The sequence below is a fragment of the Sus scrofa genome, unplaced genomic scaffold (genome assembly GCF_000003025.6).
Source record: "Sus scrofa isolate TJ Tabasco breed Duroc unplaced genomic scaffold, Sscrofa11.1 Contig511, whole genome shotgun sequence".
NCBI lineage: Eukaryota > Metazoa > Chordata > Mammalia > Artiodactyla > Suidae > Sus > Sus scrofa.
In genome coordinates this window covers 1-65,455 of record NW_018085232.1, presented here as the reverse complement: position 1 = coordinate 65,455, position 65,455 = coordinate 1, and the positions used below count along the sequence as shown (strand labels likewise).

At 38.4% G+C, this 65,455-nt stretch overlaps 2 protein-coding genes across 2 annotated transcripts; both read right to left on the bottom strand.

The window, feature by feature from the left end:
- Positions 1-22,217: 22,217 nt before the first annotated feature.
- On the bottom strand, positions 22,218-23,162 carry LOC110258855 (olfactory receptor 140-like). Its single transcript, XM_021082097.1, has one exon. The coding sequence runs from the start codon at positions 23,160-23,162 to the stop codon at positions 22,218-22,220; it is 945 nt and encodes a 314-aa protein (XP_020937756.1).
- A 15,709-nt stretch (positions 23,163-38,871) lies between these two features.
- On the bottom strand, positions 38,872-43,881 carry LOC110258856 (olfactory receptor 4S2-like). The gene is made up of 2 exons (XM_021082098.1): positions 42,940-43,881; positions 38,872-38,994 (listed from the first exon to the last, which is right to left on the bottom strand). The coding sequence occupies exons 1-2, from the start codon at positions 43,864-43,866 to the stop codon at positions 38,872-38,874; spliced, it is 1,050 nt and encodes a 349-aa protein (XP_020937757.1). The 5' UTR covers positions 43,867-43,881.
- Positions 43,882-65,455: the final 21,574 nt, after the last annotated feature.

Here is a 65,455-nt window from a genome sequence, read left to right as displayed (position 1 = left end):
GATAATTTTTTAGATTAAAGTTATTTTAGCAATGTGGGCACTTTCAAAAGCACACAATAAATGCATCTGTAAAATAATTTCACTCTAAGATATTTGGCATTCTGCTCAGTCCTTTGAATCTGGAATCCTCTTTGGGAAACTAAGATGAGGTATAAGGGATATGTATATTTAAAAAACAAAACAAAACAAAAAAACAGGAATCACTACTCCACAGTTGATCAGAGAAAGGATTTCTCAGCTAAACAAATACTAACTTAAAAGATTTTGTTGTGAATTAATTGTGGCACTTTTCATAAATGATGCCTGTTTCTCAAATAAAAATAAATACAAATGTGTATAGTCATAGATGTTTATTGTTTGCTCTTTGACAGAAAGATCCTGCTCCAATTCATGGCTACATATGCTATTTTGAAGAAATCAGTGGACCATGGATATGGCAATATTTATAAGCTTATGGTAGTTATAAAACATGATGAAGAAGAATAGCTTTAGATGAGAAGACCAAATTTTATTTTACACAATTTGATCTTTTAAAATCTTAAACAATTTTCCCTATTTCTACAGGTCATTTACTTTGGTAAAATTGGATGTTTATTTCCAAGTTCTGTGATTCTGCCCAAGCTAATGTGTTTATTGCCATAAATACTGTTCTATTTGATTTTACTTCAATTATAAATAAAATTGGAAGAGTTCTGAGACCACAAACACCTCTCATTCCTGCAAACAGTTTAGGGTGTGTCCTTATAGGAGGAAAGGCTTTGGAATGGATTAATATGATGTAGCTCTGCTCTTGAGTGCTTTGTTATTTTGAGACTGTTTCTCTAACCATTGAAATGCATAAAACTGGCTCAGTATGGTAGGTTGTACCTTGAAAGAATCTGTCCATTTCTTGTTGGCCATTTTATTGTCATATATTTGCTTATAGTCTCTTATTATCCTTTGTATTTTTGTGGAGTCGGTTGTAATTTCTCCTTTTTCATTCTAACTTTATGGATTTTTTTTTTTTTCTTGTTGAGTCTGGCTAGAGGTTGACCCATTTTGTTGATCTTTTCAAGAACCAAGTTTTCATTGCATTGTTCTTTATTTTTTGTCTCTATTTCATTTATTTCTGCTCTGATCTTTATAATTTCTTTCCTTCTGCTAATTTTGGGCTTTGTCTGTTCTTCCTTGTCTGATTGTTTTAAGGACAAGGTTAGGTTGTTTATTTGAACTTTTTCTTCTTTCTTGAGGTTAAGATTCCTTCTTCATTGAAAAAGAGACATGAACCCTTATGTTCATAGCAGCACTATTCACAATAGCCAAGACAACTTAAATGCCCATCGAAGATGAATGGATTAATTACATATACACAATGAAATATTACTCAGACATGAAAAAGACAAACTAATGCCATTTGCAGCACCAAGGATGGATCTAGAGACTCTCATACTAAATGATGTAAGCCAGAAAGAAAAAGACAAATACCATATGATATCACTTATTTGTAAAATCTAAAGTATGGAACAGATGATCATATCTAAAAATAACAAACAAACAAACAGAAAAATGGAAACATATCATGGTCAATAAAAGCAGACTTCGACCTCATGGCGTGGGGGGAGGAGGGGAGGGAGTGGGATAGGTGGGCATTTTGGGTGTTTGGGGGATGCAAACTGTTAAATTTAGAAAGGATGGACTGGGATCCTACTGTACAGCACAGGAAAATGTGTGTGATTGGTTCAATTTGTTGTACAACAGAAATTGGTGAAACGTTATCAATCAACTACACTTGTAATAATAACAATCATAATAATAATTCATGTGGCTGTGGCATAAACACCAATTCTACTCCAGACCTGGGAATTTCCATATGGCAATGGGTGGCTATAAATAAAAAATTATAATGAAAGAAAAATCAGATAGTTACCTGGCTAAGTGTTTAATTTATATAATAATCAATATTCAGACTTCATATTATGCTCATTTCTTATCACATACAGGATTTCAGATGTAATCAACATTTTTCCCCTCATCATAGTATTTTGTTCTCATGTAGACCTAAAGTAGAATCCAAAATTAAAGATGAATAGAAAAAGTATTCTTCTGCTTTTTGCTTATGTGAAATTATTGGGTTGTTGGCATGATCAAATAGCCCTGAGGCCCAATTCGCCACAGTTAAGAAACCATGGAATTTGCCAACAAAGAGCCTATGTGGTAGCAATATAAAGCTCAAGAGAAAGACCTTATGCAAAGGTACTATTTACAAATCAACAGAGACACTTAAGGTCATTATAATTTTTACTCTTACAGGTTCTTTCTTGGTGAACCAATAGCTGCTGGGGGCCCTTTCCATGGAGCCATGTCAGACAAATTCATAGGTGAGATTTTTTTTTCCAAGGAAATACTATAGTCATAGACTCTTGGGTTTAAATGCATCTTACAAATTTATAAAATCACTTGTCATGCTCACCAATCTGAGCTTTAAATCCCTTATCTATTTAGCATGAAGAAAGAAAGACTCAAGTACATGACTATGAATTGAGAAGTAAAAATAGTTGATTTTCTGCAGTCATATGTATTTAAATTAGTTAGAAGAAGAATAAAATTAGTTGGAATTAAAATATGTGGAATAATTATACAATTCAAATTTGTGTCCAAAATTTTCTCCACTTTACAGTACAATTTAAAAATGTACCTATGATGTCATGCATCTTTTTAAAAATCTCTTTTGTTAAAAAGTACACATTAAACAAAAAGATACACCATATTTTAATAATCCATTTCTCTAATGTTGAATATCCCATGTCATCTCTAAGTTTTCCACAGCTCTTAAAAATTATATTAACATATATGTAAATAATGATTTTTATCCTTTAGAAATAATTTCCTTTAGGGTTTATTTCTAGAAAGAGTATTGTGAAGCCAAAGAAAAAAGAAGTAGCAAAATTCATTTCTTCACAATTTTTCTAAATCACTTTCAGTAATTATATCTAATTATAATTTTAAACACTACACTTTTCTCTGAACCTTTGCGGAAGACAAAGTCAGAAAAAAAGTTATGCAATGAAGTTGCTGGACTTTGTTTCCATGTATGTACAAGTTTTCCTCTTTGAAAATTAAAAAAAAAAAGTTATTTACACAATTATCTTTGAAAGGAGAAATACTTGCTTTTTGCATGAATACATTTTTTTTGGTCTTTTCTAGGGCCACACCTAGGGCATATGGAAGTTCCCAGGGTAGGGGTCTAATTGTAGCTGTAGCTGCCAGCCTATGTCAGAGCCACAGCAATCTGGATATGAGCCTCCTCTGGGACCTACACCACAGTTCAGGGCAATGCCAGATCCTTAACCCACTGAGTGAGGCCAGGGATCAAACCTGTAACCTCATGGTTCCTAGTCAGATTCATTAACCACTGCACCATGATGGGAACTCAAGGAATACATTTTTATATTCATATTTCCATTCATTTCATTGGGACACAATTCCCCCAAGTTTCTCAATCTATTAGCAACACAGTATCCTGTAACCAGGAATGATGGAGGAAGGATACTGTGGAAAGAAGGGAAAAGTAGGCATGGGAATGCATGTAGCAGAAATATAAAGTAGTGGGAAGTTCATTTGTATCATGGAGGGATGACTCACTGCTATTTCATGATGAAATTTCAGGTATTAAATACATTTAACAGGGAGAATCTTCATGACTTTATTTAGACAAACGTACATTCACATACATAGTAAGAGTCTTTTAAATATTTGTATAATGAGTGAACATGGAAGTAGGTACTTATAGTCAGTAAAAGGCTTTATATATGTTTGTGTATACATGTATATATGTATATATGCATAGTTCGTTATCTATCTTACCAAGTAAAATATTTCTTTTTGATTTTCATTAATTTCTATTTTTAGAACTTTGAAAGTAAGGATTTCCATTGCTTGATAGATTCTTGCATATTGAACACCTATGCAAGAGATTTCTTAACTTTTCATCCAAATCTATGGAAGCAGTAAGTTTACTGAATATGACTATGTAAAGATGTATGTGGCACAGAATTAAAAACAATAAACATATTGATTACTAAATATAATACTATCTTGAAAAAAATGACCTAGTAACAAGCTCTTACCTAGAGGCAATTAACATTTTCACAGTTACCCTTTAAAATGTGTCAAAAAAAGCTAGAATGCTGCTTCTTTTCAAATATTTATGTCTGTTTTTCTTAATGAAGAGAATAATGCTAAACAGAGTATGGGGGTGAAAACACTTGAATTCCTCCCAGGTTTAGGGTCTGGAGAAGCATGCATATTCTCACCATGGAGAATGGCAATTCATAAGCATTTAGATAACAGCTAACAGGTTTCAGACTCTGTAGACATTATTCCAGGCTCTATGGTAAGTGAAGAAACAATTGAATAGAGCATATGTGTTTAAGTAGGTACCAGGGAGGGTGTTGCCAACTACATATACATCTCCCTAAACTGGCTGTTTATGGCAGATATTTACTGACAGTGTCTTTCTTTCCACATTTTCGAGTTGGGGGTTCAGTTGTCAATTCTCATGGAGGAGAGAATAACTCTTACCTGTATAAGGGACCTCTCAGCTCAAAAGATATGTCTGAGAATCACAATGTGTAAGCTCTCAAACACAGAGGAGGTCCCAGAATCATAGACACTGAGATGACTTAAAAAGTCACTTGTAGTTGGAACCAAGAGGAAAACCCAGATCTCTCAAAGATAGCACAGTGTTTTCTCAGTAAATTACACATCCAGTGTTTCCCTATAGATGTTTCACAGGTGAAAGGTACTAAGTGTCTGAAGATACATAAATCATCATGGAGAATGTAAGAAAAAATTGAAATAAGGACTGGGACAAGACTGTCAAATATATGCTCCTGACTGACAATGGCTATTTTACTTCTCAAAAATTGAGACTACAATTATTTTCTGACTAAAAGGTATCATTCTTCATTCCTTTGTAGATAATTCGGGTCTCAGGAAGGTGTTCCTTTGGTGAATGGATGTCCCCACATCTCCCAACAATGTGACTGAATTTGTTCTCTTGGGATTCACACAGAATCCGCACTTGTGGAAAATATTCTTCATTATCTTTTTGTCCATTTTCCTGGTTAACTTGCTCAAAAATCTGTTCATTGTCGTTATCATTTCCCTAAGCCCCACACTTTCAGCTCCCATGTACTTCTTTCTCACTTACTTGGCTGTCATAGGTGCCTCATTCTCCTCTGGCACTACCCCAAAAATTACCATTGACCTGCTGTATCAGGGGACAACCATCTCCTGGAGGGGCTGCCTGACTCAACTCTTTTAGGAACACTTCCTGGGAGGATCAGAAAACACTGTCCTCATTGCCATGGCTTATGACTGCTATGTGGACATCTGCAAGCCTCCACCCTACGTGACCATCATGCAACATGGGCTGTGCCTGTTCCTAGTGGTGGTGGCCTGGATTGGGGGCATACTCCGTAGCACTGTGTAGATTCTCTTTGTGCTTGAATTGCCCTTCTGTGGTCCCAAAGTCATTGACCACTTCAGGTGTGAATTCTTCTCACAGTTGGAAATTGTCTGCAGTGACACATACTGGTGTGGAATGGTGGTATCTGCTAACAGTTGGGGCATGTGCTTGCTCATCTTTTTCATGCTCCTCATCTCCTACATGGTCATTCTGAGCTCCCTGAAATCCCATGGCTCTGAAGGAAGATGCAAAGCCCTCTCTACCTGTCGCTCCCACTTTACAGTATTGGTACTCTTTTTCATCCCTGTATATTCACCTACATACATCTTGTGGCCACTTATACTGTGGACAAGTTGGAGAGTTTATTCTATGAAACCTTCACTCCCATGTTAAATCCTATTATTTATACAGTGAAAAATATGGAGGTGAAAAATGCCATGAAGAGTCTGTTGAAGAGGAGAGTAACTTTGGTTGTGCCTGATGCTTAGAATTTGATAATTTATATTCACAGGTAGTTGTAAATTCTAAAAGAAAACTAAGAAATCATGTAGATCATTGATAGGAAAAAAAGGCCAATTCTAATATTTGTGAATTATTTAAATGTTTCTAGGCCTTTATTAGGCATTTTGATAACATTTAACATTTTTAGCAAGCCTGTAATTTTCATGTTCATAGCTTCAGAATTGACAATGGGAAAAACCCTATATAACCCTAGTTTTATGATTATAGAGTATGTTTTACTTCAGAGTCTTTCATGACTTTACTAAATTCTTTACTTATGTTACTTGGATGGAATTGGCTTTTCCAGAGCACCTTGGTCTCAGAACTTCTTCCATTTTTGCCAAGCTTGCATTAAAGCAAAGAGGCGATGGATATTCTTAGTAGGTACCTAGGAAGGGGACAGTTGCAAGAAGGAATCATAGGAGATTTTTTCTAATGTGATATTACCAAAATCAAAAAGAAAGTCACTCATAAAAGAATAACTCATAATACATTTGTATACTTGGCATAAAATATAAGCCAGAAAATTTGAAATTACTCTAAATTTGCTCTATATACTGAAGTATCTTATGTCTCACAGCTTTGAATATAAAAGAAGTTTTCATTTTCCATACCATGACTTGAGTCATTTGAAACAAGATCGAGCATGTTTTATTAAATTTGAACATGAAAGACATATGACTAAGATATAAAGCTATTGCTCTGTATGTCTGATACACATATTTACATTAAATTAACACTGTATTGACTATCAGGCATAATCACATCACTTGATTTACCCTATAAAAACCTGTAGTTTCATTGCAAGTATTACAAATGCAAGAAAGTAAATTAAAGCCTAACATGTTTTACTGAATTACTTGCCTTTCACATCACCTATGCTTCCTCCATAAATTATGCTAGGAAATTTGACACTAGAATACAGCTTCCTTTCAAAGTTTTAACCATAAGTATCTAATCCAAGTCTTTAAAACTCAAAACTACTTTCTTTCTAATGAAATATGATTATCTGTGTTATGTTTAACTCTATAAACAGCAAAGCCATCTGCAGTCATAAGAAGTAAATCTTTTTGAACTTTAAGGAAATAGCATCCATGTGATGTGTACTTTCTCACATGTAGCAATGTATTTCATCACTATAGTTATTTTACTCTCTTTGAACATTCAAGATATACCACTTCACTTTTGCAAAAGACCAGCACTAGTATGGTAACTGTTTTATTGTGTGTGTGTGTGTGTGTGTGTGTGTGTGCAAAAGAAAATGTCCCCTCCAGATTTCTTTCTCATAAGTGAAAAATTGTCCTAACATAGACCTTCATAAAATCAAAATGGCTGAGTTGAACCTTCAGAAAGTGGGATATACTTGCAATGTGCTTCTCACTATCTGGAGAATACCAGGAAATTCCAAGTCATTACATCTCTGTTCATCCAAGCCTCTCTGTCTCCAACACTCCAACTCATGGTTACTTCTCACAAAAACACATTCCCTAAGTCAGTGGTTAACCTGAACTCTTTCTTCCATCATCTGGCCATACTTTAATGCCCCAGAATGGCACTGGGGAGAACATGGTTATGAGGTTGTATATGGTGTTCTCCAAGGAGGCAAGAATATACAATAGAGAAAAGAGAGTCTCTTCAAAAAGGGGGACTAGTTCAAACCAAAAAAAAAGTGTACAACCTAACATTTGGGAGTTATGTTTTATTTTGTGGGTATTCTGAGAACTCAATCCTATGAGAGTACATCTCAGCTAATGCAGAGAAACTTGTTCTGAAGTGAGAAGGGTAGGAGCCAGGATATATGGGAGGTTTTGCAACAAAACATCAGGAAGTCAGAACACCAAGATTACTATTAATAAAGGAGAACTTCATAAATCAAGTTAAGGAACTTAGAGCTTTTCCATGTAAGGGATGATGCAGGGTCTGGGCTCACTGAAATCATTCCTTGGATAAGTACATCAGTTCTCTGGGTCAGTGTCCTGTGCTTTCTCATTCTGAGTCTCCTCAGGGTGCCCCATCTGGGATCTCTGCAGCAGGTGGCTGCTAAATGACTGGTCCTTTTTGTTTCCATCCTGAGTTCCCTCAAGGCTTACCTTCAAGGTGGCTGTAATGTGGTGGCTTGATGGCTGCCACATCCTTTGTTTACTCTCATGGCCTGCAACATTGTCATCCATAGTCCCTCCCTTTACCCCCAAAATTCAGCTAATATCTGAACAACTATGTCCTATGTCATTAGGAATTTCATTCCAGATTAGGCGAGATATATACAGTTGATGTGCCACTCCTGATGATAATTTGTGCATTAGGCCCTGTTGAGAAGTTTAAATTCTCAGGGACCTCTCCTTTACCATGCTAATATGATCCAGGAAATATTTTCCTTTCTTTTTTCTTCTCATACCTAGAATCACTCTATTAGAATTATTTTTGTCATAAATATGGTTGATTTATTCATGGTATTCAGACATGTTCAATTTTATTGGAGTCTTGGATACATATTGGTTTATGTAAGAGAAAACATAAAACATACAAGATATAAGTCATACAGCTGGTGACACTGGCAATTTCATAGTACAATAGGGAGATACAAAGAGAAACAATTTGAAAACAATGAAATTAAATTAATGTAATGAGTTTTAATCTGGTTGCAATGAACCATCAAATCCACAGGAGATCTAGCTGAAGAAGCCACATTTGTAAAGATCAGCTAGAGTGAATAGGATAGTTCATCTTTGTTCACATAGGTATAAATTATCCGTCTGTTGTGGGGCATAGCACAAAAGTAAACCATTTTCTGGAAAACAAAGAACAAATGCCAGTGTATTTCCAAAAAAATCATAACATTATAAATGATATTTATGAACTCCTTCAGTCCCCTGTATTCAATTAATGTTGGTATGGATGAACCCCAAGTTTTCCATTAGAGTTTTGCCATTTGTTATTCAGTTCAGAGATGTTCTCTAAATAAAGGCCACCAGAGCCTTTAATTTGTCAAAATGTTCCTTTTATGAATTTGCTTGAAAATATTCATTTTATGAAAGACAATGTAAAATAAAGATTGCCCATAAAGATAAATCTTAAAATGGCATTGTTAAATATTTGAATACAATGTAATTGGCAAGAAAGGGGAGATTTCCTTGATATATATTGTAAGAGAGTAACAAGAATTATGACTGATGTATATATATTCTATTGGGGCATGTCAAATTTTAGGAATCTCATATACCTTCTGGAATATCTATAATAAACACATTTATCTACATTCTATAACCAAGAGTTTAACTCCAATCACTTGACAATGTTTCTCATGTAATTTAACAAACCAAAAAAGCTTAATTAGTTTAAAGTTCCTCTCTGTGATGTTTCAGTGTTCTTTTGAAAGACCTCACAGTTAGTTGGGAGCTAAAAGGACTTCAATTAGATTTTGCAATTTGAGAACTTGTAAAAATATTCAAAACTCTTAAACAATATCTCAGGATGCTGTGTCAAACAATATTTATTTATTGGACCAAGATCACAAGATTAAAATAAAAAAGCAAATACAGATCACTTAAGAGCACAGAAATCCACATAGTATCTTATCAATGGCAGTACTCAATGAAAATTTGTACTCTTAATAGAGATAGAAAATTAAATCTAGTCTTGTGTTAGTTACTTTTTTAATCATTTAAAAATAAAATGTATGGCCATTCCAAGGGTACATGAAAGTTCCCAGGCCAGAGATTGAATCCAAGCCACATCTGTGACCTACAGAGTAGCTGTGGAAATTAATCTATTAAACAAAGGCAGGAATTGAACACACATCCTCTCAGAGACAAACAACATTGAGTCCTTAACCAGCTGAGCCACAATGAGAAATCCAATGAGATGTATATATTAACAGCAATTCAAACCAACAGAACACAAGAGGATTTCCCATAGGAGAATGGGGAGATGACACAAAACAATATCATGAAAATTTATGTTTACTCCCCAAAATATTATGACAGAGGTCAAGTTTTCAAAACACACTCTAAGAACATCAGAGACCAATTAGATCTCAAAAACACAGGAAGAGAAAAATAAATTCCCCCATACAAGCCATTTGTTTGAGGTCAGAAGCCTGTAGAAGTATTTTTAAGTCAGTGTTTTTATTTAACTGCCTACAACACCCCCCCAAACAAAAATCAGCCCCAGTTGGCCCTTTAGTGCTGAGATCTCTTTTAATGTAATTTAGGTATTTATAAGAGTGATCTCTGTAAGTATTGCACATGGATGGATCTAGAGTGATATTTGGAGGTTGGCTTTAAAGAGGTCACATCAGCATCCACAACAACTCTCAGCCCAGACTGTTCAGTTTTTCAGCATACCCAGGCTCCACTGATATCTTTCATTCAGGCGCATTTTTCTCCCATTTTTTTTTCAAAAATTCTCTAATGATACCTTTAAATTGGAGTGGGGCACTCCCCAATATCTTTCAACTGGGGGTCCACATACCTGTTAGACACTGCCAAATAAACTCAGGATCATCAACAAATACTAGGAAAATCCAAAAACCAGGAGAACAATGACCAAACTATTTTGGACTCTCCAAGGAGAAGGATGAGCACAAGAGGCCTCTGCTGGTACCATGGCTCCAGACTCTCACAGATATCAGGTGTAGGAGAAAAGATGTTCTGGTTCCCTTCGTCATTGGTCACCAAAACTTTCAAATGTAAAAAAAAATCACACCTATAGTTCTGAGTTATATTTTATTTGGTGGACAAAACTGAGGATGTAAGTTGGGGACACAGCATCTCATATATTTCTGAAAGACTATTCATAAAAGGCAAGAGGGGTAGGTGGGAAGAATATACAGGGATATTTTTCAACCAAAGACCAGGTATTTGGAATCAAAAGACTATTGTTAATTAAAGAAAATTCAATATCTCAAGTTAAGGAATTAATCCCTTTTCTATGTTTGGGAAGATGCCACATCTGAGCTCACTCTACTCATTCCTTGGGTATATACCTCCACTCTCTAGGGCAAGTATGCTGTGTTCCCTCATCCTGTATCTCCTCAGGGTGCACCACTAGGACTGGCTGCAGTGGGGGCATTGTATCCATCTTGAGTTCCTTCAAAGTTCAATGTCCTGGTATCTGTAATGCAATGTTTGATGGCTGCCACGTCCTTTGTTTTCTGATATGGCAGGCAATATTTCTCATTCACCAGTTTAAAGGAAAATTCCATGCACCACTCTTAATGTTTTTTTCATCAGATATTTGTAATAAATTTACAAATAAATACAAAAATTGGCTTTGTCTGCAATGGTCAGGGAAATTAATCAAACTTACAGAGGATGGTTCTCCTTGTGGTCATGCCCTGTGACAACTACGTGACCATCTGTTGACCACTGCATGGTATGACGATCATGAATCATGACACATGAAGCCTCCTGGTAGAAGTGGGTTTTCTTCCTTTGACTGTACAGATCCTTATTAGTTTCTGGCTTCCATGTTGTGGTCCAGAAATCATGTATCACTTCATGTGTGATATTTTTCCCCTGATACAGTTGCCTACACCGGCTCCTAAGTTGTCTCTTGGTCATTGCAATGGTGGGGTAATCCATGTGATCAGTTTTATAATGTTGGTATTCAGTGTGCTCATCCTGTGTGCCTTGAGGATTCAGAGTTTTGTAGGGAGGAAAGAGTCCTCTCTACTAGGTCCCTCATCACAGTTTTTCCTTATTCTTTGGGCCAGTAATTTTATTTATTTGTGTCCAGTAGCTACTTTCCCATGGAGAAGCCATATCAGTATTTACTATTTTTTTTACACCCATGAAAAACCAATAATAAAAATACAGAAGTCAAAACTTCAACCAGGATGTTATTAAACAGGAATGAAGTACAGACAATAAATGACCCAAAATGAAAATTTTCTTTTCTTTTCTTTTCTTTTCTTTTCTTTTTTTTTTTGTCTTTTTGCCTTTTCTAGGGCCACTCCCATGGCATACAGAGATTCCCAGGCTAGGGGTCTAATCGGAGCTGTAGCCACTGACCTACACAAGAGCCTCAGCAACATGGGATCTGAGCTGTGTCTGCAACCTACACCACAGCTCATGGCAATGCCAGATCCTTAACCCAAAGATCAAGGCCAGGGATCGAACCCACAACCTCATAGTTCCTAGTCAGATTTGTTAACCACTGCGACATGATGGGAACTCCCCGAAATGTAAATATTTATTTCTATCATGAGCTCTACATTTTCATATTGTATTACTCTAAATGTATTCCTTACATCTCACTTGACTCTAAAAACACCTAAAAGATATCGTGATTATTCCCATCCCATGCATGAAGAACATGCAGTTCAAAGTTAAATAACGCACCCAATATCAGAGACAGGGCTAGTATTCAGATGTTCATTCTTCTGAAACCAAACTTGATTCTCCTTCAATAGTTTCAATGCTGTCAGAGAACAGACCATCCCCTCAGAACCTCTCTTATTTTGTAATAATGGAAAACTTTCCTTTCAGGGAGTTCCCATTATTGGTCAGTGTGTTATAGACCAGACTAGGATACATGAGTTTGTAGGTTCCATCCCGGGCTTCGCTCAGTGGGTTAAGTATCTAGCATTGTCATGAATGGTATGTAGCTTACTGATGTGGCTCTGATTCTTCCTTGCTGTGGCTGTGGCATAGGCTGGTAGCTGCAACTCCAATTTGACCCCCTAGCCTGTGAACTTATGTATGCTGCAGGTTCAGCCCTGAAAACAAAAACAAACTACAATATTCTTTCTACTTATGTAGTTATATACTATGCCTACATACAAAATCAGTGGGTTCTCAGAAAGCTGTATGGCCTATTGGCACCTAGGATTCTGTGAGATATGAAATGGAAAGAAGACACTTGCCAGTATTCTCTTGACACATAACTGATACAACTATGCAAAGTTTATTGGAGTTCTGATTCTGTGGGATGATTTGTCACTGATTATAAAATTTAATGGCACACTACTTAAACTGATGTGAAAATTTTGAGGTGTTCTGAAATGATTACAGCATTATTAAGTTAAAATATTGTGTTCTTAATTTACAGAAATAAAAGGAGTATAAGAAAGTTAAATTAGAAGAATAACATCAGAAGAGAGGACAAGATGGCGGAGGAGTAGGGGGACACACTCACCCTCTCCCACAAACACAACAAAAAAAGCACATCTACAGAATAAATGACTCACACAGAACAGCAACCAATCGCTGGCAGAGGAACCTAAACTCCAATAATGGCAAGACGTTCGTGACATTACTGGGCAGATCAGGAGAAAAGAGGAGAGTGAGAGAAGGTGAATCCGAGTGGGACAGGCGCTCCTGAAAGGGAACTGCGGGGGAGACAGGGATCACGCACCCTGGAAAGTCACCTACACGGATGAAAGATCAAACGAACCGGAGGAATCTCCAGAGGCAGAGAAGACTGTAGCAGTAAGTTGGAGTACGGAAAACCCGATCAAGAACCGAACGGACCATCTGAACTATGGACACAGTCACCAAAAATTGAGACACCTGGGTGGGGGCTGGGCACCGAGACCTCCGCTCCAGAGGTTAGTCCCCGAGAACTGGGTTGTGGGGGCGGGGTGGAGTGGAAACTGCGTGGGAGGTCTAGAAACCTTTTATCAGGGCAGAGACTGCCTGGGAGACTAGAAAACAAAGCTGTCGCAGAGAAAGGAAGCAATACTCTAGGGGTGGGAAGTGGAACGCCTCATCAGAAGGAACCTGGGAGAAGAGCCTTGTCTGCGCTCATGCTGGGGAGGGGAAAGATGAAGGGGTGGGTCCCCATAGAATACACCCCATGCCACAGCAAGCTTACAGGCCCGCTAGCTAGCTGAAAGCTGTGCTTCCCAGTGCATCCCCTCCCCCCACCCCCGCCACCCCCTATGCTCTCACCGGACCTGGGGCTACCTGCCATCCAGGAGGGCTGGCCTCAACAAATCCCTGAAGCCTACCACCGCATGGGCTGTCCCTGCACAGGCCTGCTTGCCCTTTGGAGGAGCTACATTTCCACAGAGCAGCACCAAACACCACCAGCCCCCAAGAAAAGGCCTGCAGCCCAGAAAAGCTAGAACAAGCCTAGCCAGGCCGTAAATAGTTCTGCCTAATTCTTGAATGGTTTTTCTGAGTCAGGCTGCCCCAGGGAGGAGCCTCTTGGATTTCCAATGGCCATGCTAACCGCCCAAGCCCCCAGGGGGTGCCCCACTACCACGGAATAGCTGCTCAGCACCACCAGCCCCCTGGAGAAGCCACTGCAACCCAGAAAAGCTGCAACAAGCTTGGCCAAACTGTGAAAAGGTCCACCTACATTCTCAGGCCGTCCTTCTGAGTTGGGCTGCCCTAGGGAAGAGCCTCTTAGATTCTCAGTGACCCAGATAGCTGCTCCAGCCCCCAGGGGGTGTTGCACTCCTGAGGAACAGCTGCCCATCACCGCCAACACCCTGCAAGAACCCCACAGCCTAAAAACAACACAGCAAGCGCTGCCTGAACAAGTGAAATCTGCTACCATGGTGGTGTGCACCTCCCAGTCCTGTCTGCCCTCAGGAAGCCCTCCTTTGCTTCAAAGAAACACTGTTAGCCCCATCAACACTCCAGAAAAGCCACACTGTCTCAAAAAATATTGACCAACAACACCAGCCCTCAGGAAATATTCCACGGCAGTGACAAGGCAAACACTGCCCGATAACGGAGAGTACAATTCCCTCAGGAGAAAGAAAACAACAAGCAAGATGAAGAAGCTGAGAAACCACCCCCAGTCAAACCAACAGGAGAACTCACCTAAAACAGTCAGCAATGAAACAGATCTCTGCAGTCAGACCTGGAGTTCAAAAGAGAAATAGTGAAAATACTGAAGGAATTAAGAGAAGCTATGAGCAGTAATGCAGATGCCCTCAGAAAGGAACTAGAACATATAAGGAGGAGCCAAGAAAAACTAGAACATTCATTGGCAGAGATGCAAAGTGAACTAGGGGCAGTAAAAACCAGAATGAATAATGCAGAAGAACAAATCAGTGATATGGAAGATAGAATAATGGAAATCACTCAATCCGGTCAGCAGACAGAAAACTGAATCAAAAACCTGGAAAGCAATATAAGAGACCTATGGGATAATATAAAGCGGGCCAATGTACACATAATAGGAATTCCAGAAGGAGTAAAAAAAGATAAGGGGATGGAAAATATATTTGAAGAAATTATCAATGGAAACTTCCCAAATCTAAAGGATATTGAGTTCAAGATACAAGAAGCACAGAGGGCCCCAAACAAACTGAACCCAAACAGACCCACAGCCAAGACACATCATAATAAAAATGGCCAAAGTTAGGGATAAAGAGAGGATCCTAAAGGCAGCAAGAGAAAAACAGAATGTCACCTACAAGGGAACCCCCACAAGATTATCAGCTGATTTTGGTATAGAAACACTACAGGCCAGGAGGGAATGGCAAGAGATATTTAAAGTGCTCAAAGGAAAAAATATGCAACCTAGAATACTCTATCCAGCAAGAATATCATTTAAAAGAGAAGGGGAAATAAAAATTTTTTGCAACAAACAAAGACTTAAAGAATACAGCCACACAAAACTCAGGTTAAAGGAAATATTGAAAGGGCTTCTCTAAACCAAAAAGAAAGGAAGGAAAGGGAAGAAAAAAGAAAAGAAAAAAAAAAGAAGAAGAAGAGGAAGAACTAGGACTGAGGAAACTGCAATCAGAGAGCAGTCACTCAAATAAGCCAGCATACAGATTTAATCATGAACATGCTTCAAACAAAATAAAATTAAAAAGAAAAAAATTAAAAAGAGTCTTCAAAACCATAAAATGTGGGCAAGGGATGTTAGGAAGTAAATAACCTTTTTTGTTTGTTTGTTTGTATGTTTCTCTTCTTAATTTTAATATGGTAACAAAGTGTTTGAACTTACAGGACCATCAGGCTAAAACACACAGTTATGGGAAGGGGTTAGCATACTTAAAAAACAGGGCAACCACAAGCCAAAACCAAATATTGCATTTGCTAAAACTGAAAAAAAACTACACTCAAGAAGATAATAACAGGAGACCATCCAACCAAAAAAAAAAAAAAAAAAAAAAAAGAAAGGAAGAATGGAGAACCATAGAATCAACTGGAACACGAGGTTCAAATGGCAATAAATAATCATCTATCAATTATCACCTTAAATGTCAAATGAACCGAATGTCCCAATCAAAAGACACAGAGTGGCTGAATGGATAAAAAGGCAAAAACCTTCAATATGCTGCCTACAAGAAACTCACCTTAGGACAAACCTACATATAGATTGAAAGAGAAAGGGTGGGGAAAAATAACTCACGCCAATAGACATGACGGAAAAGCAGGAGTTGCAATGCTCATATCAGACAAAATAGCCTTTAAAACAAAAGACATAAAGAAAGACAAAGGACACTACTTAATGATTAAGGGATCCATCCAAGGAGAGGATGTTACTATCGTCAACATATATGCCCCAAATACAGGAGCACCCAGATACATACAACAAATATTAACAGACATAAAGGGAGATATTGATGAGAATACAATCATAGTAGGAGACCTTAATACCCCCCTCACATCAAGGGACAGATCCTCTAGACAGAAAACCAATAAAGCAACAGAGATCCTAAAGGAAACAATAGAAAAGGTAGACGTCATTGATATCTTCAGGACACCACATCCAAAAACATCAGAATACACATTCTTCTCAAATGCTCATGGAACATTCTCAAGAATCGATCACATATTGGGACACAAAGCTAACCTCAATAAATTTAGGAACATAGAAATTATCTCAAGTATCTTCTCTGACCACAATGCCATGAAATTAGAAATCAACCATGGGAAAAGGAAAGAGAAAAAACCTACTACATGGAGACTAAACAACATGCTACTAAAAAACCAATGAGGAAATCAATGGGTCAATGAGGAAATCAAGAAGGAAATTAAAAACTACCTTGAAACAAATGATAAGGAAGACACAACCTCTCAAAATCTATGGGATGCTGCGAAAGCAGTGCTCAGAGGGAAATTCATAGCAATCCAGGCCTTTCTCAAAAAAGAAGAAAGATCCCAAATGGACAACTTAACCCTCCACCTAAATGAATTAGAAAAAGAAGAACAAAAAAGTCCTAAAGTCAGCAGAAGGAAGGAAATTATAAAGATCAAAGAAGAAATCCATAAAATAGAATCTCAAAAAACAATAGAGAAAATTAATAAAACCAAGAGCTGGTTCTTTGAACAGGTAAACAAAATTGACAAACCCCTGGCCAGACTCACTAAAAAGAGGCGAGGAAGAACCCAAATAACCATAATTAGAAATGAAAAAGGAGAAATCACAATGGATACAGCAGAAATACAAAAAACGATAAGAGAATACTATGAACAACTATACAGCAACAAGTTTGACAATCTGGAAGAAATGGACAATTTTCTAGAATCCTACAGCCAGACAAAACTGAATCAAGTAGAAACAGACCAACTGAACAGACCCATCACTAGAAATGAAATTGAAGATGTCCCAAAATCACTCCCTACAAATAAAAGTCCAGGACCAGATAGCTTCAGAGGGGAATTTTATCAAACATATAAAGAGGAATTGGTGCCCATCCTCCTTAAACTCTTTCAAAAGGTTGAAGAAGGAATACTCCCAAAGACATTCTATGATGCCACCATCACCCTCATTCCAAAACCAGGCAGAGATACCACCAAAAAAGAAAACTATCGGCCAATATCTTTGATGAATATAGACGCAAAAATTCTCAACAAAATCTTAGCCAACCGAATCCGACAACATACCAAAAAAATCATACACCATGAACAGGTTGGGTTCATCCCAGGTTCACAAGGATGGTTCAACATACGCAAATCAATCAGCATCATACACCACATTAACAAAAGAAAAGTCAAAAATCATATGATCATCTCAATAGATGCAGAAAAAGCATTTGACAAAGTCCAACATCCATTCATGATCAAGACCCTCGCCAAAGTGGGTATAGAGGGAACATTCCTGAATATAATCAAAGCCATTTATGATAAACCCACAGCAAATATAATACTCAATGAGGAAAAACTGAAAGCTTTCTCACTCCAATCTGGAACAAGACAGGGATGCCCACTCTCACCACTGCTCTTCAACTTAGTTTTGGAAGTCCTAGCAATTAGACAAACAGAAGAAGTCGTAGCAATTACACAAACAGAAGAAATAAAAGGCATCCATATAGGAAGAGAAGAGATAAAACTGTCACTGTATGCAGATGACATGATACTATACATAGAAAACCCTAAGGACTAAACGCCAAAACTCCTTGAACTGATTAATAAATTCAGCAAAGTAGCAGGATATAAGATTAACATTCAGAAGTCAGTTGCATTTCTGTATACCAGCAATGAAATGTTAGAAAAGGAATAAGAAAATACAATTCCTTTTAAAATTGCACTTCACAAAATCAAATACCTCAGAATACACCTGACCAAGGAGGTAAAGGACCTCTATGCCGAGAACTATACAACTTTAATCAAAGAAATCAAAGAAGATGTAAAGAAATGGAAAGATGTTCCATGTTCCTGGATTGGGAAAATCAATATTGTAAACATGGCCATACTACCCAAAGCAATCTACAGATTCAATGCAATCCCTAGCAAATTACCCAGGACATTTTTCACAGAACTAGAACAAACAATCCAAACATTTATATGGAAGCACAAAAGACCCCGAATCACCAAAGCAATCCTGAGACACAAAAACCAAGCAGGAGGCATAACTCGCCCAGACTTCAAGAAATACTACAAAGCCACAGTCATCAAAACAGTGTGGTACTGGTACCAAAACAGACAGACAGACCAATGGAACAGAATAGAGAATCCAGAAATGAACCCTGACACCTATGGTCAATTAATCTTTGACAAGGGAGGCAAGAACATAAAATGGGAAAAAGAAAGTCTATTCAGCAAGCATTGCTGGGAAACCTGGACAGCTGAATGCAAAGCAATGAAACTGGAAAACACCCTCACACCATGCACCAAAATAAACTCCAAATGGCTGAAAGCCTTAAATAGAAGACAAGACACCATCAAACTCCTAGAAGAAAACATAGGCAAAACACTCTCTGACATCAACATCATGAATATTTTCTCAGGGCAGTCTCCCAAAGCAATAGAAATAAGAGCAAAAATAAACCCATGGGACCTCATCAAACTGAAAAGCTTTTGCACAGCAAAGGAAAGTAAAATGAAAACAAAAGGACAACTTAGAGAATGGGAGAAAACAGTTTCAAATGATGCAACTGACAAGGGCTTAATCTCTAGAATATATGAACAACTTACACAACCCAACAGCAAAAAAGCCAATCAATCAATGGAAAAATGGGCAAAAGACCTGAATAGACATTTCTCCAAAGAAGATATACAGACGGCCAACAAACACATGAAAAAATGCTCAACATCGCTGACTATAAGAGAAATGCAAATCAAAACTACCATGAGATACAACCTCACACCAGTCAGAATGGCCATCATTCATAAATCCACAAATAACAAGTGCTGGAGGGGCTGTGGAGAAAAGGGAACCCTCCTGCACTGCTGGTGGGAAGGTAAACTGGTACAGCCACTATGGAGAACAGTTTGGAGATACCTTAGAAAACTATACATAGAACTTCCATATGACCCCACAATCCCACTCTTGGGCATCTCTCCGGACAAAACTCTACTTCAAAGTTTCACACGCACCCACATGTTCATTGCAGCACTATTCACAATAGCCAGGACATGGAAACAACCCAAATGTCCATCGACAGATGATTGGATTCGGAAGGTGTGTATATATACACAATGGAATACTACTCAGCCATAAAAAAAGAATGACATAATGCCATTTGCAGCAACATGGATGGAACTAGAGACTCTCATGCTGAGTGAAATGAGCCAGAAAGACAAAGACAAATACCATATCATATCACTTATAACTGAGATCTAATATGGAGCACAAATGAACATCTCCACAGAAAAGAAAATCATGAACTTGGAGAAGAGACTTGTGGCTGCCTGATTGGAGGGGTAGGGAATGGGAGGGATCGGGAGCTTGGGCTTATCAGACACAACCTAGAATAGATTTACAAGGAGATCCTGCTGAATAGCATTGAGAACTATGTCTAGATACTCATGTTGCAACAGAAGAAAGGGTGGGGGAAAAAATGTAATTGTAATGTATACATGTAAGGATAACCTGACCCCCTTGTTGTACAGTGGGAAAAAAAAAACCAAAATATATATATATATGTGAAAAAACAAAACAAAACAAAACAAAAAAAAGGTGTTGATTATAGATATTCCAAAATGAATAAGGGATTCCTAAAATTAGTCTATCTTGATAAAATATAATCAATCATAATCCTTGTTATTATCCTTAAATGTTATATATTCCAGAACTATCCCAGTTTTTGTCAGTTAATTTATAATCAAATGTGTAACGTGCCACTTTGTGTTGTTCTTATGGGCCATCTATATTTTAGATTAATCCTTTCATAAAATGAAAATCTTCAAAAACTTCAAAAAAGGAACTTTTTGACAAATTGCATCACTTGTTAGAGACTCTCTTTTCTCCATTGTGTATTCTTGCCTTCTTGGAGACAGCCACCCACAACCCAGTAAACACATTCTCCCCAGAACCATTCTTTGGAGTTAATGTATGGTCAAGTTATGGAAGAAATACCTCATGTTGATCATTTACTTGGAGAAAGTGATTTTACGAGATGCAACATGATTGGAGAGTTGTAGTCAGAGAGACTTGGATTAACAAAGAGTGATGTAATAATGTAGAATCACCTAGTAATCTCCATATACATGAAAGGGATTTGCAGGTATCCCCCCTTTTCTAAAGGTTCAACTGAGCCACTCCCATATTAGAAAGTCCTATATTAGTATATATTTTCATTAGTGGGAAAGAAATACAAATATATTTTTGATTTTATAAGTATATATATATATATATATATATATATATATTAACTATAGGGTATTATATATATGTATATACAATATCATAGAGTGCTGGTCATTTGTAAAATGAAGTAGTGTAAAACTTGAACATTCAAGGAGAAGAAAATACTTACAGTGCGAAAATATATTGCTACTCATGAGTCAAGTCTACAGCATATAGACAATATCTCCTTAAAGTTCAAAGTGAATTTTTAAGTCTGCAGAAAATGTTCTTATCTATAAACATGGCACAGATAACTGTGATTCATTAAAAGAAAGTAAGGTTGAGTTTTAAAGAGTTGGGTTGGAAGTTTGTTGCCGAAACTTTGGAAAGGAAGCAGGATTTCTTATAATAAGCACACTTTATGAAGTAAACGTGTGTGATGTGAGACAACTAAATTAGTAAAATCCTAGGCTTTAAGTAGCTTTTCTCTAAAATGGGCATGTTAATAGTGGAACTACAAATTCAAACTTTGATAAATCAACAAAGTGAATATGCCTGATAGTAACTAAGGTGTCAGCTTAATGTAAATATATGTATCAGACTTACAGAGCAAGAGCTTTGGAATCTAATCATATTCCTGTTCTTTCAAATTTGATAAAAGGTGCATATCCTTTTTCAAATGACTCCTCAAGTTGTAGTTTGGAAAATGAAACCATTTGTTTTATATTCAAGACTGTGAGGCATAAGGACATTTAAGAAAAGAGAGTACATTTAGAATAATTTCAAAATTTTGGATGTATTTTGTTCCAGGTAAAGACTTAAATTGTGAATTATTGTATTCTCCTTGTGTGGATATCTCGCTTCTTCTTCTGGTAAATTTGTAGTACAAAAAAAAAAATCAGCTGTGATTCTGTCATGTTGTGCATTTTCCTTATGAATCTATTTAAGAATTTTTATCCCTATTTGCTTTCCCACAGGTTAAGCAAAAATAGAATTTCTGAGACCAAGGTCCTTAGGAAGACAATTTCATGCAAGTAAACCAAATAAAGTATTTAGTAACGTGACAGTAAAACTCAGAAGAAAAACATGCTCTGCAATGATCAAACCAGGACTTTATAGTTACTTTTACATCATCTACTCTGAAGTTATGAACATGAACAATGAAATGACAAAGTTTATTAAAAGTTATCAAAATGCCTAATAAATGCCTAGCCACTATTAAATATTCTACAAAAACTCAAACACTAGTTTTGCCTCTTTTTCTCTGTCAATGATCTACAAAATTTCTTAGTTTTGTTTTACAATTACCCAAGAATAATTCTCCCTATATATAAATTATCAGTTTCTAAGAATCAAGAACAGTCTCACTTACTCTCCTCTTCAACAAAGTCTTCACGGCATTTTTCACCTCTGTGTTTCTCACTGTATAAACGATAGGATTTAACATGGGAGTGAAAGTTCCACAGAACAAAATCACCAACTTGTCCACCGGATAGGTGGCCACAGGATGTACGTGTGTAAATATACAAGGGAAAAAAAAGAGCACCACTACTGTAAAGTGGGAGCCACATGTAGAGAAGGCTTTGTGTCTTCCTTCAGAACCATGGGATTTCAGGGAGTTCAGAATGACTACATAGGAGATTAGAAGCATGAAAAAGATGAGCAAGCACATGCCCCCAGTGTTAGCTGATATCACTATTCCATGCCAGTAGGTGTCAGTGCAGGCAAGTTCCAACAGTGAGAAGAAATCACACATGAAGTGGTCAATGACATTGGCACCACAGAAGGGCAGGTCAAGCACAAAGAGAATCTGCACAGTAGCGTGTATTACCCCTCCAATCCAGGCCACTACCACCAGGAAATGGCAGAGCCCAGGTCTCATGATGGTTGTATAGTGCAGAGGTTTGCAAATGGCCACATAGCGGTCATAAGCCATGGCAATGAGGACAATGATCTCTGATCCTGCCAGGAAGTGTTCCAAAAAGAGCTGGCTCAGGCAGCCACCCCAGGAGATGGTTGTCCTCTGGTACAGCAGGTCAATGGTAATTTTGGGGGTAGTGACAGAGGTGAAAGAGGCATCTATGAAGGACAGATGAGTGAGAAAGAAGTACATGGGAGATGAAAGTGTGGGGCTGAGGGAGATGGTAATGACAATGAAGAGATTTGCCAGCAAGGTAACCAGGAAAATAAGCAAAAAGACAATGAAGAGCATTTTCTTCAAGTGTGGATCCTGTGTGAGTCCCAAGAGAATGAATTCAGTCACATTGTTTGGAGGCATGTGGAGATCCATTTAGGAAGTAACACCTTCCTGGTTTCTGAATTATCTATAAAGCAAAAAAGAACAACACCTCTAATCAGGAAAGGATTTCAGCCTCAGTTTCTTAGAACTAAAGTAGTTGCTGTAACCGAGGAGCATGTCCTTGGCAATCTTGTTCTAATGATTGTTCCAATTCTTTCTTAATTCCTCTAGGAAGTTTTCTATCTCTTTAGACACATAGTACCTGTCACCAGAGAAATTCCTACAGGGTAAATTTTGATGTGTAACTTACTGGTAAAATGCTATGTTATCCACATAAGATCAGGTTTCTCCCCCTGCTTCCAAGTCCAAGTGACTTTGCTAAGTAGTCTCCGTGTCTCATGCTTCTGAAAATTTCCTGTGTCTGTGAGCTTACACATTGTAATCTTCAAATGTATCTTATAAACTAAGAGTTGCCCCACAGACTTAAGAATTATTCCCTCTGCCATGAAAATTAATATTTTAACCCTCAGCTCTAAATGTGCAAATAAATGCACCATCAATAAATATCTATCATAAACATATTATTACTAGAATTGTATATGTCATCAGTGACACACTCTCCCTGGTCCCCACTAGAACACATAATTATTCCAGTGTGATTCCTCACATAAAATAGTGATGGGAATGATTTTGCAGTGCCTAAAACCTATTAGGTGATGAGTAAGTGCTTAGTGGACTGCCATTCTCCATGGGTAAGAATAAGATTGCTTTCCCAGACTATAAACCTGGGGGGGATTCAACTGCTCTTATTCCCCTGATCTTTTATCATTACTCTCTACATTATGAGAAACACAAATGGACACTGAAAGGAAGCAGCCCAACCTTTAATAGTTTCTGTTACACTTTATGAAAATATTTAATTGCCAGTTGGAAAAACTAAGTACATTTTACACTGGATAATTAGTGTGTTTTTAATTGATATTTTTTATTCTTCACAATTATTTTCCACATACAATTTGAAATAGTCATATTCAGTAAATATACAGCTTCTCTAGGCTTGTTAAAAAAAAAAAAAACTTCCTGTAGTTCAACCTAGGTTAACATCTAACTGCAGCAGCTCAGATCACTCAGGAGGTGTGGGTTCATACCCCAGCTCAGGGCTGTAAGCTAAATGATCAAACTTTACTGCCATTGTGGTGTAGGTCACAGTTGTGTCTCAGATTCAGTCCCTGGCCCAGGAACTTCCATATGCTATGAGTGCAGCCATACAAATTCTAAAAAAAAAGGAAAAGAAAAGAAATGTGCATAAGTGTTCATTACTGAAGGATCTATCAAGCAAAGTAAATACTTATTTTCAAAGTTTTAAAAATAATAATTAAATGTGGAAAGCAGAGATTTTGTCCTCTAGATCAGATAGCGAGATAATGTGCTATACATATATACACAGAGTAACAAAAACATATATAAAATTGATTACCTACCATAAATACCTACTAATGGTCAGTCATTCAATAAATAATTATTGGACACTTAATATATGTATATGAATGTGTTCATAAAAATCCCTGAAGAATATGTCTATTAAATGCCGTGGATGCTTGAAACTTCATTACCAAACAGCAGCAAGGCCTCCATCCATCACATTAATGATAGTGCCACTCCTTTATAGTTCAGCTACATGCGTTCTCATGACTTCTTTTCCCATCTTCCCATAGCAGCCATCCTCCATCATTTCTGCTTACAGGCTAATGCACTATCAAGAGAATAAGAAATTTGTGAATGATAATTTCCTAAGAAAAGGGAAAGAGGAGACATAAATGTAATATAATGCATTCTACGAAAATACATCTTTTCTTTGAAAGATGTATGAGTAAAAAGCTTTATTTTTTAATTATCCAAATTGAAAATTATGCATATGTGGATAAAAAGTGCAGAAACACCATTGCATTCCTTATTCTGAGGTGGGCTTGCTTGCCTAACAGATCAAAAAAGAATATATTGTACAAAAAGTAAGTGTTAGACATAATTAAGAAAAGTGTTTCAGAAGTAACTATGAAGAAATATAAAACACTTTTTAATTTTTCTTTGGCTCTACAATATACTATCTAGGAATAAACCCTAAAGGAGCAATTTCTAAAGGAGAAAAAGTGCTGTTTACATATATGTCAACACAATCAGAAAGAGCTAGTGAAAATTTAGAAACAACATTGACTGTTCAACATTGGAGAAATGGATAATTAATAGTGTTTCTCTTTGATTAAGGCACAGTTTTTAACAGGTTTTTAAAAATTGTCCAATATCATAGGAAAATTCTTGTTTGTATTCTTATATGAGAAAAATTTTGGATGCAAATGTGAATTGTATTATTCCTATTAACTTAATTATACCTAATTTTATTATTATTCTATTTTAGATTTATATCTATAAGAAAAAATATTCCAAAATATTTTTACCTTGAAATTTGTGGTATTGTACTTGAGTCTGTATTTCCTGATGTTTAGTTTGCTGGAAAATGGATTTAACTATGAGAGGGGCAAGGATGCAGGGTGATTTCATGATGTGTAAGATCCATTTAAACCTGAGGGTCTATAATTACTCAACTTCCTGAAACAAAATCTTACCTATAAACTTGTCTGACATAACTCCATGGCCAGGGTCCCAGGCAGCTGTTACTTCACCAAGAGAGAGGTTGTTAAGATTAAAAATGCCAACTACAACTCTGCTTCCATGTTTCTTTGTTGATTTATAAGTGATATCATTGGATAAGCCTTAAAAGTGCTACCACATACCCTGTTTGCAGGCAAATTCTATAAAGTTTCTAAACTGTAGCTAATTGGCCCTCAGGGGTATTTTACCACCCTTCACAGATCTTGCTAACAACCCAATTATTTCATCTATGATAAGTGAACAGCAGAGAATTTTTACAGCACTCATCTTTAATTTTGAATGCATCCTTGTGTTTACATGAACACAAAAACAATACGACAATAAGAAGCAAACAAAAAAGTTGACCCCTTATTAATTTAGGTATTTGCTAACATATGGATTTATTTTGGAGCCTGAATATTTAGTATTATGCAAATTAAGCATTTAGGAGTGTAACTATTGGATTTTTAAATGTTATAATAATTTGTTTTTTAATTGATCTACCACTCATGCACCATAAATTTAAATATTGTTTTCAAATATAAATTAAGTGATAATTATGAAGCCTATTAAAATATTGGCACTTCACATCAGGTAAAGTTTATAGTGCTTCTTTAAAGTAGTGTTTATTGTGCCAATTCTAGCCTTAAATTAACATGGTAACAATAAAAATAATTCCATTCTTCAATTATTCTTAGACATTATAAAATTCATAGATTTCAGTCATTTAATTGTAATTATAAAATATCTCAATGGAAGAGAAAAATGGGCAATGATACTCACAACCTGGAACAAATTAATATAAGATAGGGAATAAGACATCATTTGCCAAAGGGAAAAAAGAAGCCAGGCCAGGATTTCCATCTTTAAAGTATTGTTTTACAACTACATTCTGCACCAAGATTTTCATCTTTAAAGTATTGTTTTACAACTAAATCACATGACACATATATGTTGCTACCTACTGCTAAAGCCAATTATAATTAATCAGTATTTGAAATTTTTTGTAAATAAATTTAATTCTACTCTTAAATATTCCTGTATGGAGATACCCTAATCATATTCAAATGTGCTTTCATTAATAATAAAATAAATTTTTCACAACTCTGGGTATTCTCCAGAGAATGTGGTCACTGTACACCACATGTCATGAAGGAAAAGAGTTGAAGAAAAGTGAAACCACATGACCAAACTTAGTTTGAATGGACATCTCAACATTATAGTGCTGAAATAATATTTGTAAGGGCAGATAGAAAATAAAGTCTGAATGAGGATTTGAAATAAAGAATTATAAGAAATCTGAATTTAGCTGAAGTGTCACATTGAAAACCTCTTGGACTTGTGTATATACTCTGAAATGAAAGCCAGAGTCAAATCAGAGAATTAGAATGTGATAACAAAGTCATCATTTCCAACCTTAGGAAGGATTTGAATCCATTCACAATGGTTCACTAAATGGTCATCCAGCTTCTATTTAAAAGCTACAGTGCTAGTAGAGAGCAAGGGTAGAACCCTTACAACACTTGTTGAATCTAGGTCCCTAAGCCCTAGAGGAGTCTGGAATGGAAGAGAGTAGAGTTATGTCTAAACCTGTGAAAGTTTTCCATGAACATAATTTCTCAAAGAGGAGTTCCTGGAGAGACAGCAACATAGATTCTCAAAGGGAAGCCTCAGCAGAAGGAAAGAAGGAGAAATTGTGTATGGATCATATCATAGTCAATCAGAAGCTGGTTGAGGTGTGGCTTGACTGCCAGAGTCCAGCCCCAGCAGCCAGGGATGTTCCTCAAGAAGAGAGGCAGCAGGCACAGGAATAATGGAGATGCACACTCTCAAGTAGTGGTCACACAGCCTCAACTTTATTGGTGGACAGCAGTGACTTAAATAGGAGAAAAGACTATGACTTGTAGAAATAGTAAGAGGTCAATTAAGTTTAAAGATTATGAAGCACATTGTCCAGGCAGGATACGCTCTAAGCATATTAAAAGATAACCAGGAAGGACTAAAGATCACACGTAGGCCATAAATGTCAGAGGTGTAAGACTTCTCATGACCTTTTTGCTTACCACAAATGCATTGTGTTTTTAGGGCAGGCGCTTGGTTAGTAACTCAACAACCACAACCTGTTTTCCTAACTTATATTTAACAATCAGCAATAGGGCTTTATGCCTATTTTCTTTTTATAGATTAATAAATCAGCCAAAGAAAAACAACTTGTCAAACTAATCAACAACTCTAAATGTTTCAAACTACATCTATAAAACTTAACAATTTCTTCTAAAACTACAAGTAGTAAATACCATTGCTATCTATGATTCTAAGGAAAAGGAATCTTTCTAAAAACTCACATAATTTAGGTGTAGATAATGAAGAGCTATTCTCCCAAACATTTAACAAGCAAGCACAACTCCCAAATCAAGAGTTAGGGCACAGTGAATAGAACACAGGGTGATCATTAAAAACTAGAAGGGCAAGAATTTAGAAACATGTTTTTTCAGGCATTACAGCCTTATGTTTTTTCTGTACTGTCAGACGTGCTGCCTTGCACCTTTCTTCAGAATCTCCTGGACATTGTCATCAGGCAGATTCTCTTCTCAAAAACTCTCTTCTTGAAAATCGGCTTCCAGCACTTGACCATGGACACTCTCAGGGACTAATTTCACAAAAACCATGTATCTGCCAAATTGTCCTTATGGGAAGCTTCGTGCATTTCAGTAGGTAGAGGACCATGTCTTCCAAATAACAAAGCACTCAAGAGCAGAGCTCACATTGTATTAGTCCACTCCCAAAGCTTTTTCTCCCATAAGGACATGCCCTAAGTTGTTTAGCAGGAATGAGAGGTGGAACGTAGTCTCATTAGTCTTGCACTTTTACTTCAAATTGAAGTAGAAGCTAATATAACAACATTGGTGGGAGTAAACACATTGGCTTGGGTAGAATCACAGATTGTCAAAACAGCTTCCAATGTTCCTAAATAAAATACTTGTAGAAATAGAGCAGCTTGGTTAAAGTTAAAAAAGGAGATGATGACATAGTGTGAAAGAAAACTCATGTCTCCTGATCCTGAAGCTAGTGTTCTTACTTTCCATCGTTTCTATAACCATAATATGCTTGCTAATTATTTTCACTTAGTCCATTGATTTCTTCAATGGAACATATGGTAGCCATGAAGAGGGAGCTGGATCTTTCTGTTAAACAGGAAACTCCAATCACCACTTTGGCATTCACACAAATTTGCATTTTGGTAGCAGACTTCATTTGTGAAAATAGCCAAAACTGATTTACAACAAAGTTAAGAAATTTTGATCAGCTGGAGAATAATACTGGGTGTATATATATATATATCTAATATATAATAATCCAATGAATTAAAGAGGATTTCAGATTCAAGGAATGAAGTGTAAAGCCAACTTTCTAATAGTGTAATTATTTTACGCATAAAATTTACTGTGTGTTTTTGAAAAGCACTTGCCTTTAATTGCTAGTAATAATTGTTCATCTAAAATTATCACTTTCCTTAGCATATAATCAAAAATTTTTTATTTACTAAACTATAATCAAATATCAGTACCAAAGCACTCTACATTATGTGAAGATCACAGAATGTAAAGGAATAATATTTGTTCTCAAAGATGACTTACAGGTGATATGGTCTAATTATTTAACCTTTGTGATCTGCCATTGTTTTCTGTAATATTAGGACACTAAACTTTAATTTTATAGTGTTGTGACCATTTGAGAACACTTCACAATGTTGACATCAGGTTAGAGACAGTAGAGATAATTTTTATAATCACTGACAATTTATGCCAACAGAATAATTAATCCAATAACCTTTGGATAGGGGTATCAGTTATGTGCCAAGAGAGTACTGACAAGTGTATTCTATTTCAGATTCCACTGCATCCTAGATACCAGAGGGCCATACATCTTTCTGATAACCCACTGGTTTTATATGTAGGTACAGTATACAGCTCTATAATTAGAAAGGAAATGTTTTCAATTACTACAAACAGGAGAGGTTCTGATGAAATGTTATCATTTCTCTGACAGCAATGAAATAAAGAGAATCAAATTTGGTTTTAGAACAATGCAGATCCAAATGCTAGCTCTGCCTGTGATATTGGGTGGATTATTTAATTTTTTGAACTTCATCATTCTTCAAATGTAGAAGGGGATGAACATAATAACACCTATGTAGCAGAGGTGTTGTTATTTTCAGGTGTGAGGTATGGAAAAAGCTTATAGTAATAAATATGAAAATGTAAATATCAGATAGAAATAAAATTATTATTTTGGGTCATCATTATGTGAAAATGTATTTCTGTGTAATAACCTTTTAGTGACATTTTGTGACCTCTGTACTCCTTAATGTGTAGGGAATGGGGTTTAACATGGAAGTAACAATAGTGTAGATACTGCTGTGGGTTTGACTACAGGAAAAGAAGCTACATGTTGCAGATACTTAAAAATACAGGCACAAAGAATAAGACAACATTGTGATGAGGGAGCTACAGGTAGACAGGGCTGTTCCTCCCTGCAGAGCTGTGAGTCCTCAAGGAGCACAGGATTAACACACTGGATACTAATAATATTATATATGTGATCACAGGGATTACCCCACCAGTGAAGCAACCAACAGACCACTAAGGAAAGGGTCACTGCAGGCAAGTTTTATTAGGAAGAAAATATCACACATGAAGTGATCCATGATGTTGGGACCACAGAATGGAAGCCAGAAAATGACTAGAAACTGTGAAATACATTGGAGAAAACCCACTGCCCAGGAGGCAGCATATGAAGGGGTTAATAGTGGAGAGGTCGAAGGTGGCTACATAGTGGTCACAAGCTACAACCACAAGAAGGATAATCTCTGCAAGCTCCCAAGTAATGTTCAATAAAGATCTGTGACATGCAGCCATGGAAGGAGACAGATTTTGAATAAGAGAGTGAATCAGCTATCATTTTAGGGACTGTGGAAGGGGAATAGCAGGCATCTTTCAAAGAATGAAGGCCAGGAGGAAATATACTGGGGAGTCTTAAATCTAGATGCAGATAATGTTAATGACAATGAGCAGATTGCCCATGACAGTGAAATTAAAGTAATAAGTAACTCTTCCAATAGAGTTTTCTGCATCTGAAGATGCTAATTACTTTTAGAATGAATTCAGTCACATTCATCCTGACTTCTTTCATTTCAATGCTCTTGATGAATTCTGAAGTGGGGAATTAACCTGTAAAGACAGTATTTCCAATAGCAAGGTGATGTGAAGTATATATTTGGAGGTTTTGGGTAAGTCCAAAGCATTTTAATCATGGAAGCTCTTTTCTTTCAAGGTGTACAAGAGGAGAAGAAACATGCTACTTTTTCTAATTTACAAGAGTGAATTTTGAAGCTTTCTGGTTTTGCTTCTTACAAGGATGCTCAAATCCTCCTTCACCACCTTCTGACAGTTGGTCTCTGGGCCTTTGTGAAGAACAACCAGGCACAAGAGCTCACCATGTAATAAACTTGACTACTTCTCAGCCAATAAGAAAATTTAAAAACTGTTCCATAAATATTAAGATAAATTTGTGCAACTATTGTTTCTTCTTTTAGACAGAAAATATCACCCTCCTCTTGCATCTACAATATCTACTTCAATATGTGTAAGAGATATAGGTCTGTCTATGTATTCTTCACTTCTTTATAGCCAGAACCTCTTTCATATGGGCATTCATAAAATTAAATGAATAAATCAGTTGGAAGGTTCTCATTTTCCTTCATTTCTTTGGTTTTTTCTCTGCTATCTCCAAAAATGCATTTACTCTCTTACTTCAGAAAATTGAATAAATGGTTTGAATAATAATTAAATATATTCCTTTCACCCATTGAGATCTCTCACTCTCTCTCCAGAAGACACTGAGAAGCTATTTTTGCTGCTCTGATTCGACCAACTCTCTTAGCTTCTGGCCAAATGTACTACCTGAATATTAGAGAGCAGATGAGAAGAAAATAAGTAATGCCATGGTTTTTATTTTTATTGTCCTCATGCCCTGTAGTGGTTTGTCTATGACTGGGTGCCTTTTACTAAGGCTGCACTTCTTCAATGGATCATCTCTCTTCCTGAGATCTCTCTTTCCTCTGCCTTCCTAGGTCTTGTTGAGGTAATGGCTTCCTCTTATTAACCAGAGGTGCTGTATTAGCATTTATTACTTTCCCTCCACTTTATTCATACCTTGATATGTAAACATAGTAAACTCCTTTTAATATCCATTTTTTTGTCTTTTTTTTTGTCTTTTTTTTTTTTAGGGCTGTACCCATGGCATACAGACATTCCCAGGCTAGGGGTTGAATCAGAGCTGTATCCACTGGCCTTCACTGCAGGCATGGCAATGCTAGATCTGAGCCCCATCTGTGACCTACACCACAGCTAATGGCAATGTCAGATTCTGCATCCTCATGGATACAAATAAGATTTGTTTCCACAAAGCCATGATGGGAACTCCTAAGCTCCAGTTTTTGATATGCTGTTTCTTGTCAAGTTTCCAATGGATGTAGAAAATTTTGTTTTTTTTCCTTTGTAAAAAAAAATAAAACAAATGAGAAAAGAGTTTTCCCTTTAATATATTTATTTAGAAAGCATTTGTATATGATGCTTATCTGCTAAATAAAATCAACTTTTGTCAGGAAAATCTATTATGAAACAGTGAAGTGTAACATAAAGATTACTGGGGCGCCTTCTGTGGAAATCTATGTATTATCTGTACTACTCAATTTGCAGTTTTATGTATGACAAAATTCATATTTTATGACAAAACAAGAAAAGTTTAAACATAGAACTTCTTCTCTGTCCTTTGGTTTCCTGCTGCCCCTGCCACTCTGCATTGTGTATCTGCATTATGCATCCACAAAACCTCCCTCGTTTTCAGGAATACTGCTCCACAGTAAAGAACAACATCCTGCTGGCATCAAAAAGACTGTTCTGGAGTTCCTTTCATGGCTCAGCAATTACGAATCCAACTAGGAACCACGAGGTTGCGGGTTCAATTCCTGGCCTCACTCAGTGGGTTAAGGATCTGGCATTGCCATGAGCTTTGGTGTAGGTTGCAGAAGTGGTTCAGATCCCATGTTGCTGTGGCCCTAGTGTAGGCCAGCAGCTACAGCTCCAATTAGACCCCTAGACTGGGAACCTCCACATGCCACAGGAGTGGCCCTAGAAATGGCAAAAAGCCCACCCCCTAAAAAAAGATAGACTGTGTTCTTCATCTTGTAGGGGTCACATGACCCACTATGATGCCACTTAGATCTAGATTATCCAAATTTTCCATAACATATCAGTTGATGTACAACTTTCTGTCTCAAAAATATTGCATAAATTTACCTTGATTTCTATTGGGCAAAAGAGTTCTCAGTCTTCTGAGATGCTGTTGTCAACTTACAAACCTCAAATTTGGCTCTAATAATGTTTTCCAATTCTTTCTTAGATTGACTGATTAATTTTTGTTGATATATGATACCATGGAGTACATAGTTTTACTGCATTTTAGCTGTTTTATGAATCATTAAGTTGTAGAAAACTGATAAAATGCAAATAATTCTTGTCCATAGAAACACAAAATTGTCTGGTGAAAGTTTAATTGATATCTCTGATCATTACAGAAAAAGACAATGTCATATTTATTTGTAAGATCATTACACATTCCTGACTAAATATTGTCAGTGTAATATACTGGATTCCCCTTTAGTCTGATTATAACACTACTAGTTCCCTCATCAATCAATGAGCTAAGTAAAATCATTTTCATGTGTCCATTTTATATTTGTGTGAGTCATGATTTCCCTTTTTGAAGAGCTCTTTCTTCTTTTGATATTAATATAAAGATAATTTTAGAGATAAGCTATTGAAATGGAGTTTTAACTAAAGAACAACCCCCCTTGGCTAACAAGGCAGCTGCAAGCCTTTCCAGCTGTGCTCATCACTATGACACCCTTCTTGTAATAATGTAACAACTGTGTGCTCTCTGTCCAAGCCAGCAGCCCTGCTAATTAGGTACCTAGCATTGCTTATTAGCTCTGCTTCTGTAACCTTGCCCACTCAGTTTCTTAGGGAGGAACACTGTCTGCTTGGGGATGGGGGAGGTCCGGGATGCTTACATGGGAAAATCAAGACCTTGTAGTGTATAAACGTTACTGAGAACAAAGACCTGGTGCTCAGACTCTGGAGGTGACTCCTCTGAGCCCACACCAGTGCTGAATAAACCTTGCTTTTCCATATCTCTGAGTGCTGTTTGTCTCCTTCCATTGCCACAGTTTTTGCGGTTTCCGCAACATTTTGGTGCATTGGCCGGGAAGCCGACAACCAAGCTGGCCTCTTGTGCCACCATTGTCGGGGAACCGGGGGAGGCTACGGTCGCCGGCCCAGTGACAGGTGGATAGCACGCACTGGCCATTTTGCTGGATCCAGACCCTCACTCAGGCCATGGCCTTGGCCCACACTGCTTCCTGAACAACCTCAGAAGGAGAGTGGAAACAGGTCCCAGGACATGACTTCGGACTGGTGGGTGCCCCCGGGACATCTTCCCAAGTCAGGACCCACCATACGGCGGAAGGAGAGACTGATCACCTCTCAGTGACCAAAGGGTCATTCAGATCAGGGTTTGCTCCCTTGGGATCGGAAGGCTTGTCAATTCTGGTGTGTGTGTGTGTGAGTGACTGGAGAGAACAAGAGCCTGTGCTTCACTGTCTTTAGACTACGGAGCCAGTGAGTCCTAACCTGCAGTTCCGCAGCGACCTCATACGGCTTTTTGTGGCCCTCTTCGGGGGGATCCTGACGTTGGGGTTTATACAGTCCCACCTATGCTAAGAGGTGCCTGAAATATCTCCTCTGGGGGAGCGGTCAGGTGGATGAAACGATTGTTACCTGAGGCCTTGCCCTCACTGTTTGTCTTGTGTCACCGTCACAGAGTGGGACTTTACACAATGGGTAAATCAGCTTCCAAGCCCACTGTCTTAGAGTATATGGGTAAGAATTTTTAAAACGTATTTTCTAGAAATTATGGTGTTGAGTCCTGGAAAACTGTGTACCCTCTGTACCCTAGAGTGGCCCTCCTTTGGTGTTGGCTGGCCTCCAGAAGGGACCTTAGATGTGTTCACAGTTACAGCAGTATATAATGTTATAACAGGAGACCCTGGACACCCAGACCCATTTCTGTATATTGATCAATGGTTGGAAATTGCCTATTTGAGGCCCCCATGGGTTTGGTTCTGCACCACAGACCAGGGACAGTGTAGGGTGCTAGTAGCCCAGTCCAAGAAGAAAACCTTGTCTCAAAAGAAGGTGCCACCTATTTATCAAGGGGAACCTTAGGACTCGCCTCCTATGCCACCACTTTATGTGCTGCTGGCCCCACCTCCAGGAGCCGAAGGTCCCAAGATGCCAGATAGCCCACCACCTTCTGTTTCTCCTCCTCCTTCTGCTTCTGAAGTTCCCGAGGCAATATCACCCCCTCAGCCAGATTCTCCAGAACCTATGAGCAGGCATCTCCGTTCAGCTCAGGGAACAGCCACTCCAGCATTACAAATGCCCGTAAAGGAGACACAGGGACCACAGCAAGTCGCCCCCAATGGGACCATACAAGAGGGGGGACGTTTTTATTATTACCAACCCTTTTCCACTGCTGATCTCCTCAACTGGAAACACCATGCGGCCTCAGGCACTGATTGATCTCTTAGAATTCATTTTCCAGACACACTGTCCCACCTGGTTAGACTGCCGGCAACTCCTTTTTACTCTATTTGACACTGAAGAGCGCTGGAGAATTGTAACAGAAGCCCAAAAATGGCTTCAGGCCATCGTGGGGGGTCAAGCAGACTTGGCAAACTGGGTGAGGGAAGCCTTCCCAGAAGAAAACCCCCACTGAGACTATGACACTGAAGAAGGAAAACATAACCTAGAGAGGTACCGGCAGGCCTTCCTACAGCGGGCAAAAGCCCACTAATATAGCTAAGATCAGTGAGATACTACAAGAGCTGACTGAAAGAAAGCCCAGCCAAATTCTATGAGAGACTATGTGAGACTTTCTGAACCTACACCCCTTTTGATCCCAAGGCCCCTGAGAACCAATGGATGATAAATACTGCCTTTGTGGGACAAGCCCAATCAGATATCCATAAAAATCTACAAAAATTAAAAGGATTTACAGGAGAGAATGCCACTAAACTATTGGAAATAGCCAACAAGGTTTTTATTAACCGAGACCAGGTGGCCCGCCATGATGCAGAAAAGAAAATAAAACAAAAGGTGACTCTTCTGGCAGCCACCCTGTCAAAACTGGTGCCCCCAGTGGGACCACCCCATAGGGGACAAGACACAAGGCCAGGGAAAAGGAGTCCCCTGGAACATGACAAATGTGCTTACTGCAAAGAAAAGGGATATTGGAAAAATGAATGCCCCAACCTTCCTGAGAAAAAGACCAAGGCCCCACCTAGCTGGTACTGATCTGAGCCATTCAACACCAACCAGATCAGCCTAGCTGAGTCTGATTAGGGGGGACCAGGCTCTCTCCAACTGGGCCCCAGAGTGCCTATGGTCAGAATTCAAGTAGGGGGCCACCCCATAGACTTTATGGTTGACACAGGTGCCGAACGTTCTGTGATTACACAACCTGGGGCTCCCCTCTTGGGGAAAGAAACCACCATTGTTGAGGCCACAGGTAACCAAACACACAGACCCTTCTGCGGTCCTCGACGATGTTGGTTAGGAGGCCATGAAGTAATACATGAATTTCTTTACCTGCCTGACTGCCCAGTCCCCCTGATGGGAAGAGACCTGCTGGCTAAAATGGGGGCACAAATTTCCTTTTCTACTGATGGATAGGCCCAACTTAAATTGACAGAACCCCCTCTCCTTTAATCATGGCTCTTGCTGTAAAAAGGGAAGAGGAATGGTGCTTGTACTCTCCCCCTTCAGAAATGGGGACCATTCCTCCAGAACTAGAGACTAAATACCCATTGGTTTGGGCTGAAGGAAACCCACCAGGACTTGGCAAAGTGCCACTCTCCTGTCTTAATTGATCTAAAACCCGGAGCTCAACCGGTAAAGCTATGGCAATACTCAATTCCCAGAGAAGCTCGACTGGGAATCCAGGTTCACCTGGATAGGCTGCTTCAGCATGGACTGTTAATAAAATGTCAGTCCCCTTGAAACACCCCTTTACTGTCCATGAACAAACCGGGAACACAGGACTACCGCCCAGTACAGGACTTGAGAGCCATAAATGAAACAACGGTCACATTACACCCGTCTGTCCCTAACCCATATACCCTGCTAGGGCTGATCCCCTCCACTACTAAGTGGTTTACTTGCCTGGACTTAAAAGATGCTTTTTTCTGCCTCCAGGTGGCACCTGCCAGTGAGCCCTTGTTTGCTTTTAAATGGGAGAATCCACATACAGGGACAAAGGAACAGCTCACCTGGACTAGACTCCTACAAGGATTCAAAAACTCTCCCACTCTTTTTAGCGGCGCCTTAGCTGCTGACCTAGCTGAATTTCCTGGACAAAAACTGGGCTGTGTTTTGCTACAGTATGTTGACGACCTCTTACTAGCTGGCACCATGGAGGCTCAGTGCCTAGAAGGAACAAGAGCTCTCCTTTCCCTATTGATGGAGGCAGGGTATCGGGTATGAAAGAAAAAGGCACAAATCTGCAAAAAAACAAGTCAAGTATCTGGGCATCAACATCATGCAGGGCTGAAGAATGCTGGGGACTAAAAAGAAGCAGGCAGTTTGCGCCATTCCTGTCCCTACCACCCGCCGGAAGGTTCGTGAGTTCCTAGGGGCAGCAGGATTCTGCCAGATATGGATCCCCAGTTTTTCAGACCTGGCCAGGCCTCTGTATGAGGCTCTAAAAGGGAAAAAAAAGGCTCCCCTTAAATGGGGACCAAGCCAGGAGACAGTGTTTCAGACAATCAAAACTAAACTCACTGAGGCTCCAGCTTTGGGACTTCCTGATGTAACCAGAGAATTTAACCTTTTTGTTCAAGAAAAAAATGGGACGCTTTGGGAGTCTTAACTCAAGAATTTGGGCCTTGGCAGAGGCCAGTGGCATATCTGTCTAAACAAATTGACTCAGTTGCTGCCGGATGGCCTCCCTCTCTCTGAGCACTGGCAGCTACCACCTTGTTGGTAAGAGAGGCTGACAAGTTGACCCTGGGACAAAACCTCAATGTTAACGTCCCGCACTCAGTTGTAACCCTAATGGATACCAGGGGCCACCATTGGCTCACACATGCACGAATGACTCAATATCAAGGGTTACTATGTGGAAATCCATGGGTGAAAATGGAGGTTGTACAAACTCTGAACCCAGCCACATTTCTGCCAGATGATGAGGGGCACCCAGACCATAACTGCCTGGAGGATGGGTAGAGGCCTTCCCTACCCGAACTGAAAAGACAAGGGAAGTAACCGAGGCACTCCTGAGAGACATTATTCCCAGATATGGAATGCCTTTGACCATTGGGTCAGATAATGGACCGGCATTTGTGGCCGAAACAGTACAACAGGTGGCAAAAGCTTTACAGATTCGATGGAAACTACATTCTGCTTATCACCCTCAAAGTTCAGGGAAAGTAAAACGCATGAACTGAACCCTTAAACAGACCCTGACAAAGTTATGTCAGAAAACTGGCTTGCCCTGGATAGACAGGTTGCCGGTGGCCCTCTTAAAAGTGAGATGCTCACCCCGAGCGGGAATAGGATTCTTGCATTTAAAATCTTATATGGAAGGCCACTTCCACTAATCAGTTTAAAAAGAAACACCAGGGAGTTGGGAGATTTGGAATTACATAAACAATTACAAGGACTGGGGCTCACTATTTCTCAGATACATAAATGGGTCATAGACAGAATACCTGTGTCCTTAGGTATAACAGTACACCCCCACAAGCTGGGGGACCAGGTGTGGATAAAGGCCTGGAAAAAGGAGCCCTTGAAGCCGGTATGGAAGGGCCCCTATACTGTAATTCTAACCACCCCCACTGCTCTTAAAGTAACAGGAATAGATGCTTGGATCCATCATTCCAGAATTAAACCAGCTGGCCCAGCTGACAACCGTGGAGAGTGGGAGATGGCCCTCAATCCGGAGAGACCTCTTCGCCTGATAATACAGAGAAAGAGATGACGATCTCAAAGCCCTGCTCTGACCACACCGGAAGCTGGTCAGTCAACGCACAGCTAAAGCTTGAGAAAACGGCTGCCTGTGAGCCCAAATGGAAGGAGGGTTTCAAAATAAACATTCACATTGACGGAAGAGGCCTTGACCCTGGAGCTGTGCTACATTTCCAGAGAATCACGTTTGCGCTCCAAGCTGCCTCTCACAGGGTCTTTCATTCCTTTTATAAAGAGATAAGAAACACCCCACCTCCCATTCCGGCCACAACTAAGAACTTGTTCTTAGCCCTGGCAGAAACTATTGCACAAACTCTCAAGGTCTCCTCTTGTTATATATGTGGGGGAACAAACACCGGAGACCACTGTCCTTGGCAAGCCAGAGAACTGGACCCATTACAGCCTCATAATGAGACTGCATACCCCCAACTCACTGATAGGGTATGGCTCCTCAAAGCTACTATTATTGAGAAAAATTGTCTTGTGAGGTGGGGAGGATGGTTTAATGTTTCAGTTAAAAGCCTAACATGTTTAGGCCTAAGGTATTATAATCTAACTGCCCTAAAAACTCAGTGGTGGTCATCCGCCAATCTCTCAGAGCCCAAACCTAATCCCTTGTCTAAATTTTCCCTCCTTTGACAAGCATGGGAAGATATCAGTACTGATATCCAGTGGCGGGCACCAAAGGGATTATATTGGATTTGTAAAAAATGGTCTATTCCATACTCCCCCCGAATTGGGCTGGGACATGTGTACTGGGAAAAATCAGACCTTTCTTCTTCCTGCTCCCACTTTCACTATGGGAGCAACTGGGAGTTCCTATATATAGGGCACAGGGTGCCCAGAGAGACTGGGGTCTCTCCAAATTGGAGACTGGAAAGATGATGAATGGCCCCCAAAACAGATAATTCAATATTATGGAACTGCCACCTGGACAAAGGATGGCTCTTGGGGATATCGCACCCCTATCTATATGCTAAACTGCATCATCAGACTACAGTCGGTTTTGAAACTTATAACAAATAAACTGCAAGGGCCTTGACTATATTGGCCCAACAACAAACTAAAATGCACAGTGCAATCTACCGAAATCGCTTGGCCTTGGATTATTTACTTGTTTCTGAAGGAGGGGTTTGTGGAAAATTTAACTTAAGTAATTGCTGTCTACAAATAGATGACACTGGAAAGGTGGTAGAAGAAATTGCTGACTGCATGACTAAACTAGCCCATGTACCTGTACAAACTTGGATAGGATGGGATGCAGACAGTCTCTTTGGTAAATGGTTCTCTTGGTTGGGAGGAATTAAGACAATAGTTGGAATAATCATGGTTATACTCACAGGGTGCCTACTTGTTCCCTGCCTTGTACCTCTCCTGATAAGTATTATAAAAGGTTTTATAAGAACCATGGTTGAAAGAAAAACAGCCTCCCACCTGCTACTTATTAGAGGCTACCAAAGGGTTATGACTCATGATGATTTGTAAAGGGTGCAGATGCACCCTGAACATCAAGAGGGGGGAGTGAAATGTAGTTTTAACTAAAGAACAACTCCCCCTTGGCTAACAAGGCAGCTGCAAGCCTTTCCAGCTATGCTCATCACTATACCACCCTTCTTGTAATAATGTAACAACTGTGTACCCTATATCCAAGCCAGCAACCCTGCTAATCAGGTACCCAACATTGCTTATCAGTTCCACTTCTGTAACCTTGCCCACTCAGTTTCTTAGGGAGGAACACTGTCTGCTTGGGGATGGGGGAGGTCTGGGATGCTTACATGGGAAAATCAAGACCTTGTAGTGTATAAAAGTTACTGAGAACAAAGACCTGGTGCTCAGACTCTGGAGGTGACTCCTCTGAGCCTGCACCGGTGCTGAATAAACCTTGCTTTTCCCTATCTCTGAGTGCTGTTTGTCTCCTTCTGTTGCCACAGTTTTTGCAGTTTCCGCAACAGTAGAAACAAGAAAACAATTTCATATGTTCTGTTTGTTGATCTTTTTTTGTATATAATGATTTTTATTTTATTTTTTCACTATAGCTGGTTTACAGTGTTCTGTCAATTTTATACTGTACACCATGGTGACCCAGTTACAAATACATATATAGATTCTTTGTTGATCTTTGAGAGTACTGAATCTGTCAGCTTTTACCTTCTTAGGGACTTCAGACCATCAATATCCCTAATGTCCCTTGATAGTCACGTCTTTAGTGCAGAGACATAAAGGGAATCATTTATTCATTCCAGAATTTTATAAATTTACTTCAAGTTTAGGTCTCTTTGTGTTACAGCAGAAATATAGAAATATATATCTGAAAGTAAGGCTCTTGGGGTTTTATTGATCCATAAACCCCTTGTGCTCTAAGAACATCAACAAGCTCCAGTGTTTCCAAGTCTAAGGTCTTGGATGTACCATTGCCTGGATAAAAATTATCAGAGAAGATTGTTAAAATGGCAGATTTGTTTAGACCCCCTAACACTAGCCTACTGGATCAGAAATTCTTGTAATAGATGCTTTTATCTATTCGGGAACCTCTCAAGATGATTTCAATGATCAGACAAGTTTCAGAAGTACCAACCTATGGACCACTTTAAAATTGAGCAAATGGAGGTTCATGTAGATTCAGTGAGTATATGTCCGAGTAGGGACAATAACCATGGGTTTGTGTGGCCCAGGGCAAGGGACTCCTAATTGTGACTTTGAATCCAGGTATCTTGATTTATTTTGATCTTTCTTATCTTAATTCTGTGAATGCCTTATCATTAGAGATCATTTTTTAAAGGACTACATTACAGTCCTCAACCTAATGTGTGAGTGCAAAATACACACACATGCACACACACACACACACACACTTGTATACACACACACACACACACACACACACACTCCACAACAATAAACACAGACCCAGGTATGGGCAGCAACTTGAATAATAAGATTTATCGAAAAAACAATGAAACACTTGCAGAGAGATAATCAGTGATGTGATCTCAGGTTGGGTGAAGTGAAGGAGGAATATAGCACCAGGAAGTGTCAGTTCACATGAGAAAGATATGTTTATTTGTTCAGAGCAAATGTCTCTAGAATCCACAGTTGGAAATCAGGTCATGCTAATCAAGGAAGCAGTGATAAATGGCTCACGATTTTCAGTAAAGTTGCTTGGTTCAAACAGTGGAGGGAATATGATTTCCCAACCATGCATTTCAGCAAATTGTGTTGACCCTCTTGATTGAGGCACAATCATGTATTCATTAGAAATATTTTGTTTTCCTTCAGTTTCATGAGCATTTCCTGTTAGTCACTTTACATTAATAGGGACAGGTTCTCTAGCTACAGAGTACTAGTAAAGATGAGTCAATTAGCAGAAGTGCATTCATGGGATGTTAAGGTTAAACTGGGGATCTTAGAGGTAGTTTTTTCCAACTTATTGTTTGGGTGAAGAAACTGAGCTAGAGAAAGAAAAAACCTTTTTCTCCAAACCAGAGGACAAGGATAGGTCTTTTGTTTGCCAAATCTGTTCTTTATCTCGTTGACGTTCTGCACATATAGCCCACCATCCCAACCTCAGGAAACTTAGTTTTCACTGTTTTAGAGGATTTGTATCAGAACACCTCAGATCTATGTCATCTTCCATGTAGCTTTTCATTCATACAGCATATACTTTTGAGTGCACAGTATGTAACGATCATGGTTTTAAATACTAGAAAACAGCCTTACTTCACAGAGGACTCTCATTCTTTAAAGACATTGGCAAATGGGGAAATGGGGAGGAGAAAATCATGGTGCTGAGTATGATCATGCTGAACTTCTGAGTTTAATGAGATTTCTTTGTCCTTGATATTTTAGAAAATTATGCTTATAGACTTTTCAAACCAATAAAGTAAGAGTGATTTTAAAATATCTTACTTCTATAGACCATTTTATTCTCTCATTTGCTCCTCCAAAAACATCCCTATGAGGTTATTATTGCCTTCCCTGTGCAGATGAGAACATTGAAGTTCATCCACCTTGTATTGTTACTTCCAACTATTTACCTTTACTTCCCAGAAAATCCACCTGCCCCACAGTTTCTTCATTGCATTTTTTACTTCTGCATTTCTCAGTGTATAAATCATGGGGTTTAACATAGGGGTGATGATGGTATAAAACAAAGCCACCATCTTGTCCTCTGAAAAGGTAGTTTCAGGACGCATATACATGAATGTACAGGGACCAAAAAAGATGATGACCACAGCAATGTGGGAGCCACAGGTGGAAAGAGCTTTGTGCCTGCCTTCTGCTGACTGCTTTCTCAGGTACACCAGGATAAAGATGTAGGAGATTATCAAGATAACAAAGCTCACCAGAGTGATGATACCACTGTTGGCTATCACAACGACACCAATGACGTATGTGTCTGCGCAGGCAAGTTTCAGCAGAGGGTGAATATCACAGAAGTAGTGATCGATCTCATTGGGCCCACAGAAGGGTAGTTGGACTACTAGAGCCACTTGGATAATGGAGTGCAAGAACCCACCTAACCAGGTCCCCAGCAACATTTTATTGCATCTCTCTCCGTCCATGATGGTCATATAGTGTAGGGGTTTACAGATAGCCACATAACGATCATAGGCCATTACAGTAAGGATGAAGATCTCAGTGCAACCCAAGAAGTGTGCCGCAAAGAGCTGCAACATGCACCCATCATAGGAGATCGTTTTGGTCTTGGCCAATAAGTCAACAATCATCTTAGGAGCTATGACTGAAGAGTAACAAACGTCCACAAAAGACAGGTAGTTGAGAAAGAAATACATTGGGGACTTGAAAAGTTTGCCCACATAAACTGTGAGCATGATGAGCAGGTTTCCCAGAAGGATGACAGAGTAGAAGAAAGAGAACACGATGAAACACACTTTCTCAACCTTGAGGTTCTGAGAAAGACCCCAGAAAACAAATTCAGTTACATTGTTTATCTTCTCCATGGAGTTACTCTAGAAGGCCAAATTCCCAAGAGATCATTAACTAATGTGAAAGAAAAATATAACAAAGACCACCAACATTTATGTATAACTCAAAATAAATGAAATGAATCAGCAGAATAGTTAAAAATGGAGAAAAAAATAAAAGGTGCTTCCAGCAGGTTGACTTGTATAACAAAAAAATTGAAATCCATGTTCTGATCATCTTACTTCAGAATGATAGTCTAGTCATTTACATCTGATGAGGAAACAGAGTCTAGAGAAATAAACTCCTCTAAGCACACACCTAACCCTGAGTTCACCTCCCTCATCTTTCATTAAGGTTCTTTCCTTTGTTTCTAACAATTTACTTCTTTGTAATCCTTCAAAGGCACTCAACCTAAATTTGAGATACCTTTTGAGTTTGAGGATATGGTAATGTTTATATTTTGAAAAAATGATCTTATTCTCATAAAATTTTAAAATGATAATTTCTGTTTAGTTATTACAAAATACTGTCTATATTCCCTGTGTTATACAATATCAATTCGAGCCTATCTTACACCTAACCTACTGTTTTGTACTTCCCACTCCCTGAGATCTGAAGTGCCCCTCCCCACTGCTCCCCACTGGCAACCACTAATTTGTTCTCTAGATCTGTGTGTCTGCTTTTTTGTTATATTTTCTGGTTTGTTTATTTTTCATATTTCACATATAAGTGATACCATATTTGTTTTTCTCTAACTTATAAAATTTAGCATCTTACTTTGTATACAGAAGTCAAAACATACTCCCGACATTTTCCCTTCTGAATACTGCCATGAGGGCTCAATTAGTTGGGACTTGATAAGCCGGCAGAAGCTTCTCCTTTGAAAATTCTGATCTTTGCATGCATGAATTTTTGATCCCCTATTTAATATAAAGCTTTTATGGTCAAGAAGTAGTGTGGAGTAGAAGAAGGTAAATCAAAATTATACAAATCTGGATTCTGAGATATGGTTGCTGTATCTCTAAATAAATCCTTTAGCTTCCTGGGCTTCTGTTATTCCATTTGCAAAATAAGAAAGTTTATATAATATTAACTGCTATTTCTACTATGGAATCAAATCAATTCTTTCAGTTTGGAAAACCATCAGACTCTGAAAAGGAGGCAGAAACAAAGGAAGTGAATGCAATAAAAAAAAAAAAAAAAACTTCTGAAGATACACCAGGAGCTGTTGGATTTGCAATGAAAGAAAGGGAAATTTCATCTTCAAACTGTGTTTCAGGATTCCCCAGGAATTATTTTGCCTTGGTATTTTAAACATTCCACAGTAGACTCTTTGTTTTTTTTTTTTTTTTTTTTTTTTTTTTAGGACGGCACCCATGGCATACAGAGGTTCCCAGGCTAGGGGTTGAATCAGAGCTGTGGCTGCCAGCCTACACCACAACCACACTGGATCTGAGCTTCATCTGTGACCTAGACCACAGCTCATGGCAACACCAGATCCTTAACCCACTGAGTGAGACTAGGGATCAAACCCGCAACCTCATGATTCCTAGTTGAATTTGTTTCCACTGTGCCATGACGGGAACTCCCACATTCGTCTCTTAATGTAAAGAAATAAATAAGTTGGGGGGGAGAAACAACTCTGCTCTTAATCTCACCACTCTTTCATATTTATTAAGTTATGCCTCTCCACTTAGTGAAAGTTTAAACACTCTAGTAAGGTCACTGCAAACTATGTGTGGAAAGGGCTTTGGGACATAGTTTTGATTAAATGGGCTCAGAAGTGACTCTTCAAACCAAGCTACCAATGTTAACAATTCCTTTAGTTCTGGGCTGGGGTAGAATTGCATGCTGTCTTAGGTAAGCATCAGGAATTATGTCTTCCAAAGATCTGTCAAGTTCAAGTTCAGGGCTTACAGTCCCTATTGAACACTGGGCTCTCCTCTATCCCCTGCAGCAATGTTGGGCCTGGCTTTTCGAGCTTATGGGAAACTACAGGGCTGTGTTTCCTCAGATCTGTATGTTAGACTTATATTAGTCTATTTAATTATATTAACGTCTTCTCTTATATAAGACAAAATAATGATAACAAGAATAAGGTAATAATAATAATTCAAAATCACACTCAAACACATTCCCTTGTTTTACATGTTTATGTTACCCTTTTGTTTTTCCTCCTGAATTGCAGAAAATATACTATTCCCCACTGAGAGAGCCTTTCCTTTTAAGAGAGCTCAAATCATAGCATTTTTTTTTTTTGTCTTTTTGCTATTTCTTTGGGCCGCTCCCGTGGCATATGGAGGTTCCCAGGCTAGGGGTCCAATCGGAGCTGTAGCCACTGGCCCACACCAGAGCCACAGCAACTCGGGATCCGAGCCGCGTCTGCAACCTACACCACAGCTCACGGCAACGCCGGATCGTTAACCCACTGAGCAAGGGCAGGGACCAAACCCACAACCTCATGGTTCCTAGTCAGATTCCTTAACCACTGCGCTACGACGGGAACTCCCCATAGCAGTTTTTGACAACTGTGAATAATGTTCCTTGGTTCTTATCTAGAAACTGCATTTAAACACAAGCCTAACAATTGTGCCTCCATCGTCCATTCTCTAATGCCCATGAGAAATTCCTCTTTCTCCGTGAATCAATACCTTCCTCCCCTTTCTGAGCATTTCAACATGATAATGCCTCACTTTCCTTTGAAATTCTGGCATTTTCTTACTCATAATCAGGAATACACCCTCTCATAGGCTTGTATGGATGCACTTCATTATCTTATCATCATCCATAAAATTATAATTATACAGTATCTTGAAATTATATCACAAGCAATCAAATATAGATATTTGATTAAATCCTCTTTGTCCACAAAGTTTAATACTAATTTTAGAAGAAAAAATATCTCACCAGTATTGCCCTGGGCTTGAGTTTTGTTTTATTTTTCTCTCTCTTCTGATAATTTGGGTGTGCTTTTCCAAAATAAAGTTAAGAGTGATGCCTTAAGAATTGTGAATAATTAATTTCAAAGAATCTCTGACAAAAACCTCAAAGTTTGGTAGAAGTCATGTCTTTGTTGCTCCCAGTCTGTTTCTCACCAGCTGAAACCTGTCATTTCATAGTACTTTTGGCAACAAATGCTGTTTATCCTACTTCTTGTTGGGTCACTTTAAAGAGAATGATTTAAAAGGTTAATGACCCTGGGGAAAGCCTTCCCCCAAAGTCTCCCTCCATAATCAGAACCACTTTAGAGAATTGACAGAGATTTAATTTCCAGGTGACTTTTCAATTTGTTTAAAACAAAGAAAATACATGTATGGAGTTCCCATTGTAGTGCAGTGGAAACGATCCGACTAGGAACCACGTAGTAGTGGGTTCAATCCTTGGCCTCGCTCAGTGGGTTAAAGATATGGCATTGCCATAGCTGTGGTGTAGGTCACAGATGTGGCTTGAATCTAGCATTCCTGCGGCTGTGGTGTAGGCCAGCAGCTACAGCTCCGATGAAACCCCGAGCCTGGGAACCTCCATATGCCATGGGTTCAGCATTAAAAACACAAAAGACAAAAAAAATAAAAAAATTAAAAAAGTTTAAAAAAACCTGTAAACTGTTTTTAATTAGCTAATTCTAAAAACCTGTTAATAGTTGCATTTGGGACCATAACACTAATCCAGGGCTCTTTCGTAAACAGAGGTATGTATTGTTTTATGATTATTTTTCTTGTTCATTGACATGATATGTATATGTATTTGCATATATTTTGTATAATTTGCTTATTTAATGTAACATATATATTACAAAAATCTCTTTTTGCAGGTATTTCTGTATTGAATTTTAATCGTCCTGCTTTTTTAGAAGTTCCATTTGACTGGAACAGAATGGACTCCATAGCACTATTGGGGTTCACTGCGTTTCTTTTTAGTTGAGTCTCTGCTGATTTCTGGAGAAACTAGTGGGAAAATTTTCCCTTCCAGCCCATACCTGGAATGAATCATGGTGCAGCCTTTCATTTTTTTTTTTTTTTCACCTTTTGATTGTATACCTTTAAGGCTGACTCTGGAATGCTAATATTCTTTCTTATTCCTTTCAAATTCATACCCTTTCCTTTCCCCTCATTAATGTTTTATTTTCTTTCTCCTCCCTGCCTTCACCTCCCCCCTCCCTTCTTTTTAATACAATGTCCAAAAAGAAACTGTTTCATACTTTGAGAGGGAATTTACAAGCTGCCCACCACAGATGCTTTCTTGATGTCATTGGACCTTCTAATAGAGAGTATGCTTTCCTTTTCCAAACAATCTAAATAACTAGGAAAAGGAAAGATCGATTTATCCACTTCCCTTCCCTACTGGTTAGAAGTTTATACGTGATATTATTACGGACTCTTTGAGTTGGGTTCAGTTCAAACGCAAAGGGAAGCTTTGTTCTTTTATTATTATTATTATTATTATCATTATTAGTATTATTTTCTTTTTAAGGCTGCACCTGTGGCATATGGATGTTCCCAGGCTACGGTGGAATTTGTGCTGTAGCTGCCAGCCCATGCCACAGCTACAGCAACTCAGGATCCAGACTTCCTTTACGACCTGCACCTCAGCTCAAGGCAACACTAGATCCTTAACCCACTTAGCAAGGCCAGGGATCTAAGGATATCCTCAAGGATACTTGTCGGGTACCAGCACTGAGTCACAACTGGAACTCTGGAAGCATTATACTTTGATCAAAGAATAGAGAAGCATGCAGTTCCTGTAGTCTCTCAGTGGTAGCAAACCTGAATAGTATCCATGAGGACGTGGATTCGATGCATCAGCGTGCTCAGTGGGTTAAGGATCCAGCATTGCTGTGAGCTTTGGTGTAGGTTGTAGATGCAGTTGAGATCTGGCGTTGCTGTGGCTGTGGTGTAGGCCGGCAGCTACAGCTCCGAATGGACTCCTAGCCTTGGAACCTCCATATGCCCTGGTGTGGCCCTAAAAAGACAAAAAACAAAACAAAACAAAACAAAAAAACAGAGAGGCATGCTGTGGTTTCCTAGTGCACAGGTTCGTCCTGACAGACAGGCAGTGGGCGGGGTTCTCAAGGAGGGTGAAGGCAGTGGATGGGGTTCTCCTCAGCAGGGAGGGGAGGGTGAGGAGTTCTCATCAGCATGGGGAGGGGAGGGGGCGGAGTTCGTGAGGCCAGGACCTATGAGCAGCTCAGGCTCCAGGGGTCAGGCTGGGCACAGCACTTCTCCCCAGGCCGCTCGCTATCTTGAATTGCAGTGTCATACCAAGTGCTTCAGCGCAAGGTCACTGGGCTGAGGTGTGATCAGGCCCTTTCGCAGGAGGAGCTCCAGTCCAAAGCGCCGGGTCTCTACACACCACACTCTGCAAGTGGGCAAGGAAAACTGGATTACACACGAAGGCAACGGAAAAGGTGATCCTGCATTTTATTAGCAGATTCTGTTTTTATTTATCAAAAGTTGTTAAAGGGCTTTGCTGGTGACAAATGCCTCTCTGCTTTCTGTCCTGCTGAGTTGGTTGGGGCAGGCAGCATCTAATTTAAATATCATGTGAGAGCTTTCGCGATTTCTTCTACCTGGAAGGCGGATTTGAGTGGTTTCACTTCAGGAATGTTAAGGTGTCCCTTCTCTTGGGCTTGGGCAATAGGTCTACCCTACAGGAGTTCAAATGCATTTAACTGTAACTTATCGCTTGGGGCTAACTGCCTGCAGAGCAGATTAATCAGAAGCAACTTGACCCAGTTTTCTAGAGTTTTTTAGGTAGCTTGGCTAAGGCCCTTTCAAGGTCTGATTGGATCTACTTTCTCTGATGACTGAGGTCCATTTTATTTACGGGGAACTCATTATCCTTTTGTCACTTGAGACACAAATGCTGGATTATTATCCCTTTGTAGAGACTTTGGAGCCCAAACCTGGGGATTATTTCAGTAAAGCCTGAGCCACTTCAGCTGCCATTTCAGATCTAGCAGGAAGTCCTTCTACACACCCAGAAAATGTGTCCATAGTCCCAGAGATACCTGAAATTCCCCAGGACTCTCAGCAAGACAGTAAAATCTGCCAGTTTTCTCCAGCATATTTCCCTCTGACCTGAAGGGGCCTTATCTGGGGGCCTCTTAGGGATCTGATATGGGGTTGTTCATTGTGCAGATGGGGCACGTCTCCACTATCTGACTGATTGTACTTTCCATGCCAGGATTTACCATGACCTCAATTAACCATTACATAAGACTGGAGATCAGAATGTCATCTACATACTTGGAAGAGGGTTCCTACTCCAGATATGGCTCTTTTAGGTCTTTAGCTAATTTTCCTCAGAGATTGTGGGGGATCTGTAGCTAATTTTCCTCCTGAGTTTTGAACCCCGGGGCAGGACTGGTGAACAGTATTATTGTTTTTGTTGTGTTTAGATTCTGCCACTCAAAAGGCAAACATTCCTCATGATTGTGGGGCTAATGGGATACAAAAGAAGTCATCTTTTAAATTTAACACAGAATACAGATCCAAGTGTATGACAGAGTGGTTATCAGGGTGTAGGGATTAGAGACTCCTTAATGTATATTCTTAGTGGCTTCATTGACTGGCCTGAGGTCCTGTCCCATCCAGAATTCTCCATTGGGTTTCTTCATGAGCAGACTGAGGGTACTATAGGCTGATTGTGAAATGGTCTGATAAAGCACTGGTCAGTTAAGTTTTGTAACAGGTTCAATGTTCAAAAAAGACCTCCTGACAGAGTACATACTGTTTTCTATTGGGCAAGTTTTCCATTGATGAATTCTGGGAGTATCTCCTATAGTTCGTCCCACCTGTCCCTGTGCCCAGACCTTGAGATTTACTCCAGGGAGGTTGGTCCTCAGCCATTCACATTATCATCTTATGCCCTTTGTCTTTCTAAGGGACACCAGTCTCCATCTTGTCTTTCATCAGGTGGGCAGTACACCCAGTTTTTAAGATATCTCTTCCTAGCGGAGGTATAGGGCATTTGGAGACTTACAGGACGGAATTTATAGGCATATTTTCATCTGATTTACATTCTAATGGCTCTGTGAATACCTATTTTGAGGCCTTGCCTGCTACCCCCATAATTTTATAATTCTGGTGAGCAAGTTCGCCTGATCTGGTGTTCAGAATTGAGTAGGTGGCATGGACATGGACTAAGAATTTGAAAGGCCTTTACCTTATGAACCATGTCAGCCAGGGCTCCTCAGAGGTCAATTGGAGTGACAACTTAGTAGCCTTTGGCTCCACCATTATTCATCTGATTGGACCATCTGCCTTTGAGGGTAGTGGCTGGGATCTTCCATTTCTACCCCCTCAGGGGCTGTGAGGGCATTCCCTATTCCAGGGTCCTTCTTGTTTGCATATGGTGCACTGATGGTCCTAGTTTCCTTGGTTTGCAATCCCTCAGTAGAGGCTGGGTGTCACACACAGAGTTGAGAGTCTCCATGGGTGGTTAGTCCAGATTCCTGTGCCAACTGGTTGACTTTAAGGGCAACAGTCCGAGGTGGACTTGGAGAAGGGCTCCAAGCCAAGTGCTAGATGCTCTAATAGAGTTAATATAGCTTGTACTGAGGTTTCCATTGAGGATACTACTAAGTGGTATCATAGAAGTCCATGACCATATGCAACATGTGTTTGTTGTATGGGTCAGACCAGGTAATTAGATGATAAAATTATGGAGAACCAGAATCCTTCAAATCTTTTAGACTTGCTTTTATCCTTGAAATTCATTTTAAATATGATTTTATTTTGTCTGTGATGTAGGGGATCTTATAGTATAATATACATGAGTTTTTTTTTCAGATGCTGTGTGTACATATATTCAATTGATCTATTCAAAGAATAGGGAAATAATTGTAAGATACATTCATTGACTTGCCAAACCTACTCAGAGACAGTCTTGCATCAAAACTTAATTTATGATGTGGCCTTCAGAAGCCTTCACTCTAGCTGAAGATTATGATATTATTTTAGGGGACAGATTAGATATTGCATTCAGTCATTCTCAAGAAATTCATTTCCCTTTCCTCAACACATAGTTTCCCTCTGGAAAACTGATCTCTTGTAAACCTGTCCTCTCTCCAGGAAGCTCATGCACCTGCATGTAATTTGCTATAACCTATAAGCCTCTCCAAGCTCCATGGAAATGGCAACCTGTGGAGGGTGCCAAAATATTGAGCCTCAGGTTCCCTTTCAAAATCCAGAATATTTTTACCAGAATTAGGTTCTTCCCACCACATAAATCTAACAGTTTCAAGGCCGATTCCTCCAAAGTGCTTTCCTGGATCACAAAAGTTCATATTAATGAAGTCCTGCAAATACATTTGGGGTGTAGGCTATTTCCTTCCATATTCAGAGCTTTACTTGTGTTATGCTGAACTTTGAGTCTATATATTGGCCTGGCGATTACGAATGTTGTGGCATCTGATTTTAAGAAGGGAACATCTGAACATCTGTCTTTTGAGAATCCTGTTTCAGGTGAGGTACATTCTCCAAGGAACACTTATTTTATTTTTTGTTTGTTTATTTTTTTTATTTTATGTTTTTGCTTTTAATAAATAGTATTTTATTGAAGTATAGTTGATTTACCATGTTGTGTTAATTTCTGCTGTATGGCAAAGGAATTCAGTTATACATATATTTACATTGTTTTTCATAGTCTTTTCCATTATGGTTTATCACAGGATATTGAATACAGTTCCCTGTGCTCTACAGCAGGATCTCATTGTTTATCCATTCTATACATAACAGTTTGCATCTACCAACCCAAACTCCCCATCCATCCCACTTCCTCCCCATCCCCTTGGCAACCACAAGTCTGTTGTCTACGTCTATGAGTCCGTTTCTGTTTCACAGATAAGTTCATTTGTCATATTTTATTTTATTTTACTTCATTCGTTTTTTTTTTTGTCTTTTTAGGGCCTCACCCACAGCATATGGAGTTTCCCAGGCTAGGGGTCTAATCAGAGCTGTAGCCACCGGCCTACACCAGAGCCACAGCACGTCTGCAACCTACACCACAGCTCATGGCAATGCCGGATCCACAATCCACTGAGCCAGGCCAGGGATCGAACCTGCAACCTCATGGTTCCTAGTGGGATTTGTTTCTGCTGAGCCACAGCAGGAACTCTCATAAATAACTCTTTCAAATTGAGATTAGTGATGCTAAGAATAGGGGTACCATTTTTCAGATGGACCTACTTTATAGGCTGTAACATAAATATCATGCTGCAAATAATTTACTGTTTGCTTCATATTGTTGTTGTCCCTGTCACATTATTTAAATTTATTTTTCATAAGCGTGTAGTTATCAATAATATCTACATCTTTTTCTCTAACTCCACACCCTACCCCAATAAACAAGAACCTTAATATGCATTCAGTTTCCTATTCTACCTTCTACTTCTATCCTTACATATTGACATTATGTGGGATTGAGCTGGATTATTAATTCCTTTTTTTTTTGCAGTATTCAACAGTATTTACTTAGCTTTGTTTTCTTTTTTCTTCCTTCTTGACTCATTTTTATTTTGCTATAGTCAAATATTTGCCAATTCATGTTTTCCAACTCAAATCATTCTTTCAAAAATAATTCACATATCCAGACACTGAGAAATCTTGCACTGTCTGGTAAAAACAATTTAGAGGTGCTAAACAAAGATGTTTCATTCCACTCTCAAAATTGAATGATAGGGAGGCTGTATATAAAATTCTAGTATCAGGATTTCCGTTGTGGTGCAGCAGGTTAAGGATCCAGCACCGTCACTGCAGCATCTCAGGTCACTGCTGTGGTGCTGGTTGGATCCCTGGACTGGGAACTTCTGCATGCCTCAAGTGCAGCCAAAAAAGAAAAAAAAGTAAAAAAAAAAATTAAATTCTAGGATCAAAATAATTATCCCTCAGAACTTCCAAGATATTGCCTTATAGCATCCATTGTTGCCAATTCTATTCTTATTTCTTTATGGGTAACCAGTTTATTTTTACTCTGACTGCTTTCAAGATTTTCTTTAAGTTATAAGATCTAAATTTTCATTCTAATATATCTAGGTAGCGGATTTCTAAAAGCTATAGTTATATCTTTTCTGTCATGTATTCTCCTCTAGAATATCTCTGGAGGTATCATACTGCAGCATATGCAAGTTCCTGGGCTAGGGGTCCAATTGAAGCTGCAGCTGACAATCTATGCCATAGCCATAGCAATGCTGGAACTGGAGTCGAAGCCAATGCTGGATCCCTAACCTACTGAACGAGGCCAGGGACTGAACCTGCATCCTTACAAAGACTATGTCGGCTTCTTAAACTGCTGAGCCACAACGGGAATTCCTATACTTAATTTTATTTTATTTATTTATTTATTTATTTATTTATTTATATTATTTGAGGAGTGTGCACATATTCCATAATTATTTTTATTTACAACAATAATAAAAACTCCATTAATGAATAAAATCTTGTTAGAAACTAATTAAGAAAACTTGGTGGAATTCAAATTGGAAAGAGTTTGAATTGACAATTCTGAGTGCATAGTGGTAAGAAACTATCTATCATACAGTAATTAAAGAAAATTTTAAATCTTACCCTTCAGCTGTATCTTCATAGCTCTTTTATAATTGTAGGTAACTAGCTAGTTAACTAATTCCAAAGCAAATATATTCATCACTGTATACAATTTTCTTTTCATGTTCAATAATATCTAGTGATTGGTTAGCATGGTTTAGGAAGAATGCCTGTTCTCTTAATTTTTTTTTCAAAATAAAATACACCTATTTAAACACAACTACATTCACACAGATTATTATATCATGGATCTTAAGAAACATATTAAGTGACTCACTTTGGAGAAGTGGAATGGAAAATATGCTGAGACAAATAAGATATTTATTCTATACTTTATCCCATTTTGTATGGCTTTCATCTTTACTATTTAGTATTATCTATTACATTTCAATTTTACTTTAAAAATTAGCATTATATTAAAATTGTGTGTATTATGCAACTAAAATTTATAAAGAAGAAAGCCTTATATACCATTAAATATTTTATATAGCATAATAAAAAGAATAACTGGTAAGAATAACAAAAATAAAATACCCTCTGAAAATAACTAACATATAAAATGCCTAAGTTGGTTAAAAAACAGTGTAACTATATAAATATGTCCTCACAATTTGTTACATCTCATTGATTCTTCAATAAAGGCATTACACCATTCTAGGTCATGTGATAAACAAGACATTATAGACTTTACATAGTACCATGGAGAGAAATGGTTATTAATAATACAATTGTAGACCTATATTATTTAATTGTACAGTGGTATTATTTAATTATAATTATCATAAATTCTTTGATGGAAAGGAAATCAGAATCAGATCTAAGAAGACTTTGGAATTAAAAGAATGATGTCTGGAGTTCCTGTTGGGGCTCAGTGGTTAACGAATCCAACTAGGAACCATGAGGTTGCGGGTTCGGTCCCTGCCCTTGCTCAGTGGGTTAACGATCAGGCATTGCCGTGAGCTGTGGTGTAGGTTGCAGACGTGGCTCGGATCCCGCGTTGCTGTGGCTCTGGCGTAGGCCGGTGGCTACAGCTCCGATTGGACCCGTAGCCTGGGAACCTCCATATGCCACAGGAGCGGCCCAAGAAATAGCAACAACAACAACAAAGACAAAAAAAAAAGACCAAAAAAAAAAAAAAAGAATGATGTCAAATGACCCCCTTCATGGTGGATTATGCATTTATTTACTATGAGATATATTTCTTCTTCAGAGATTCCTTGTTTGTGTATCAATTGTAGATTTTTGGTTTGCAGTTATTCTGAAGTTTTGATATGAGTCTATATGTATATGAGATCATTTTAAGTTGTTGTTCTCTTAATTGCAAGTTCATCTCCAGTGTCCTGCATTTATACCCACCACTTCTCATGATTTCTGATTTTGATGGTATAATCGTGCATGGATGATTTTGTATCTTTACTGTATATATACCTTTACTGGGGAGCCTTGTCATTTGGGGAATTTTTAAATCCTGTTGCTGTCTTTTCTTTTCTGCCTAGAGAAGTTCCTTTAGTATTTGTTGTAAGGCTGGTTTAGTGTTGCTGAATTCTCTCAACTTTTGCTTATCTGTGAAGGTTTTGATTTCTCCTTCAAATCTGAATGAGATACTTGCTGGGTAAAGTAATCTTGGTTGGAGGTTTTTTCCTTTCATCACGTTAAGTATATCATGCCACTCCCTTCTGGCCTTCAGAGTCTCTGCTGAAAAATCTGCCGATAACCTTATTGGGGTTCCCTTGTAAGTTACTTGTTTCTTTTCCCTAGCTGCTTTCAAGATTTTCTCTTTGTCTTTAATTTTGGTCAGTTTGATTAATATGTGTCTTGGTGTATACCTCCTTGGGTTTATTTTATATGGTACTCATTGTGCTTGCTGGATTTGAGTGAGTGGTTCCTTGCCCATTTTAGGGAAGTTTTCAGCTATTATCTCTTGGAATATTTTTTTCTGTCCCCTTCTCTCTCTCTTCTTCTGGCACCCCTATAATATGGATGTTGCTGCGTTTCACATTGTCCCAGACATCTCTGAGATTCTCTTCATTTGTTGTCAATCCTCTTTCTCTTTTCTGTTCTCCATCCATAATTTCCACTAATCTGTCCTCCACCTCACTTATTCATTCTTCTTCCTCCTGTATTCTGATGTTAGCTGCTTCTACTGAATTTTTTATTTCAGTTATTGTAGTTTGCATCTCTTCTTGTTTAAGTTTTCTATCTTGTATATCTTTGCTCAGTGTTTCCTGTACGTTATCCATCTTTGCCTCCAGTTTATTTCCAATGTTTTGCATCATCTTCAGCATCAACTGTCTAAAGTCTTTTTCCTGGAGGCTAAGAATCTCCTCATTACTTAGCTGATTTTCTGTGGTTTTTCCTTTCTCCCTCATCTGAGTTATAGTTCTCTGTCTTTTCATTTTTATAGGTTTTTGGTGTGGTGACCTTTTTGCAGATAAAAGAGTTGTAGCCTCTCTTTCTTCTGGAGTCTGCCCCCCTTGTGGCTGAAGTCAGTATGGGAGCTTGCTGTAGGCTTCCTGATGGGAGGGGCTGATTTCTGCCCAGTGGTAGGTGGAGCTGATTCTAATCCCTCTGGTGGGTGGAGCTTAGTCTCTGTATGGGATTAGAGGCAGCTGTGTGACTGAGGGGTCTTTAGGCAGCCTTTTTACTGAGGGGTGGTTCTGTGATCCCACCTGGGTTGTTGTTTGCCCTGGGGCTTCTCAGCACTGACTGCCAGGTGGGCCAGATTTTCCCAAAATGGCCACCTCCAGAGAAAGGCATGGCTGCTGAATATTCCCTGCTGAATAGTCCCGAGAGTTTTGCCTTCAATGTCCCTCCCTCACAACAAGCCACATTCGTCCATTTTCCCAGAATGTCCTCCATGAACTGCAGTCAGGTTTGACCCAGATTCCCTTGGAGACTTTGTTTTGCCCTGGGATCCAGTGCAAGTGAAAGTCCGTGTGCACCTTTTAAGAATGGGGTTTCTGTTTCCCCCAGTCCTGTGGAGCTCCTGTACACAAGCCCCACTGGCCTTCAATGCCAGATGCTCTAGGGCTCATTTTCGCAGTGCCAGATCCCCACACGTGACTGTTTGATGTGTGGCTCAGTACTCTCACTCCTGTAGGTGAGTCTCTCTCTGTGAACCAGTTAGTTTCCAGTCTGTGGAGCTTCCCACCAAGGAGGTATGGGGTTGTTTATATCATGGAATCACCCCTCCTCCCTCTTGATGTAGCCTCCTCTATGTCCTCTGGAGTAGGGTATCTTTTTTAAGGTTTCTGGTCCATTTGGGTGGGGATTGCTCAGCTTTTAGTTGTGAATTTTGTTGTTTCTAGGAGAGAAGTTTTGTCCCAGTCCTTCTATTCTGCCATCTTAATCTGTTCAGGAAAACTTATTTTGGAGCAAGGGTAAAGGAAGGACTCTGCTAGTCCATAGCTTCAGAGAATATGAAGGTTTAGGGTCGCTGGAGTCCAGTTTCAGCAGCCATGGTATCCATCCGGGGATGGATAGTGTTGACGAAGCACACGGAGACAGCCTCTTTGTCCATTCTTTCAGGGTGCTGGACTGCTCAAATTTTATTAGCATAGGTAACAGTTTATATAGACAGCTTAATTGTAACTTACATCACAGTGCTTACATCATATTCTCAAAGGTTAAATTTTAGACTATATGGTACAGTAGACATACATTTTGTTCTAAGAATTTTAATTAAAACTAACGGATACAATGCATCATGTAAAATTATAATGGGTACAAAACATTATGTGGAAAAAGCATTATATGAAAATAAGGCAATTCGGTATAAAATGTCTTGTGGTTACTCTTAGCAAGCGCCACCCATTATTGTTTTAAGCTAATCTTTATCAACTAGAAAGGTCACAAGCACAAGAATTTAACATTTACAAAAATTCATTTTTCCGATTAAAGCTTGGGGTACTAACTTCAAAGCGTTATGGTCAGGGGATGGTATGAGAAAATATTTTTTATATCAAAGCAACTTTAATTTCATAAAACTTAAAAGCCTCCTACAAAACGTATTAAAAGCAAGATTATTATTTTTTTTCCATCAAGAACAATGTATGTCTAACCTATTCTAACCTATTATACACTCCACAATGACCTAACTCTAAAACCTATTCTTACTTGTAACAAACCAGTGAACACTTTGTTTTTGCTTACATTAGATCTGAATAGGGGGAATTTCACCAGGGTGAAACTCTTATTATTTTATTACTGTCCAATTTTGTGGTTCCAATTTTATTGAATCACAAAACAATATAGAAAAATAACAAAGAATAACAAACAAATAACAGAAAAGGCTGAATAATAAGTAAATAACAGGAAAGACTGAATTTTCCCAGAAGCAATTTTTATTCTTGCACTATTGTGCAAAGCCTTCATTTTGTTACTGTTGCCATTGTTGCTGGGTTAGCAGGTGAGCCTCATCATTTTTAGAACTTGCTCTGGAACTGTGCCCCTGGGTAAGCCCCTTTTCCCTGTTCCTAAACCTGCCCTCGGAACTGTGCCAGCGGGTAGGCTTTTTTTTCCTCAGTTAGGAACCCTGCCTTCGGAACTGTGCCTTCAGGCTAGTTCCCTTCCTTGGCCTCCAGTATCTCCTTGGCTCCCTGCATAGTGTCTCAGTTTTCTCACCCTGATTCACCCTGGTCACATGGGACTCCAAGAGCACATAGAATCTTTGTTCCTGACTGTGCTCTGTGCTTGGCTCCTTCATCAGATTCTATGGAACTATTTCATAGATTAGAAGCAGGTGACCTTTCTCAAGCTGTTTGTTTCCTGATAACCCAATTTCTGAGTATTTTTGTATGACCCATATAAATTAAATTATAGAATACAATGGTGACCAGTTGAAATTTTAATCATGACAAATAGGGATTTAAAGTCACTCTAAAGTAGTAATTATTAATAGAACATTGACATGTCTTCCATTTAGGGATGGAATATTATTTATTTATTTATTTATTTTTGGCTGCAGCTGTGGATTCATTAGTTCCTGGCAATGGGTCCAGGATCAAATGGGAAGTTGTTTAGTGGATTAAGGATCTGGCATTGTCACTGATGTGGTGCATATTTGATCCTGGTCCTGGAACTCCTGCATGATGCATGCAGCCAAAAAAGAAAAATCTTCTAATGGAAGCTACTGTATAGTCTTTTATTTTTGTAGAATGATTACTAGATTTAGTATTTTTAACAGCTTTATTAGGCTATAGCTCATATAGTAGGTAATTCACTCATTTGAGGTGTATATGGTTTTTAGTATAGATGTCTATGCAACCATCAACACTATCTAATTTTACCATATATTTCTCACCCCCAAGGAACCACATACTCATTAGCAGTCACTCCTCATTCTTTTCACCACTGTCACTGGCAGCCTTAGTCAAATATTAGTTTATAAAGATTTTCTTTTCTGGAAATTTCATAAAAAAGGAGTCATATGATATGTTCTTTTATGCAACATGCTTCTTTCACTTAACAAAGTGTTTCTAAAGTTTCATTCACTGTGTGGTAAGAATCAGTATTTCTTTCCCTTTTTTTTTGTCTTTTGTCTTTTTAGGGCTGCACTTCATTAATAGCAGATTTTACTACAAAAGTTTTCCGTTTTGGTTAAGTCCAATGTAACTATTAAAAGTTACTATTGTGTACCATTTTTTTTTTCTTTTTAGGGCTATACCTATGGCATATGGAATTTCCCAGGCTAGGGTCAAATCAGAGCTATAGCTGCTGGCCTACACTATAGCCACAGTAATGCCAGATCCTTCACCCACCGAAGGAGGCCAGGGATTGAACCCTCATCCTCATGGATACTAGTCAGGTTCATTTCTGCTGAGCTAGTATGGGCACTGTTGTGTGCCAATTTTGAATAACATTTCTATATATCTTTTATCCATGGGAATGTGATTTTTAATGACAGTTGTCATTCTGCTTTTTTCTCTAGAAATGATCACTAGATTTGACAAGCATTTTTTCTACTGAGGCTTGGACACAGTAAGTTTGTTTTACAATAGAATTCTTTCTCTGAGCTAGATATTGCGAACAATGCAATGTATATATTTTAAACATATGGTTAGATGAGTTTTGATCAATGTATATATTCATGTAACTGTCATGCCCCTTTTTCAGTCAACTGACTGCAACCATTGTTCTGATCTATATCACTCTTTTAGTTTTGCCTATTCTAGAACTTCATAGAAATTGAATCATAGCATTTACTCATTTGTGCAGGTATTCCATTTCTGAGATTCATCATCCTGAGATGTGCCTCACTAATCCATACTTTTCTTTCCTGATGATTCTTCTCGTATGCATATTCTGATAACTTCTGCCTTTTAAATGTAGCATATTGCATACAATGGGATTGTTTTTTTTTTTTTTTCTTTTAGGCAGACTTTGGATTGGAGTCCAGCTAGGGGTGATTGGAGCTGCAGCCGCCAGCTGTGCCACAGCCACAGCAACACCAGATCCAAGCCGCATCTGCAGTCTACACCACAGCTCATGGCAACACCGAATCCTTAACCCACTAAGCAAGTGCCAGGGATCCAACCTGCAACCTCATGGTTCCTAGTTGGATTCATTTCCACTGCATCATGATGGAAACTCCTTCATTTTTGGATTTAAATTTATCCTATTGAAGTTTACTTTTTCATTGTTCCCTTTATAACGTATGTTCTTTCTTTCCTCTGTTCTTTTGAGGTGAGTAGGTTTTTTGTTTGTTTGTTTACTATTACATTCTATCTTTTCTCATGACATCTTTTTTTTTTTAAATGGCTTTTTTCTTTTAAAGAGGAGTTTTTGGTTCACAGCAAAATGAGCAGCAGATACAGATATCCCATGTATGCCCTGTATGTCCCATTCACTCACTGCCTTCCCCATTAGTAACAACCCACAGAGGGATACATTTGTTCACTTGATGAAGTTACACTGACACATCACTATCAGCCAAACCCCGAGTTTACATTAGAGTTGACTCTTGCTGTTGTGCATCACATGGATATGGACAAATGTATAAGACACACATGTAATATCCATCATTATAGGACCATACAGAATAGATTCCCTGCTTCACCTGTTCATTCCCTTCCTCCACTTTACCCTTGGCAACCACTGAACTTTTTACTGTCTCCATAGTTTTGGCATTTCCGGAATGACATACAATGGCTGTCGTACAGTATGTAGCATTTTTGGACTGCTTTCTTTTACTTAATAAAATGCATATAAGTTTTCTTTGTATCTTTTTATGGCTTGATAGTTCATTTCTTTTTTTTAGCATTGAATAATAATTCATTTCTCTGGATATTCCAGGTTGTCTATTCACTCACTGAAGGATATCTTAATTGTTTCCAAATGTTGGCAATTAAGAAAAAAATTGCTATAAAATGACTGCAAATATTTGTGTGGATAGAAGTCTTTAATGCGTTTGGGTAAATGCCAAGGAGGGTGATTGCAGGATGGAATTCACAGTTTTATACCCATGGTATAAGTATTGCTGTTTCAAAGCATAAGGTCCTCCTCTGAGTATTTAATAATTTACTTTAATCAGTTAATATGTTATCATGCAGTAACATCAACTGCCTACACTCTCTACTTCCGGAGAAGTATATCACCTTAATATAAACATATCACCCTTAATTTGGGTGATATACTTTTTTAAAATTTTGCAATAACAATAAGTGAATATTAAAACAAAATAGTAATTATTTCCCTTGTATATTTCAAGAGAAACTTATACGACCCTCAAATTCAGAAAGGATCAAATTCATAAATTTTACCAAAAGAATACCATTATAGGTATATACCCAATAGTCAAAGCCTTCCTAAAGTCAAAGAAAAAAAATCAGAATTATATCTCCATATTCTGGCACTGTTAGAAGGATCTAGGGGAACATATGGTAAGAATTCAAAGTATAATGCCAAAAGGTTGAACATTTTTCTTTATAACATTAAGATTCTGTATTATTTGAATCTGTTACTTTCTGCTGAGTCAGGAAGAACAAAAAGTTGAATGTCCATGATCTGACAGATGTGACCAAAGTGTCTAATAAACAACACTATTTGAAAGAGATCAGTCTGGCTCTTTGGAAGAGCCTGTCAGGCTGTGGATGTAAGCATTTAAATGTGTAAATAGGAAAGTTTGTCTGGATTTTTGCCAAGAGTGGGATTGCTGGGTCATATGGTAGTTCTATGTATAGATTTCTAAGGTACCTCTATACTGATCTCCATAGTGGTTGTACCAGCTTACATTCCACCAACAGTGCAGGAGAGTTCCCTTTTCTCTGCACTCCCTCCAGCATTTGTTATGTGTGGACTTATTAATGATGGCCTTTCTGACTGGTGTGAGGTGGTATCTCATGGTAGTTTTGATTTGCATTTCTCTAATAATCAGGGATGTTGAGCATTTTTTTTCATGTGCTTGTTGGCAATCTGTATATTTTCCTTGGATAAATGTCTCTTCAGTTCTTTTGCCCATTTTTCCATTGGGTTGTTGGCTTTTTTGCTGTTGAGTTTTATATGTGTTTGTATATTTTAGCTGTGTAGCACTGGGAATTATGTCTAATCACTTATGATGGAGCATGATAATGTGAGAAAAAAGAATGTATACATGTATGTGTAACTGGGTCACCATGCTGTACTGTAGAAAAAAAATGTTTTGGGGAAATAACAATTGATACAATTTTAAAAAATTGAAAAAATAAAAAATAAATTAAAAAAAACTAATTCCAGAGAAAAAGTGTAAATAATATAAACAGAGAAGACCAGAAGTCAACATGGGGCAGAAAAACAGATCAAAACCACCATTAGGCAGGCAAGAGGGGCAGAGACACAGTAGTGAAAAACATCCAAGGAAATGGATCTGCATCTGTTGATCTGGTGTGTTAATTTCTACATAAATGATGGACACTAATCAGGCTATGTGTTTACAGTGTTTATTTCCTGAAGGAACTAATACAATTCCTATGAAAGGATTATATTAACACCACATTATGAAATGTTATCTCTAGGGATTTTGAGTCAATCTAAACTATGAGAAACTTTGAAACTTCACTCATCTTTTGACATCTGAGATCAGCTTCTGCTCCATAGATCCTCATGCATTTTTCACTCTGCATCCTCAGTGTATAAATCAGAGGGTTGATCAAAGGTGTTCCAATTGTATAAAGCACAGCTATCATCTTATCCGTGGAGAAGTAGTTGCAGGGCATGTGTATATAAATATGCAAGGACCAAAGAACAAGATGACCACCATGATGTGGGATATACAGGTGAGAGGGCTTTTTTCCTCCCTTCTGCACTGTGGTCTCTCAAAGAATACAAGATGATGACATAGGAAACATCAGCATGACAAAACTCACTGTAGAGATGGCCCACTGTTGGACACTAAGGGTAGGTAGATGGTCACGTAGGTGTCTGTACAGAGCAAAAATTACAGCAAAGACCTCCAGGAAACAAAAACAGTGGATTGATGCACATTGGGACCACAGAAAAGGTAAATTCAAGGCTAGAAATCCTGAGGTGAATAACGCCAAAGGATCTGATTTCTTCCTAAGAGGATCCTCTGCCAACCCAGGTAGAATAACTCAGTCACATGCTTCACTGCATGATCATAAATGAGGAGAAAGGATGAGTGAAATGGATTATCTGCAAAAAAATAAATTACTGTATGTTGTGATATATGATATTAGGAAATATTTTAAGTAAATTTTGCTTATTTATTATTTGCTTATTTATTAGGTATATTCTAGATGTGGCTTCCTAATAATGTATATTCTTAATAATAACACTTTGTTCCTCAATTTGTAATGAGCATTTCATAGGGTCATTATGAGTCTCATATAAGCTTGTGAATATTAAACTTTCCTATAAAACTATTTATACACAATCCCTTGTTAGATTTGACATGATTGTGATTAATTCTGTGCCTACATAGTTACTGCATATGGCCCCATTTTGTTATTTCCTTTGTTATCTTTTGGCCATATTCAGTAAGTGCTGAATGGGACATGTTTTGCATTGTGCATCTCTCATCATTTAGTATATATATTTTACTGCCCTTCTTGGTTTGTGATATAATGTCATACACCAATATTAGCACCTTCAAGAATATCTTATTTATACGTTCATTTATACTTTTTATATTTGTTATATATATGTATTAAATAGTTTGTTATTTATAAATATAGATATGCTTTATATCTTCAGTACAAACTCTCTCCCAGCTACTCCACCTTGAAAAGAGGAAAGACATATTGCCTTCAAACAACCTATTGCACCTTCACACATGTTTATATTTAATCCTTGACATATGATGAACAGGAGGAATATCCTTTGGTATTTGATAATATCTCAGAAATATCCATTACTATTTTTTTCATTCTCCAATTGGAAAGCACATTTTAGAACACTCAGATTTCCTGACGTTACATTTCTAAATGAAAGGGAGGTTAGGAGTTCCTGTCATGCCTCAGCGGAAATGAATCTGACTAGTATCCCTGAGGATACATGTTCCATCCCTGGCCTCACTCAGTGGGTTAATGATCCGATGCTGTCGTAAGCTGTGGTGTAGTTCCCAGAAGCAGCCTGGATCCTGCGTTGCTGTGGCTGTGGCATAGGCCGGCAGCTGCAGCTCTGTTTCAACCTAGCTTGAGAACCCCACCATATGCCGTGGGTGCAGCCCTAAAAAAAAGACACACACAACAAAAAAAAAAAAAAGAAAGAAAGAAAGAAAGAAAGAAAGGGAGATTATATTTTACCAATAGTTCATATTTTTAAAAATTCAAGCTTTTACTTAAGCATCTTAAATCTGGATGTTTTTCTTTTGGGGGAGGATGTCACCTGGTATTTGTTATAGGATCCAATCATATTTATATTCCCAGGGAATCTGTATGAGTCTGTTATCTGAAAACCCCACGTTCCTAGAACAGAGTAGAAGAGCAGAAGAGAGAGGGAAATGTAGTTTTCCAAAAGAGTCAGAATAGATAATAACTGATATCTTTGTTCAATTTGTTTTCATCCTGGCAATTAATTATTCAACTTGAAATGAAGATTCTTTCAGTGAAGACTGAAATCTTTCAGTGAAGATTTGTTTTATTTC

Excerpts from the sequence above, each read along its gene's own strand:
- LOC110258856 (XM_021082098.1), bottom strand. The coding sequence starts at position 43,866 with ATGGAGAAGATAAACAATGTAACTGAATTTGTTTTCTGGGGTCTTTCT. Across the intron at positions 38,995-42,939 it reads GGATTTTCTGGGAAGTAAAG|GCAGCCGTTTTCTCAAGCTT; the intron begins GTAAATAGTTGG and ends TTGGGCTCACAG.
- LOC110258855 (XM_021082097.1), bottom strand. The coding sequence starts at position 23,162 with ATGGATCTCCACATGCCTCCAAACAATGTGACTGAATTCATTCTCTTG.